The sequence below is a fragment of the Corvus cornix genome, chromosome 21, assembly GCF_000738735.6.
Source record: "Corvus cornix cornix isolate S_Up_H32 chromosome 21, ASM73873v5, whole genome shotgun sequence".
Taxonomy (NCBI): domain Eukaryota; kingdom Metazoa; phylum Chordata; class Aves; order Passeriformes; family Corvidae; genus Corvus; species Corvus cornix.
In genome coordinates this window covers 5,116,189-5,185,669 of record NC_046350.1, presented here as the reverse complement: position 1 = coordinate 5,185,669, position 69,481 = coordinate 5,116,189, and the positions used below count along the sequence as shown (strand labels likewise).

The 69,481-nt window shown below is 45.7% G+C and overlaps 4 protein-coding genes and 1 long non-coding RNA gene across 6 annotated transcripts; 1 reads left to right on the top strand and 4 right to left on the bottom strand.

Annotated features, from left to right (window-relative positions):
• Positions 1-11,864: 11,864 nt before the first annotated feature.
• Positions 11,865-17,277, bottom strand: TNFRSF18 (TNF receptor superfamily member 18). The gene is made up of 6 exons (XM_010405900.4): positions 16,816-17,277; positions 15,681-15,815; positions 14,539-14,626; positions 14,366-14,454; positions 13,656-13,796; positions 11,865-13,233 (listed from the first exon to the last, which is right to left on the bottom strand). The coding sequence occupies exons 1-6, from the start codon at positions 16,967-16,969 to the stop codon at positions 13,073-13,075; spliced, it is 768 nt and encodes a 255-aa protein (XP_010404202.3). The 5' UTR covers positions 16,970-17,277; the 3' UTR covers positions 11,865-13,072.
• A 5,554-nt stretch (positions 17,278-22,831) lies between these two features.
• On the bottom strand, positions 22,832-31,228 carry TNFRSF4 (TNF receptor superfamily member 4). 2 transcript variants are annotated; one of them, XM_010405898.4, is made up of 7 exons: positions 30,118-31,228; positions 27,715-27,837; positions 27,286-27,384; positions 26,580-26,646; positions 25,870-26,087; positions 25,091-25,216; positions 22,832-24,417 (listed from the first exon to the last, which is right to left on the bottom strand). In XM_010405898.4, exons 1-7 carry the CDS (start codon positions 30,254-30,256, stop codon positions 24,347-24,349), a joined length of 843 nt encoding a protein of 280 aa, XP_010404200.2. In that variant the 5' UTR covers positions 30,257-31,228; the 3' UTR covers positions 22,832-24,346. The 2 variants fall into 2 exon arrangements, with proteins under 2 accessions (XP_010404200.2, XP_019145345.2); XM_019289800.3 differs by lacking the exon at positions 27,715-27,837.
• Positions 31,229-31,426: 198 nt separating this feature from the next.
• On the bottom strand, positions 31,427-42,302 carry SDF4 (stromal cell derived factor 4). Its single transcript, XM_039563948.1, has 7 exons — positions 42,145-42,302; positions 41,116-41,484; positions 37,780-37,916; positions 37,299-37,412; positions 35,673-35,831; positions 33,989-34,164; positions 31,427-32,799 (listed from the first exon to the last, which is right to left on the bottom strand). Exons 2-7 carry the CDS (start codon positions 41,421-41,423, stop codon positions 32,623-32,625), a joined length of 1,071 nt encoding a protein of 356 aa, XP_039419882.1. The 5' UTR covers positions 41,424-41,484; positions 42,145-42,302; the 3' UTR covers positions 31,427-32,622.
• A 769-nt stretch (positions 42,303-43,071) lies between these two features.
• B3GALT6 (beta-1,3-galactosyltransferase 6) lies at positions 43,072-47,194 on the top strand. The gene is given in 2 exon segments (XM_010405995.3): positions 43,072-43,122; positions 43,124-47,194. Coding segments are annotated over 2 exon segments (1,017 nt in total). The 5' UTR covers positions 43,072-43,086; the 3' UTR covers positions 44,105-47,194.
• Positions 47,195-50,522: 3,328 nt separating this feature from the next.
• Positions 50,523-67,890, bottom strand: LOC109145535. The gene is made up of 4 exons (XR_002046945.3): positions 67,714-67,890; positions 62,197-62,318; positions 59,613-59,707; positions 50,523-51,525 (listed from the first exon to the last, which is right to left on the bottom strand). It is a non-coding gene; the product is annotated as an uncharacterized LOC109145535 (long non-coding RNA).
• Positions 67,891-69,481: the final 1,591 nt, after the last annotated feature.

The window sequence follows — 69,481 nt, the reverse complement described above, 5'->3', positions numbered from 1 at the left end:
CAGGAGCTGGGAGCTCAGAGATTTTTTCCAGCTGGATTTGGAAAATTGGGATGCACCAGCTCACATCTCCCACGCAGGTCTGACACTCCAGGCCACCAAAACACCCCCAAAAATCCCCTTTGTGTCCTCGAGGAATGCTGCCATTCCTGGAATTCCCTGCTCCAGGGGATATTCCTGGGTCCCCCTCAGTGGCAGGAACGGGATCTGGAATTTTGGGAATTGCAGGGATGGAATTTGCTGCCATTTGCTGAGGGAATTCAAGGTGGTTTTGATGGATAAATCCAAGCAGAGGATCCCAAATTCCCTCTAAATGATGGGATCTCTCACATTATTGTGCATTTAGAATTTTGGCTTTTCCCTGAAATTCCCGAATTTTTTACAGCTGGATAGTATTTCCTAAGTTATTAAGGATTTGGATTGTTTTGCTCTAATTATTATTAAATATTGGGGTATTTTTGTGCATAATTATTTATTATTATTGTTCATTATTCCTTATCATTATTGTCATTATTATCATTATTAATTACTCGCCATGGTGATCACATTTATTATTATTTTCATTATCATTATTAATTCTTAATTATTTAATTATTCTTCTGGGTTTAGTCTATCATTTTTTTTCTTTTTATCCCCATTCAATGGATGACAGAGCTGGTTTTAATTGTTAAAACAGGGTCTAACAAAGCCAGGTTTTAGTCTTTAGTAAGTCTCCACCTCCTTTTATAAGCAGGGCTGGGTGTCAACACAGAATTTTGGGGTGATTTTTCCAGATTTTTCACTGGAAAATCCCCCAAAAAGCTCAAATCCCAACAGAGGACCATTCCCAGGTGACATTTTTCCCAAATCCTTTCATTTTTTGCTCAAAAAAAAAAATCCGGTTTTGGAGCCTTGACCCTGAGATATCCTCACCATCTTACTGGGCAGCATTGGATGATTTCTGCTTTTCTAATACTGCCTGGTAATGATGATGATGGTGTTTCCTGCACTCCGTGGAAAATCCGGCACAAAAGTTGGGAGCTGAGCTTAATCCCCGCTCAAGAATTCCAGGTTTGGCCCCCAAATCCCTGCCAAGCACGGAGGGAGTTCAAATGGAAGCTTGAGATTTGGGGATAAAGGGTGAAGCTCATGGAAAACAGCTTGGGTTTATCGTGGGTTGGGAAATCTTATTTATGGATGGATCAAATCCTGTTGGGATGGATAAGCCTGGATCAGGAAAAATCCATGGATCAGATGCTGCAAAAATAGGAATATCCAAATGGGAAAATGGTGTAGGGACAAGAGAAATGTGGGAATTCTGTCCCCAGATGTTCTTTTCCTTCCCTCTTAAAGCCCTGGAGCTGCCCAGAGAGGGAAAGTGAATCTTTTATTGGAATTTCCTTGTTCATCTGTATTAAGTTGGGCTTAACCTCCTTTTTCTGTTTTAGATCTGGATTAAATCAGGTTTAACCTCATATTTCTCTTTTAGATCTGTATTAAACCAGGCTGAATTTCATCTTTCTCTTTTAGATCGGTATTAAATCAGGTTTAACCTCATATTTCTCTTTTAGATCTGGATTAAACCAGGCTGAATTTCATCTTTCTCTTTTAGATCGGTATTAAATCAGGTTTAACCCCCTGTTTCTATTTCAAACCTGTATTAAGCCAGGCTTAACCCCCTGTTTCTATTTTAAACCTGTATTAAACCAGGCTTAACCTCCTGTTTCTCTTGTAGATCTGGATTAAATCAGGCCTAACCTCATCTTTCTCTTTTAGATCTGTATTAAACCAGATTTAACCTCACATTTCTTTTAGACCTGTCTTAAACCAGGCTTAACCCCCTGTTTTTCCTTTAGACCTGCATTAAATCACCTTTTTGTGCTCTTTTCCCTCCTGAAACCCCCCACGAGTTCAAGCTCTCCTTCAACACCACCCACCTTCCTTGTGCCCACGGTAAATTCCTGACCCTCCCGATGAAATAAAGCCATTCCTTGGTTTTTTTCCTGGAATTGGGGCCTCCTGAAGAACATGGAATTATTGATTCCTGCAGCTGCTGGACACGCTGGTCCTCTGTGGGCATCTTACTAGACAGTGCTGGATTTTCTGCCTCTACTCTAACACTGTCTGGTAACGATGTTTAAAGGGTGAACCAAACCACTCCAGGCCCAAATTCCACCCAGAGCGGAACTTTTCCACAGGGTAAGGATGGATGTCGGGAAAACGGGGTGGGATTAGCCCTGGGAAATGGATGGAAATAATAGAAATAGAAGGAAATAGAAATAGAAGGAAATAGAAATAGAAGGAAATAGAAATAGAAGGAAATAGAAATAGAAATGGAAATAATATTCACTAAAAATCGATGGAACCCCTCAGAGGTGCTGCTGGGTATTTAGGTCAGGTCTAACATCCCAAATCCACTTTTCTCCCCCAAATTTGGTTTGCACGGCCCAGATCTCGCCCAGGACACCAAGATTTCCCTGGAATTTTGCCATTCCTGCCTGTGGAAGGTGATAAAGGGCAGGATCCCGCTTGGAAAGGTCGTTGTCCCCAATTCCAGCTCAATTAAAGCTCTACGGCTGAACGGCTCCTGAACTCCCAACCTTTCCACCCTGCCCTGTCCCAGGGGGGTTAATTGCTCTGAGCATTCCTTAGGAAAGCCAGGAATTCCAGCCAGGCAAGGAACAGCTCCTGAAGCAGCTGGAGGAACATTGGGAGCTCCAAGAATTCATCCCAAGTGAGCAGGAGCTCGTGGAGAAGGGATAAAGTTGGGGTGGAAGCTGGAATTCCCTAAGGAAATCGACTCTTCTCCCCCTACGGAATAAAATTCCAATTAAATCCGTTGCTGGGGTGACACAGGACACCTCATCCCACAACAATTCCATCAAATTTGAGCCCAGCTTTAGTAAAAAAATCCCAAATTTCAGCCCTGCTGGAACTGCAGTAAAGATCAAGCAGGCTTTGGGGTCACACAGCTAAAACCAGGCCTAACTTGGGGCCTAATTAAGCTGCAAGTCTCGCCCTGCTCCGGTGATGTTTCATTAATTCCAGGTTCATATGCAGGACCTGTCTTTGTTCACCTTTCAGGACCTTCCTTGACAGAATCACCCACATTGGGGGTTTGCAGGTGGGTTTATCCGTAGGGGATGAGAATTCCTGTCAGCAGCCATTCCTTCTGATCCATCCTCACACAAGGAATCCCAGAATTCCAGGATCATTTAGGCCGGGATCTAAATCCAACCAGCGCCCAATCCCCACCTTGTCACTGCCTGCCTCATCCAGGAATTCCTTGGATCCCTCCAGGGATGGGGACTCCTCCCTAAGGACCCATTCCCATATTTCACCCCCTTTTCCCTGCAGATTTTCCTCCCAGTCCCAAATTTCAGCTCCTTTCTGGAACAACCAAGGCAGTTCCACACATTCCTCACCCCAGAGCTTTCTGTGGGATTCCAAGGATTTGATCTGGGATTAAACCACAGCCCCACGAGTTTTTCCCTCAGCCTCATCCTGGTTTTAACCCCTTCCCTCACTCCACATTCCAAATCAAAACTGGTCTAGCAACACAAAAACGCTTGGAATTAGATGATTTTAAGGTCCCTTCCAACCCAAACCAGCCTGGAATTCTCTTCCCTTATCACTATAAAACTTTAAATCCTTTTTCCCTGCTTTGCACTAAGCCAAGCCTAAGACTCCTTGCCCCAAATTAGTGGATAATAAAGGAAAAGCAGGAAAAAAAAATGGATCAATTGATCCATAATGAAACTTATTCCCATTTCAACGTGGAGATCTCGGAAGGAGCTGCCCTAAATCCACACCTGACCCCCTGGAAGGAGCTCTGCTTGCCCTTGGAGGTTGAAATTCCCAGGAAAAGCAGAGGAGGAGGAAGCAGAGGGGTGATTAAGGTGTTAATGAGTAACTGCTCCAGGAGCCCTGGAGGAAATGGGGGGAAATTGGAGGAATTCTGGAAATTGGATTTTAACCAGGCCTTAAATCAGCGGGATTGGGGCCCAACCCCCTCCCAACCCATCCCCTCTTCAAACAAAGCTGGAATTTGTGTGGAATTGGGTCAATAAATAACAATAAAAAAGGAGATCATTCCAGCTGGGCATCCGTGGGAATGTGGCCCTGGAAAAAACCAAATGGAGACAGGGAAATCCCACTCCTTCCCACCCTACTGATGGTGGGTGCTTAGGGAAGAATCCATCCCAGCTTTTCTCAGAGCCAGGAAAATTCCCTTCTGCCTCAATTCCCTCCCTTTTCCCACAGATTCTCCCCTTCCTTAAATCCACTTCACCACCAGTGCTGGGTTTGGGGTGGTTTAGGAGCTTTTTGGGGCAGAATCCTAAAAATCTGCCTCAGCAAGTGGGATTTATGGATGTGGGGCAGCTGGAAGCGCATCCCCAATTTTTTGGGAGCTGCTCCAGGCACAGCCAGAGGAATTCCACGGATGGAGCCGCCGGGGTAAGTCCTTTCAAATATTTAAAATTCATTTCCCAGCCAAGCAGAAAAAAAGCTGAATTTTCACCCTTTTCCTGCCTCAAATCAGGCAGGACGAGTTCAAGATTCCCTGGGAATTGCTGTGGCTCAGGAGAGCCTTTCCCTGGGATCATTTTCCAATCCTGCATGTGGAGAAAGTCCTTTTCCTGGAGCCTGCTGATTGCTGTCTTACCAGGCAAAGTTAGATCTGCCTATTTCTGTCTAATACTGTCTGGTAATGCCGTCAATCGCACGGGCACGACCTCAGCGGGGCAGAAATGGGGGAAAATCCCCTTTAGCAGAAGAATTCCTGGAGTTTCGCAGCTGGAATTCATTGGAGGCATTTTGAGGCACTTTTTTTCGTGGCAGAAATGTGGAGGGAAAAACCCCAAATCCTTGATTTTATCAATAGAATCAATGAAGTTTCGTATGAATTTGAGGCATTTTAGGCACTTTTGTCCTGGGGAAAAATGTGGGGGGAAAATCCCTTTAGCAGAGGAATTCCTGGAGTTTCACAGCTGGAATTCTTTGGAGGCATTTTAGGTTCCTTTGTGTTGGAGAAATCAGGGAAAAAGCCCCAAATCCCTGAATTTTATCAGAAGAATCAATGGAGTTTCATATTAATTTGAGGGATTTTGGTCACCTTCATCGTGGGAGAAATGGGGGGAAAATTCCCTTTAGCAGAAGAGTTCAGGAAGTTTCACAGCTGGAATTCACTGGAGGCATTTCAGGCACCTTTATCCTGGAAAAAAAAACCCAAATCCCTTGATTTTATCAGAATAATTAATGATTTTGATATTAATTTTAGGCATTTTAGTCCCTTTTTTCTTGACAGAAATGTGGAGAGAAAAAAAAACCCCAAATCCTTGATTTTCTCAGCAGAATCCCTGAATTCTCACATGAATTTGAGGCCCCTGGAATTTGGGTGCAGACCCCACACGCCAGGAAAAAAATCCTCAATCCAAACCTGAGCAGAGCCCTCGCTGGTCCCAGTGCTGAAAAAACTTTGGAAAACTGCCCTGGGAATGGGAATTTGATGGTTCTGGATCCTAAAATTTTCCTGCTGAAGATTCTCAACACAGAAACCCCGAGGTTGAAATAAAAATCAAAGCAAGAGAATTTTTCTGGTGAAATTCAGGCCTTGAGGCTGCTCTTGGTTTAAGGAGCTGCTTCCGATTGGGAATCATTCCTTAAATTTCCAAACGATGGGAATAGCTCAGGGTTAGATCCCTGGTTGATTTTAAAATGGAGAGAAGAACACTTTTAAAGGGATTTTATAAATTCCAAAGGTTCTGCCAAGCCCTCAGCTCCCAAAATCTTCTGTTTGGGATGGGATTCATCACATTTTACAGGGGAAAAGGTGATTCCCAGAGATTCCCCACATCCAGCCTTTATCCTGGGAAATGAGAGCACAATTCCCTGGAATTTCCAGCTAGGAATGGCCTCGCTCCAGAGAAAGATGGGATGTGTTGTCCTGCTTGAGGTGGCTCCTTCCCAACTCTCATTTTTGCAGCTTTTCTTTTCCAGAGTTCCCATAATTTCATGGAAAATCTTCCTTCCTTTGGAAGTTGCAGTGTCTCCCCAAAATATGAATTTTATCCTCTCCATTGTCTCTTTTTCCTGCATTTCCACCCTTGGATTCCTTGTTTTCCTTCCCTTTATTTGCCTCATTCCAGCACTTCCCCTTTGGATTCCACAATTTCTCACTGGAATCTTCCCAATTCCCATTTCTGCCTTCCCAAGAAGCCCAAAAAAAGGGGGATTTTTGGAGTTTGGTGCTTCCTGAAACCCAACAAATCTGACCTTTCAGCAGCTTAATTATGAAATTAATTCAATTCAATTCATTCTCTTTCAAAGAACTGAAACCAAAAACTTCATTCCTTTAATTACAAAGTGTCCCTGGGGAAGCTTGGAATAAAATCCCACTGGAAACGCCATGGACAGGGAATTTTCAAAGGTAGGTGTGACCAAAACATCCTTGGAGAAGGCAAAAAGGTGAAAAAATTCCCACTTTCTCCACTACTCATTAATTTTAATTAATAAATGAATATTCTACTTTATCTCTGCAATCCACCTGCGTGGATAAACACATCCATAAAGATGATTTTTCCCTGGAAAAATGGGAAGAGCAGCTCCAGCAGCTGCCCTTGGAGAGAAGAAGTTTTCTATCTCGCAGTTATCTCCTGTTTCAGTGCCTGGGAGCTGATAAAATCCATTTTAGACATTTTCACTGGAATTTCTATTGAATAAAAGAATTGAAATTTAACCCAGCTCTGAGTTGAGTTTCTGTGGAATTTTTTCTAGTCCCAGGAAAAATCCTGCCCGGAATTGGGTTGGGCTTTGGGAAAGTTCAAAGTTTCACGGGGTAGTTTAGGAAATAAAACTCCTGGAGGAGAGAAAAGGACACGGGAAATGATGCAGGGGTGGATTCGGGGCTGGAATAGCTCCCAGTCCTCCCAGATTTCCCACCAGTGCTGCTGGCAGCTGGATTTAGGGAAGTTCCAGAACTGGGATGCAGCAGGATGGGAATTCAGTGTTGGAAAAGCAGTAAAATTCCCCAATCAAATCTGAATTTAATGGGATTTGGCTGATCCAAATGTATCCATTTCCAAAGATCTGGTCTTCCTAAAGGCAACAGAGTGGAAATATTTTGGGGTTTTTTCCAGGTGGGAAAAATAAAATGGGGTTTCTTCCCAAAGCCTGGAAGTGTCCAAGGCCAGGTTGGTTAAATCCCTCTGGAATATCCCATTTTCCCCTGAGCTGAGGAAAGCTGAGGGTGCACAGAAGGTTTTGGGGTGGCTGAAACAGCTCGAAATCCATAACTGAGCCTCTCCCCTTGTCCAGGAATTGGGAAATGATTCCTCGAGGGTGGAATTTTGCTTGGAAGCGTTTTGGGTTGCGACAGCTCCGTCCTCCCACTGCTGCTCCTGTGGGATCAGGTAATCCAGGGAGGGGGAAGGTGAGGCCAGGATGGGCTCTGAGAGCACTGGAGCTGATCCCAACCATTGTGCAGCAGCAGGAAAAGCCCTGGGAATGTTCTGGAAGGGCGCTGTGACCCCCCCGGGGAAGGTGCCAGGGAATTCACAGCCAGCCCAGGGGACGCGGGACCGCAGCCAAGTTCCAGCTTCCATCGGCTTTTCTCAGAGTTTTTGGTTGGGGGTGGGAGTTGCACTGAGAAAAAAAAAAAAGAGGATTTTGCTGGATTTTCATCATTCCTGCCTGGAAAATGGGAGCTGAGGAAGTTTCAGCATCCCTGGAAGTGTCCAAGGGATGTTGGAGCAGCCTGGGATAGTGGAAGGTGGATGGGATGGGATGGGATTTAAGGTCCCTTCCCACCCAAATCATTCTGGGATCTCAGGAGTTGGAGAGATTTTCTGGATGGGACAAAATCTGTGGTGTTTGCACTTGGAAATGGGAGATCCTGGCAGGAATTGCAGACTTGATCCTCTGATTTTAACCCTGGGAATGCCCCACTCCGAGATCCTAAAAAAAACCCCAAATCCCACCTTGTTTTCTGCTCCTGCATCCGAATTTAGTGAATTAGGAATTCAAGGCTCCATAAATTGGCTTCGTGACATTTTTAACGGAGGCTCCACAGGGATCAAATTCCCTTCAAAGCTCCGGTTTGGGAACAACCCAGAGGCTGCCTGGAAGAATCCCAATCCCATTGTTTCAGGCACTTTTCGCTTCACTCCAATAATTAATGATCCAATAAACCAAAAATGTGAGGGAGGAGAGGCTCCCAAAGAAACCGGGAATTCTCAGAGCATGGAATGGGTCATGGAATTCAGAAACTGGCCATGGATTCGCTCTGTTAGGAATGAGTTTGGAAAGAGCACCCCAAATCAGCGAATTGGGGTTTTTCCATGTTTATCCCAACATTCTCAGATTCCTGGGAAAACCTTTGGGATCTGAAAAAGTTTGGAAGGAAGAGGGGAATGGAGGATTCCCTTCCCTTCCCTTCCCCTTCCCTTCTCCTTCCGTTCCCTTTTTCCCTCTTTTTCCCTCTTTTTCCCTCTCTTTCCCTCTTTTTCCCTCTCTTTCCCTTTTTCCCTTCTCCTTTTTCTCCCAATTAACCCCTGGCTCAGCTCATATTAAACCAATAAAATAATATAAAATAATATTAAAATATTATTGCAGGCTCAGCTCACATTAAACTCGCTCCTGGGAGTGGGAAGAGTTTCCAAAGCCTGACCTTTGGGACACTTGAGGAATTTAAGGTCCATTCTAACCCAAATCATTCCCAGATTCTGGGATTCTTTTCCTGACATTTTCCTGCCTGAGCCCAGCTCTGTGCATTAAAAACCGATTTCTTTGCCTCAGATTAAAATTTTTTTAGTGCAGAGAGAATTCTTGTCCTTAGGGAGATGCTGAGGTCATTTTTAGCTGGAAATTCCAGCTGCATTGCAACTGGATTCTGGAGAAATCAGTCACTGATATTCCATTAAACTGCATTCTCCAGGGAAAGGGGAAGTTTTGCCTCCTAAACTCTGGTTTTTTTTTTTTTGTAACAAATGACCCCAGGCGGTTTTTGTGTCCCTGCCAGGGCCAGACACAATTCCCAAAGGAATTAATGAGCCACATCCAGGTCCAGTAATTTACTGGGAAGACAAATTCCCTGGGAGGGGATCGTGCTGTGAATTCCCTGCTCGGTGTGAGCAGTGACACCCCTAGGGCCCTTCCCTGAGAGCTCAAGTCACAATAAACCCCTAATTCCAGTATATTGGGATGAAATCCTTTGCTGGGAGGGTGGGGAGGGGCTGGGACTGAATTCCCAGGGATTTTATGGCTGCCCCATCCCTGGAAGTGCCCAAAGCCAGGTTGGAGCACCCTGGGATGGTGGAAGGAGTCCCTGCCCATGGATGGGGTGGAATTGGATCATCTTTAAGCTCCCTCCCAACCCACTCTGGAATTCCATTTGATGGAGTTGCCTGTGATGAAATAATGGGATAGAGCTGAAAAACTCAGGCACTGCTTCCCATGGGAAATCCCTTTCCCACTGTCCCCAAGCCCTGCAGGGCCCAAATGTGGCCTGGCCTCCACAAAACCCCACACAGGGCTTGGAATTAAAAAAAAAAAATCTCTTCTCAATCCTTTTCCAGCCCCTTCTGAGGCAATTCCCCCTGATTTGTTGGAATTGGTGGTTCCTGGGTGCTCTGGGGGTGTTTTGGGTGGGATTTGAGGAGGAAATTCAGGGAAGGAGGGCAGGGATCAGCACACGCCTCACCACAGCTTTTGCTGTCAGAACCCTTTGGAAGCAGAATTTTAAAACAATTCCTGACTTGGAGGATTTGCAAATCCCTCTCCTTTATTCCAGAGCAAAGTGGAGCAGGTGTGGGACAGGCAGGAGATGTGGGAACAGCTCCCTGGGGACAGCACCTGCACCCAGGGGTGGGGCCAGCGGGGAATAAACGCAGGGATCATAAACCAGGAGAGATAAGGATGGGTGACAACGGCCACAGCCTTTGTCCTACCGGGGTTTTGTCACTGAGGCAGGAAATTTCACTCTTGGAGCTCAGAGGAGCAGAAAAGGGACGGAAAAGGCAGCAAAAATCTGAGTTTTAGCTGTTCAGTGGCACTTGGTGACTGTGACAGAGCAAGGCCAGCTCCACTTTGCCTCAGTGTCCCCTCCTTTCCCTCAATGTCCCCTCCTTCACCTCAGTGTCCTCCCCTTTTCCCTCAGGTGTCCCTCCTTTCCCTCAATGTCCCCTCCTTCACCTCAGTGTCCCCCCTTCACCTCAGTGTCTCTCCCTCATTGTCCCCCTTTCCCTCATTTCCCCCCCCCTTTCCCCTCAATGTCCCCCCTTTCCCACAGTGTCCCTCCTTTCCCTCATGTCCTCCCCTTCCCTCAGTGTCCCCGCTTTTCTCTCAGTGTCCCCCCTTCACCTCATTGTCTCTCCCTCAGTGTCCCCCTTTCCCTCATTTCCCCCCCTTCCCCCTCAGTGTCCCCCTTTCCCCTCAGTGTCCCCCTCTCTCCCTCAGTGTCCCCCCTTTTTCCTCAGTGTCCCCCCCTTTTCCCTCAGTGTCCCCCCCTTTCCCGTCATGTCCCCCCCTCTCCCTCAGTGTCCCCCCCTCTCCCTCAGTGTTCCCTCCTTCACTTCAGTGTCTGCCCAGTCAAAATCAGCAATATCCATGGAATTATCATGGAATCAGGGATGGTTTGGGTTCGGAGGGACCACAGGCAGGGACATTTTCCGCTATCCCAGGCTGCTCCAACCTGGCCTGGGACACTTCCAAGCATGGAGCAGCCACAAATTCTCTGGGAATTCCATCCCAGCCCCTCCCCACCTTCACAGGGAAGGATTTATTCCCAGTATCCCAGCTAAACCCCCTCTCTGTCCCTTTGAAGCCATTCCCTGTGTCCTGTCACTCCATCCCTTGGAAATATTCCCTCTCCACCTTTCCTGCAGCTCCTCCAGGCCACAATTGGATCATCCCAAATCCTCTTCCAGGCTGAACATTCCCAACTCTCCCAGCCTTTCCTGCTCCACTCCTCTCAGCATTCCCAGTGCCTTCTCTGGATTCCAGCAGCTCCAGGTGGAATTCCACCCCTCAGGATCTGCCAAACAGGGCCTTCCTACCAAAGCCAGGCTTTGAAAAGGGGGAGAGGGAGGTGGAAAATGTGAAACTGGGAGGTGGAAAATGAAAAACTGGGATGCTGATCCCCCAGGCTCCCTGGAATCGGAGCAGCCAGGGCAAAATCAGCCCATTTACACCAAAAATGGGATTTTTTTTGACATCTCCAGGCAGCACTTCCAAGGAAAAAGTGGTTGGAGCCTCCCTTGGAGCCACTCTGGGCTGCTGGTGGTGAGGAATGAGGAGGGGGCTCCATTTTCCTTGGAGAAGTGCAGTTGGCATGGAGTGCTGTAACAGATCCTGGTTATTCCAGCAGCTCCCAGCAGCCTTTGATGATAAAAGGGAAACAGTTCCCAGATTTCGTCACTCAGGCCATAAAAGCAGCAGTGCCTCTGAAGGGCCCTTTGTGCTTTATCCATGAATTATCCAGGAAATATTGGTCAATCTTTAATCCCCTCCCCTCCCCGGGCTCTCACGGAGCCTGTTCTCTCTGGAATAAATTTTTCCAGCCTCTCCAGGAGCTCCCTCTGCTGCCACTCTGCTTCCAAAGGGTTGGGAATAAAGCTGGGGTTTGAATGGAATTTTGTGGCTTTTGTTGGAATATTGTTCCCATGGGTGTATCCAGATCCTCTGCTCCTGGAGGGTGGAATTTTGATGCCTGCACAGCCCCAAAAATGGGATATTTTTTTTCCCCAGGTTTTCCTGGGAGCCTAAGGATGGCTCTGTTCTCTCCAGGATTAGGATGAAAATCCAAAGTGGAAAAGGCTCAGCTTCCTCAGGATAATTTAGGGAATGATGCTGGATTTGAAAGCCAAAATAAAAATCCCAAAGCAAAAAACTTCGTTAAAATGAGTTTTTCTTTGGAATTTCCCAAGTTTTCCTGGGGAATCAGAAACTTCCCAGCCCAACTTTTGGGGTTGCAGTTCCTGCAGAAATTCCCCGCTGTGATCCCAACCCCAAATCCAGGGAAACAGAATCACCTGCTGTGAGCTGCTGGAACTCACCGGGAACCTTTGGAATCTCACAGGGAGGAATTTTTTCCTGATATCTGATCCAACCCTGCCCTCTGGCAGTGGGAAGCCATTCCCGGTGTCCTGTCCCTCCATCCCTTGTCCCAACCCCTCTCCAGCTCTCCTGGATCCCTTTAGGCTCTAGAAGGGTCTCCCTGGATCCTTCCCTTCTCCAGGGGAACATTCCCAGCTCTGCCAGCCCCGCTCCAGATCTTTGGAGCTGATCCAAAATCCAGTGATCATCCAGGAGAGGTTTAAATCCATGTGCAATTCCTCTGAAATCCCAGGAATTTACACGGATTTCCACTGAATATCCACCAAAGGCACAAGAAACTCATCCTGGATTATCCATAATTATCCATAATTATCAACACCTCGGCATCTCCACAGGGGATCAGCCCAAGAAACCTCCAAAACCTGCTGGAATTACATCATAAAATCATGGAATATCCTAAGTGGGAAGGGCCCCACAGGGATCAGAGTCCTGCACAGCAATCCCAAAATCCCACCTGAGAGCATTTTCCAGGATTTTTTTTCCATTTCCTCCATTTTTCTGGAGCTCTGACCATTCCCTGGATGAGCACCACTCTCTTTTGTCCCGATTTTCCTTGGAAGAACCTTCATAGGAAAATCCCTGGCAGCACAAAAGGAGCCTCCCAAGGGAATCTTTGAGCCGGAGCAGCCCCTGGGGCTGGAATGGGATTGGGAAAGGCTGGAATGGGGTTGGGAATGACACAATCAGGGCAGTTTGGCAGCGCTGGAAAACCAAGGGAAGAGGAGGAGACGTGGCTGCTATTCCAGATCCTGGAAATCGGAATAACCTGGGAAAGCTCCTGAATCGATGCCAGCCTGAATGAGCAGGGTTTTATCCCTAAATTCCAGGATTTTGGGGAAAAACAAAGCCAAACTCGCCCTAAATGCACTCCTTTCCCTATGGAAAAACAATGCTTCACACCCCATCCCTCCCTTTCCTGCTGTTTTTCTGGGAAGCCGAGCTCAGCCCTGCTGATTCCCGCTGATCCCAGATAATGATCCCATTATCTGAGCTCACTGTAGACTTTGAGGGATAAGATGGAAAGTTTTTCCTCGGCCGTTTTCTCCCCGTGTTCCTCCTCTGGGAATTGGATGCTGTAGGATTCCTCCCCTTGGAGCGGGAGCTGCGGGGGCGGCGGCAGCCGCGGGAAGTTGTGTCCCAAATCTGCAGTGGGAACAAAGAAAAGCTCATCCAGGAATCCCAGAAACCTCGGTCAGGCTGCCCAGCCCTTTTCCAGGTCATGGGATCAGGGAATTACGGAATGAGTTGGGTTGGAAGGGATTTTAGGATGATCCAGTGCTGCCCCATCCGTGGGCAGGGACACTTCCCGCTATCCCTGGGTGCTCCAAGGACACTTCCAGGGATCCAGGGGCAGCCACACCTCTGGGAATCCATTCCAGGGCCTCCCCACCCTCCCAGGCAGGAATTCCATCCCAAAATCCCATTTAACCCTCCCCTCTGTCAGGAATGTTGGCCTGAATGATCGGTGATTCCGGGAACCTGCCCCAAATCCCAGAGGAAAACCCGGATTTATCTCACTAATTCCACTCCTTTTATCCCTGCTGGAGCTTCCAGAGGTTCCTCACCTCCAGGTGGGTTTTTTTTGTCCTTCCTGAGGGTCCAGATGCAGAAGTGCAGCAGGAATGTGAGCAGGATGAGCACGAACACGGCCACGGCCGTCAGGATGGCCAGGATGGTGCTGGAAGGGAATTCCAGGGGAATCCGAGCTGCAATTAACGGGATTTAATTAAAAATTAAGGAATTCTGGGCCCAGGTTTTTGTTCAAGAGGAAGGAGATCTTTCAAGGGAGTTTAGGGATTGATTTGGGAGTTCTGTGCGGAAAGAGGGAAGGTTTGAGAGGTTCAGAGTTGAGGGGGCAAGGGAATCATGGAATGGGATAAAATAGGGAGAAAGGAAGGGGGAAAAAGGAAAAGGAAAAAGAAAGGGAGCAGGGAAGGAACTGAAAAAAGGAGAAAGGAGAACCTAAGGACATTTTTCCTGGAGAAGCCAGGAAAACAGCAGGAGCAGCTCAGTGGGAAATGATAAATTCCCACCTAAACGTGCCCTATCCAAGGATTTTCTCCACCTTTTTCATGGACAGCGCTTAAAAAGCGGAATCTTTGCCAGGCCAACAATTAATTAATCACACCTCAATTAATAGCAATATTAATATCAATATTAAAATCAATATTTTATGAAACAGCAGCAGCTTTCCAAGAGGATTTCCAGGCCAGGAAGCTCTGGAGGATCCCAGAGAAAAGCAGGGAAGAGGGAATAAACCCGGGGAAGGAAGTACCTGGCTCCAGAGGTCTCATGGGGAAGCCGCACACGGAGTTGTGGGTGCTGTTCCCTTCCTGGAGCGTTATGAACCCACTGCTCTCACAGCTGGAAAAACCATTGGAATTTGGGGTTATTAATTATTAATTATTATTATTAATTATTATTAATAACTATTAGTTATTCCCATACTCAGTCCAGTTGCGGCACCAGCCGTTCCTGCTGCTGGAATAAGTCCCGGTCTCACAGGGTTTACACTCGAACTTGAAATTGACTTTTCCTGCAGGGAAAAAGGATGGGAATTTGTGAGATCCCAAGTTCCGGGGGAAGCTTTTCCCTCTCCGTGCGACCAATCCCCCCCGGAAAAATCCACTCCCAGTTCCTCCCACCTTGGAATTTTGGGAGAGGAGGGTTGGAAGTTGAGGCAGCTCAGAGCAGAAGTGGCTCCTGCAAACTGTCCCAAAGTTTGGGGTGAAAATGGCACTGGGAGAGTGACAATCCCAAATTTTGGGTGGGAAGAATCCCAGGAAAGCGTTGCAGGGTGTGAAAATCCCAGATTTGGGAAGGAAAGAATCCCAGAAAAGCGTTGCAGGGTGTGAAAATCCCTGTCCCTGTCCCACTCCCTGTCCCACTCCCATTCCCGATCCCAGCATTACCGATCCTGGTGGGCTCGTGTCCGGGCTCACAGTGGGGCACCTTCTGGCAGTACTGGCAGGTCCTGTCCCCTGTTCCCTGTCCCATTCCCTGTTCCCTGTCCCATTCCCTGTTCCCTGTCCCTGTTCCCTGTCCCTGTTCCCTGTTCCATTATCTGTCCCATTCCCTGTTCCCTGTCCCATTCCCTGTTCCCTGTCCCTGTTCCCTGTTCCCTGTCCCATTCCCTGTTCCATTATCTGTCCCGTTCCCTGTTCCATTCCCTGTCCCCTGTCCCATTCCCTGTTCCCAGTCCCAATCTCAGCATTACCGATCCTGGTGGGCTCGTGTCCGGGCTCACAGAGGGGCACCTTCTGGCAGTACTGGCAGGTCCTGTTCCCATTCCCTGTCCCATTCCCTGTTCCCTGTCCCATTCCCTGTCCCCTGTCCCATTCCCTGTTCCATTCCCTGTCCCATTCCCTGTTCCCTGTCCCGTTCCCTGTTCCCAATCCCAGCTCCCATTCCCTGTCCCATTCCCTGTTCCCTGTCCCGTTCCCATTCCCATTCCCAGCATTACCGATCCTGGTGGGCTCGTGTCCGGGCTCACAGAGGGGCACCTTCTGGCAGTACTGGCAGGTCCTGTTCCCATTCCCTGTTCCCTGTCCCGTTCCCTGTCCCGTTCCCATTCCCAATCCCAGCATTACCGATCCTGGCGGGCTCGTGTCCGGGCTCACAGAGGGGCACCTTCTGGCAGTACTGGCAGGGCTCGTCGGCACAGCTGTGCCCTGGGGGACATTTGCAGTCGTGGTCCTGCGCCGCCTCGCAGGGGCTGCTGCTTCCTGCCGAAAGGAAAGGGTTAAAAAGGCAGGAATTCCCATTCTCCTGGGAAAAGGCTGGAAAAAAGGGTTACCAGGGAGGTGTCACTGCCACCCACCCTGCTGGGGGGTGGTTGAGGAGCCCTGGGCATTTTGGGGGGGACGGGGGGGGGTGTACAGCTCCTCCAGACACATTTACACACAGTTTCCACGTAATTTCCAACATTTACACACAGGTGTGCACAATTTATACACAGCTACACACAAGTTCCACAGCATTTCCCCAGAATTTACACTCTGTACACACATTTACACACAATTAGCCACATTTACACGTATTTACACACAGTTTACACACAATTTACACACATTTACACACAATATACACACAATTTACACACAATTACAATTTACACACATTTATACACGTTCACCCACAATTACACACAAATTACTCACCATTTACACACAATTACCCACAATTTGCCCACATTTCTACACAATTTCTACACATCTACCCACAATTACCACACATTTACACACGATTTCCACATCATTTCCACTATTTACCTACATTTACATACATTTATACACAGTTTAAACAATCTACACACATTTATACCCATTTACACACGATTACACACAATTTACCCACATTTACACAAAACTTACATACAACTTCCACATGATTTACACAATTTATACACATTTGCACACAATTTACACACATCTATACACAATTACACACAATTTACCCACATTTACACAAAACTTACACACAACTTCCACATCATTTACACAATTTACCCACATTTATAACACAATTTACACACATTTACCTACATTTACCCACAATTACCCACATTTGCCCACACAATTTCACACAATTACACCCATTTACCCCCAATTTCCACACTGTACCTATGCTTACCCGCATTTACCCATCATTTACACCCAATTTACACACATTTCCACCAAATTTCCACCCTGTACCTCCATTTACACCCCCCCTGCCCATCCTCACCTCCTTTCCAGGTGCATTTAGGGCAGCACTTGGTGCCATCTCCCCACACCGCTCTCATCTCTCCATCCTGGCACTGCCCTGCCCGGCCCTGCCGTGCCCAGCGCCCCAGGAGCAGCACCAGGAGCAGGAAAACTCCATTCCTCTGCTTGGGCATCTTCTTGGGCAGTGCCACCCTGGCGTGGGCAGTGCTACCAAGTCCCTGGCACCGCTCTGTCCCCTCCACAGAGGAAGGCGTTGGGGTTTTGTGGCTGAACTCTTCCTGCTTTTTAGGGGGCGGGGAGAAGATTTGCTGTAAAATGGCAGAGTCTGAGTGTCAGGCATGGCCCAGGGAGGAGCAACAGGGGCAGAGAAAGGGGTGGCTCCATAAAAATGGGGGTTTGGAAGGGTTTTGGGGGCATAATTGAGGATTAAAGGAGATTAAATTTGGGGTGTGGGGTCAGGGAATGGTTGGGGTTGGGAGGGAGCTTAAAAATCAGCTCATTGCTGACACCTCCCACTGTCCCAGGGTGCTCCAACCTGGCCTGGGACACTTCCAGGGATGGAGCAGCCATAAATTCTCTGGGAATTCCATCCCAGCCCTTCATCACCCTCGCAGCCAAGAATTTCTTCCCAATATCCCATCTAAATCCGATCTCTGTCAGTCTGAAACCATTCCCTGTGTCCTGGCACTCCATCCCTTGGAAATATCCCTCTGGGGAATGAACCTGTCCCTAAAACCCATCCCAGCCATGTCCCCTGTGGCACCTGCCACCTGTTGTTTATCACAGCAAGAACCACGAATTTCTTTCTTTCTCTCTTTTTTTTTTTTGCTGTTTAGGTTTCTTCTCTTTTCTTTTTTTTTTTTTTTTTGCTCTTTGTTTTTACCCTTCGAGCTGCTCAGGTCCTGTCAGATGACGAACATTTCCAGTCAGCTCAGACAATGATTGTTCCTGCCAGGCCTGAAGCTCCAGAGTCAGCAGTGACCTTTCAGAAATAACCTGATTTATCTCCTGTCTCATCTCTGGGGTTTTTCTCAGCAGCTTCACCTGTGTCTGCTGCCAGGAGCTGACATTTTACCACTCAATCCTCTCCTTGCTCAGGCCTCAAATGCAGAGCCCACTTCCCACCCCAAAAAAACTCTTTTCCAGCCAGCCCCACACGTGGATCAGGGCAAATTCCAACCATAAATTCAAATTGTCATGGAAAAGAGGGGGAAATGTCACAGATTTAATCTTTTTTCCACACCCTGGGGTACCACAACCTGCAAGGATGAGACTTAGGGAAAAACCAGAGGATTCTTGCACCCCTGTGGCACTTGGAGCTCTGTCTTCAGGGCACTGAAAACACATGGAATTATCCTCATCCAGAGACACATTCCTTGGAGAATTTGCAGAATTTGGGGGTCAGGCTCTGGGACAGGATGAGAGGAAATGGCCTCAAATTCTGTCAGGGGAGGGTCAGGTTGGAGTTTCCTCATGGAAAGAGGGGTCAGGCATTAGAAAGGGGTGGAATTCCCATCCCGGGAGGTGTCCAAGGAATTCCTGGATGTGGCACTTACGGATCGGTCACAGGTTGGACTCTGATCCTGGAGAGCTTTTCCAACCCAAACAATTCCTGTGATTTCTCTGCCCACATTCAGGATCTCCAGCTGGACACATCACCTCAATTTCCTTTCTTCCCGGAGCCTTCTTTTCCTTTCCTTTTTTCCTGCAGCTTTGCTGAGGTGACCAAATGACGCGTTTTGGAGAAAACAAAAGGAAACCACCCCCAAAAAAAGCGTCACCGCTTCTCAAAGCCATCCCTGCCTCTCGTGAGGCCCGGTGGCTTCCCCGTCACCCCTCAGGCCTCACGTCAGCACTGCCAGAAGGTTTTTAGCAGAATTTTTGGTTTCCTGATGCTGATTTTTTTGCTGATTACCCAAAATAGGGGAGGAAAGAAAGCCTGAGCTTCTCCTGCCAGTAAAAAAAAAAGCATTTCTGAGTGATTCACAAGTCGTTAGGCCCGGCTGCAAATTGCCGGCAGGCCCCAGCTCTGAAATCTTTTCATCCCACTGTGGAAAACTCCATGGATACTTCCAGGATTCACAGAGGGAAGGGCTCTGTGCTTTTGGGGAAATAAATTTCCCTCAGGCTGGACTTAAAAAACCTTTTGGGCTGACAGCAACAGTATGTTACTCACAGGATGAGGTCGTTTGTCACACCAAGAGCCAGGAAATTGGTGAAAGGTCTGGAGATTGGGGCATGAGGAGCAGCTGAGGGAGATGGGGAAGGGCTGGGGAATTCCTGAGGGAGCTGGGAAAGGGAGAAAAGGGGGATCAGGGGGGATTTTGTGGCTCTGCACAACTCCCTGACAGGAGGGAACAGCCCCAGGTGGGGCTCTGGGACAGGGAACAGGGCCAGGATGAGAGGGAACGGCCTCAGTTGCTCCAGGAGAGGTTTAAGTTGGAGATCAGGAGGAATTTCTCCATGGAAAGGGTTGTTAAACGTGGGAATTGCTGCCCTGGAGGTGTCCAAGGAAGGCACTCGGGGCTCTGGGCTGGGTCACTGTCACAGGTTGGGGATCAGGCACAGCTTGGAGTCTGATCCTGGAGGGGTTTTCCAGCCCCAATAAAGGAATTCTGTGGAAGAACAGCAGCTCCGGGGCTGCAGGAAGGGTGGGAGAGCCTGGATATCAACTCCCAGAGCACCAGGAGCAGGGACAGCTCACCCAGGGCTGCCCAAAAACTTCCTAAAGATCCTGAAGGACAAAGCAGTTATCCACGATTTATCTCCCTGAAACTGGGAGAGAAAATCACGGGAAATGGTTGTGCTCCTTCCCTTTTTTAAACTTTTTTTCCCCTGCAAGTTCTGCTTTTAAGCTCATCTTGTGGTTTTGCCTGGCTATCTCTGGAATTCCCAAATTTTGAGGGCTCGCAGTGCCCAATTCCTGCCCTCTGGCACACAGGGAGGATTCCCTGCCCTGCCCAGGAATCCCAGGACGTGGCAGAAACCTGGAGCGAAACCCTCACCCCAAATCCATCGAAACCCCTGGATCCTTCCCAAAAACTCATGGAAAGATTCCCCTCTTTGGGCTCCAAAAGTGGTGACTCCACGAGGAAAATCCCAAGAAATCTGACATTCCCAGAGGGAGATCAACCCAGACAGAGGGAAAATCCAGAAAAACCCCAAACCCAGGCTCAGCCCCAGTATCTCCAGTGACCTTTTTTCCATCTCTGGTGGCAAACCTGAGTCACTTCGAGGCTGCTCCGAAGCAGGGGAGGATGTGGAGAGAGAAAAAAAGCAGGAGATAAAGGATCTGGCGTAGCCACAGCAACAAAAACTCGTCACAGGCCGCCAGGGAAAACCAAAAAAGGAAAAAAGAAAAGGAGGAAGTGACCATGAAAAGAATTGTTCTGATCTACAGGGGGTTTTTAGCTCTTTTGTTTTAAAAAAAATTAGAATAACTGCTGAACACGAAGTACAAATGTCAGATCTGCAGCTTGAAAAGGGCTCATCAAGACCGGCAAAATTCAGCTTATTTATATTTTTTCCAGCGTGGCTCAAATATTGTCAGTTCTTGCCTCAATATTTATCCAAAATTGGATAAATAAGGAAAAAAATTCCCTTCATTTAAAATAAATATTGATGATGAAACTGCAGGCTGAAAATAGAAATAGTTTGGATTGAAATGCTAAAGGGGTTGGGATTTTGTTTGGGTTTTCTCCTGGTTTTTGGTGGAATTCCAAGCTCTGCAGCTCACACAAACAATGGAAGGGGCTGGTGCAGCTGAAGGCAAATTAGCCAAGAAAAAATGGGATTTTTTTTCCCCTCAGGAATACAATTATTATCCAGGAAAATTGGCATTTTTCTCCCTCAGAAATACAATTATTTCTCATTTTCCCAGGTGGATTTTAAAACAAACTGCAGGGACAACATTCCAGCATTTTGAAGGTGCAGAGCTCAGCCTGAGCCTCTCAGAGTGTCTGAAAAAGGGGAAATTTGGGTGAAAAACAGGAACTTTGGTGCCCCAGAGCTGCACCTCTGACGAGTGAAAGTTTCATTCGTGTGGGAAGGGAGTGTGGGCAGGAGCAAATTGCTCCAGATTCTCTGCTCATTTTTAACTATTTCCTGGCAGTTCAGGCAGGACTGGAGCAAAAAAAATTCCAAATTTTCACTGAGCTGTGGTGATTAAAAAGAAATCAATCGGTTTTTTTTTATTTACAGTGAAATTTTGGTGTTGTTTTCTTGAAATTTGCACCCAAATCCTCAAAAACTCCAAGCACAAATCCCAGAGTGGCTTGGGGTTTTGTGGAATTTTAAAGATCAGCTCATTCCAACCCTCATTCCTCCAATAAATGTCCCAAATCCCATTAAATACCATGGATAAATCCTCTGATGGGATTATCTTGTGGTGGGATCCAGGAATTCTGCAGCAGGAATTCTCTGCCCTCTTTCCCAACAAATCCAACTCATCCTCAGCCACCCCAGCAGGGCCAGCATTCCTTCCTTTTCCAGGCAGAAGTTTTTTGGGAAATCCCTGGCTGGGGAGCTGCAGGAAGGACACTGAGCCAGGGGCATCTTCCTGGAAAACTCCTGGGATTCTTGGAAGCCGTTGAGGAGCCCAGGGGACAGAGGAGCTGTGCTGGTGACAATTCCCCTGTTCCTGGGGGTGTTCTCATCCCCACCCATGGGCTCAGGAGTTCCCAGAACGCTCCTGGGAAACCTGGAAATGTGGGATTTGAGCTCAGGAATTCCCAGAACCTTCCTGGGAAACCTGGAAATGTGGGATTTGAGCTCAGGAGTTCCCAGAACGTTCCTGGGAAACCTGGAAATGTGGGATGGAGCTCAGGAGTTCCCAGAACATTCCTGGGAAACCTGGAAATGTGGGATTTGAGCTCAGGAGATCCCAGAACGTTCCTGGGAAACCTGGAAATGTGGGATTTGAGCTCAGGAATTCCCAGAACATTCCTGGGAAACCTGGAAATGTGGGATTTGAGCTCAGGAATTCCCAGAACATTCCTGGGAAACCTGGAAATGTGGGATTTGAGCTCAGGAGATCCCAGAACGTTCCTGGGAAACCTGGAAATGTGGGATTTGAGCTCAGGAATTCCCAGAACATTCCTGGGAAACCTGGAAATGTGGGATTTGAGCTCAGGAGTTCCCAGAATGTTCCCGGGGCACCTGGAAATGTGGGATTTGAGCTCAGGAATTCCCAGCACATTCCTGGGAAACCTGGAAATGTGGGATGGAGCTCAGGAGTTCCCAGAACGTTCCTGGGAAACCTGGAAATGTGGGATTTGAGCTCAGGAGTTCCCAGAATGTTCCTGGGGCACCTGGAAATGTGGGATTTGAGCTCAGGAGATCCCAGAACGTTCCTGGGAAACCTGGAAATGTGGGATTTGAGCTCAGGAGATCCCAGAACGTTCCTGGGAAACCTGGAAATGTGGGATTTGAGCTCAGGAGTTCCCAGAACGTTCCTGGGAAACCTGGAAATGTGGTATTTGAGCTCAGGAGTTCCCAGAATGTTCCCGGGGCACCTGGAAATGTGGGATTTGAGCTCAGCTGCGCTTCCCAGAAGGGGCTGGGAGTTCCCTGGAATTCACTTTCGGGTTAATCCCTGCTTTGAGCCCCAGGACACGTTCCAAGGGTTCAGCATTCCCAGCAAGGGGCAGCTCGGACATCCCAGCAAATCCGTGGCTGGAGCTGCTGGACCACAGGGAAAACTCCCCAGGAGCCAGAGCCAAGGCAGGCTGGGAATTCCCAGCCCCAGGATGGAGCAGCTGCAATTTCCTGAGCTGGAAGGGATCCACAGGGATCCGAATCCAACTTTTATCCCTGCCCAGACACCCCAACAACCCCACCCTGTGCCTGGGAGCGGTGTCCAAACGCTCCTGGAGCTCTGGCAGCCTTGGGAATGTCCCCATTCCCTGGGGAGCCCAGTCACCCTCTGGGGAAGAACCATTCCCTAAAATCTCCCCTCCTCCCTTTCCCCAGGCTGATCCAGCTTCCTGCAGGAATTTTCCCCACATTTCTGCCTGCCCCAAACACATGCAAGGAGCTGTTTTTCCAGAGTTTTATTCCCAGAAATCCCTCTCCCACTTTGTATATAATACAAATGTTCCTATACACAGTATAAGCCCTGGGGAAAGGGAAATCCCTGCTGAGGCCACCATATGTATAACATATAAAAAAACCCCCAAATATTTAAAATCCATGGATTTACAAACAACTTTAAATTCCTAAATAAATTTCCTGCTGCATATTTTGGAATATTCTTGGTGCTGTGTGTTTAAAATTCCCATTTTTGAGGAGTTATCAGCTGATATTTGAAGTGAAAACCAGTCCTAAATGATAAAAAATTCAAGTTGTCTCGAATTTACACTGAGATATTTCAAATTGAGCAGAAGTTTTTACAAGAACATTTCAGGCTCCCCTGAGACACTCCAGATTTGGAATTTGCTCCCTAAAAATTTGCTTTCCAAAAGTGATGAAGTTGTGGAAAACCAATTAGAGAGGGAGAATTAATTTCATGAAGTGTGGGGGGGATTTAATCCCTGAGCATTTTAAAACACGGGGGGATTTTAAACCTTTACAGAAATAAAATTAATTTCAAAATATGGGGGATTTTAAGCCTTTATATAAATAAAATAATTCCAAAATATGGGGGGACTTTAAATCCTGAAAGAGGTAAAATTCATTTTAAAATATGGAGGATTTTAAACCCTTAGAGAGGTAAAATTCATTTAATAAAATGTTGGGGGTATTTTAAATCATTACAGAAGTAAAATTCATTTGAAAATATGGGGGGGATTTTAAACCTTTACAGAGGTAAAATTCACGAAGTGTGGGGGTATTTTAAACCCTTAGAGAAGTAAAATTAATTTAAATTGTGGGGTATTTTAAACCTTGACAATAGTAAAATTAATTTAAAAATATGGGGGGGAATTTGAACCTTTATCATTTCAAAAGGTGGGAGATTTTAAACCTTTACAGATGTAAAATTAATTTGAAAATATGGGGGGATTTTCAACCCTGATCATTTCAAAATGTGGGGGGATTTTAAACCTTTACAGAAGTAAAATTCCTTTTTTTTCATGCAGTGTGGGAAGGTTTTAACTGCACAGCTCAAGATTTCTTCAGTTCTGGGTTCCAAGGTGAACCCAGGTTTAGGCTGTACAAGCTTGGTTCAAATCCAACCCCAAAATCCCAGGATTGGGTTAATAATTCAGATTTTCCTCTTACCAGGAGCATCCAAGGATTTTCTCTTCCCTAAACCATCCTGGTTTTCAGTCTGCTCCATGATCAGCTCTTCCAGCTGGAAATTCCTGCCTGGAAATTCCCAGAGGGTTTTCAACTCAGCCCTGGGATGCTGAGCAAGGATTTGCCCAGGAGAAAGAACCACACAAAATTCCCCTAAGGAATTCCCCCATGGGCACAAATTCCAAAGGGGACACTCAGGGAGACCCTGAGTGTAATTAAAGAGTTAAACCAGCCCCTAATTAGCCACAGGACAATCCCACTGCTCCTTCAGATCCATTGGCTCAGAAAATGCAGGAAACAGCAAAGGAGTGGAGTCAGTTTTTGATGAGGCTGGAATTGGAGTCGATCTGCTCCTCCTGGATGGGAATTCGACAGCTCCCCTCCTCTGGAAGACAGGGAATCATTCCAACAATTAGTGCAGAGTGGGAGGAACAGGGATTTTTCCATGGTTTGTGGGTGACCAAACCCCGCCAAGGGATTTTTGGGTTGGTTCTTGGCTTTCCAGGCAATCTAGGGAACACCAAATGTAGGGATCAGGGAGAATCCACTTTGCCGGGGGCCTGGGAATGGATCTTGAGGCAGCTGCCACTTAATCCTGATTTTAGAGCTCAGCTTTGCCACTTAATCCCGGTTTTAGAGCTCAGCTCTGCCATTTGATCCTGGTTTTAGAGCTCAGCTCTTCTCAGCCAGACCTTTCCCAAGTTTGCAGGAGAATTCAGAATTTCAATTCTGTGGAGGCAACAAAAAATTCCCATTCTGCTCTTGGAAGTTGGTGCTGGATCCTGCCAGGAAGAGAATTCCCTGCCTAAAATCAGGGATTAAGGAGGGGGAAAGATAAAAGGAGGGAAAATCAGGGAGAAGATCCCTCTGGATGGCAACAATCAGGGAATCTGTGCTCTGGAATGAAAATTTGGGACACTGACCTCCTAATCAGGACTAATCAGGGATCAACCTCTGGAATTCCCTGCAGGTAATTTTTATTAATGATCAAATTTCAAACAGGGGGCCTTGATTAATTTTTTTCCTGTTTATTTTATCCCATAAAAAAGGGAACTCACTCTGCTGGATGCTCCTCCCAGGCCCTCTCCTGGTTTCCTTCCTGGCTGCCTGGATAATCAGCAGGAGGATGGACATTCCACTCACCATCAGCAGGATCAGGCACAGCAGGAGGAGGGATAAAGAGCCTGGAATTAGAACAGAAAAATTCCCTAAAAAAGTGATTCCCAGTTCTGGCTGGAATCCCCAGAGTTTTCCAGCTTCTAAAGGGAGAATCCAGAAGTCCAGAAATGCCTCTAAAACAAAAAGGCTGAGAGTTCCAGCGACCACAGAAATGTGGGATCCTGGGATGTTGTGGGAACTACAGATCTAGTTCTGAGAAAGTGGGATTTCAGTTCCCAGGAGAGCAGCTTTACATGGAAATCCCTGCCCAGCTGGAAATGTGGGATCCTGAAAGGTTGTGTAAGATACAGAAATGGCTTCAGAAAAAGGGGGATTTCCCCAAGAAAGCTGGAAATGTGGAATATTGAAAGGTTGTGTAAAAACCAGAAATGGTTTCTGAGAAAGTGGGATTTGAGTTCCCAGGAAAGCAGCTTTACACGGAAATCCCTGCCCAGCTGGAAATGTGGAATCCTGGAATGTTGCGTGAAATACAGAAAAGGCTCCTGAGAAAATGGGATTCCAGTTCCCAGGAAAGAACCTGCAGGTGGAAATGTGGAATACTGAAAGGCTGTGTAAAGAACAGAAATGGCTTTTGAGGAAGTGGGATTTGACTTCCCAGGAAAGCAGCTCCAGCTGGAATTCCCTGGCCAGCTCTGCTCTGCTCACTGCCTGTCCTTACCCCAGCTGGGCTCCGTGGGGCTGCTGGGATCCAGGCAAACGGAGGGAATCTCCCTGGGGCTGGAGGGGGCCGTGGCACTGGAGCTGTTCTCCGGGAATTCCGTGGGAATGGGATCCGGGGCGGGGCTGGTGGCACTGGCAGGGACATCAGGGCTGCTGCAAAGGGCATCCTCTGTCCCTGTGCCAGCTCGGAGGGTGCTCTTCCCAAAACTGCTGCAGCTGGAGATGCAAAATAAATCAGGATGAGCTTTCCAACAGCTGCTGGAACGGATTCCTAAATCCCATCCACAGGATAATCACAGTCCTTGTTTTATCACCACAAACTCAGGATTTACCATCCCTACATCCCACAAAAATGTGAGGCACAATTAAACCAATTCAAGCTATTGCTGGAAAAAAAGATCTTGGATTTCTGTGAGCCCTGGAGCAGAGCTGCTTTTGGCACAGGAATTTTCTGCTCCAAGAAAACCATCCAGAGCTTTAAAAAAAGGTGGAAAATGTTGGTGCCACAGTGAGGAGCAAAAGGGCCAAAGGCAGAGGCTTCAAATGAGCACAGACAGCTCAAGGATCCTGAAAATCACACAGGATGGGATTCAGGGAACCCTAAACCAATCCAGGTTTTTTCTGATTTATTTATCCTGATTTGGGCTTTTCCTGTAAAAATGAAACCCCCAAAGCTGCTCTGAGCACGTTGGGAGCAGGGATTCCTACTTGGTCCAAGGCTGGCAGTTCTCATTCCTTCCTCTGGAGAAAGTCCCTTCAGGACATCGGGAGCACTCTGGGAAAAAAGGGATAAAAAGGCAGAATTTGGGTTCAGTGAGCAACAAAATAATAATTTGTTAGTCTGTCTTAGGCCAGACCTACCAAACCCAACTAAACTCCTAAAACCAGACAAGGGAAATAACACAGCACTCAGAGGGTGTAGGCTGCAACTGGCAGGGATTCCTGCTTTATCCCCTGGGTAATTATGGAAATTATCAAGGAAAGTGGCAGAATTCCCTTTATCCACTTTATCCACTGGCAAACTATGGATTATCAAGGATTATCAATTACGGATATTACCAAGGAAAGTAGCAGAACTCCCTGCTTTATCCACTGACAAACTATGGATATTCTCAAGGAGAGTGGCAGTTTTCCTACTTTATCTGCTAATGATCAATATTTTCAAAGGAAAGTGGCAGGATTCCCTGCTTTATCTACTGGCAAATTCTGGATTCCCAAAGATGATGAATTCTGGATATTATTCAGGAGAATTTCACAATTCCTGCCAGGAATCCCAGAGAATTTTTTGCCCCCCCAGCCCTGCTGTGCCACTTGGTGCGGAGCCCTCAGTGAGCCAAAGGCCAGGCAGCTTTTCCAGCAGAAATTCCCACCTTGGAGGCAGGATTTTGGGAAGCCTGGCACATCCTGAACTTACCACTTCCCAAGGGAATTCCAGCTGGCATGAATCCTGCCCGGCACATGCACACTCTGTCCGAGGTCTTCTCACACTTCTTCACTTCCACGCTGCCCCTCCCTGGGCCCAGGCAGAGACCAGAAATTAATTAAGAAACAACAAAAATGAACTCCTCAGGGGGAGTTTGTGTGTAGAAGCTGCAGAATTCAACAATTTAACAATTAATAATTAACAATTAATAATTAACAATTAATAATTGAACAAGTTAATAACTGAACAATTTCATTTAAGGACAGCAATTTTCAGGTAGGCCCAGGCCTGCTCCACCCTCACAACTGAGGTGGGATCAGCTTGAAACACCCTGGGCTTTGAGGAGCACCCAAAAAAGGGATTTTTTTTCCCCCCAGAAGGGATTTTTTCCCTCCAAATGTCCCAAATCCAAGGACTTACTGGTGTTGCAGATGGTGCAACTGTGGCAGAAGCCGTGGTGATACTCAGAGCTGAAATATTCATCCTGGCACGGGGTGCAAATGGTGTCTGCTGTGGCCGTGCAGCGGCTCCTCATCCTCTCCCCTACAAAAACACCCCAAAAGGGAGGGATCGGGTGGGATCATGAGGGAAAAAATCTTAATTTTCATACATTGGGATCAAACAGTGCCCAGAATGTGGCAGTTTCAGCTTTTTATTTAGCAGAATCATCCCTGAAAGTTTGGCCTGTGTGAAAAATCTCCATTAAAGTGAGCAGCTAAAAAGGGCTGGGGACGGCTGAGAGTTGAGAAAATGCCCCAAACTTTTCTCCCTTTCCTGTATCCCAAATCCACCTTCCCAAGCCACCTTTTCCTCCAGTTTAGATATTCCAGTGTCAGGGAATATCTGGTTTAGGACAGCCCTAGGGCTGATCTCCAGTCTAGATCTGGTTTTAGGACAGGTCCTGCCTTCCCTCACCAGCTAAATCCCACAAATCAGCCCCAGAAAGTCCCAAACAAGGCTAAAAATGGTCATTCCTAAATCCCAAACAGGGATAAAAATGGTTTTTCCTTGGATTTGGGGCTCCATTTTCTCTTTTTGCCAGTGAACAACGAGCACCAGGCCCCAATTTAATTCTCTTTATTTTATGAGGGCTGCGAGTGGCCAAATAAAGGAGATTTTTAGGGATTTTAAGTGCAGTAAACCACTACATTTTTATTACTTCTGCATTTTAACATCTCCACCTCTACGTTTTTATTATCTCCACCATCAGGAAGAGCTGCTGAAAAAAAAGTTTCCCCTCAGAGGCAGATTTGCAAAGAGTGCAAAAAAAATTGAAACAAGTTCTTTCATTTGAACAAGAACATTTTTGAGAGACAATATTTTATCTGTATCCTCTTACAGTTAGTCCTGGCTTTAAGCTCAGCTCAAAACCCACTCAGGTTTAATTAGATTTGAGAATTAAGCAAGAAATGCCTCAAATGCTGGGTTAAAAGTTGATTTTATTCTGATTAAATCTTGGAGGAGAATATTCCTGCAGCAGTTCCCAGAATTTTGTGGAGTAAGATTTAATAAGGAAAATAAAAGTAAGGAGGGAAAACCAAGCTGGATTTTCCTGAAGAAAAGGTTAAAATCCTGCAGTTTTTACAAGGAAAAAGTAGGAAATAAATCCCTTTCCTGTAAGTTTATCTGTCTATAAATCAGGAATATTTTTCCTTAAAAAAATCCCAGTAAATCTTAGTTAAATTCTAGGAATAAACCATTTTTTTCTTCCTCAAAGCCCCACCAGAACATGAAAAATATCAAATAATTTAAACCTTGCTATAAAAGAAATCTTTAGGACCAGAATGAATTAGATTAGATTAGATTTATAATAATGATTAATTAGATTGCCATTCTTATCCAGGATTTCTGAGCTTCTTTGTGGGACAGGTAAAGAGCAATAATTTGAATTTTACCACTTTTTTTTCAGACAACATTCCCAAAAATGAAAATTCCCCTGATTGAGCCATTCAGGAAGCAAAAACACATTAAAAAAAGTTAGAAACCACTCTCAGAAAGGAAGATTTTTCAACTTTTTCTGGTTTAAAAGTGATTTTTATCAGTCTAAAAAATAGATACTACACTACAAAAAATAGGTATTGCACTTAAAAATAGGTATTCCACTAAAAGAATAGATATTACGCTAATAGATAGATATTACACCAATAAATATCACTCCAAAAATAGGTATTACACTAATAAATAGATATCACACCAAAAATAGGTATTACACTAAAAATAGATATTACATTAAGAAAAAAACCAGATATTGCACTTAAAAATAGATACTACACTAAAAATAGATATTACACTAACAAAAATAGATCTTATACTAAAAAAAGACACTAAACGAACAGATTTTACACAAACAAATAGATATTCCACTTAAAAATAGACATTAAAAGGAGGTATTACACTAAAAAATAGATATTCCACAAGCAAAAAACCAGATATTGCATTAAGAAATGGGTATTACACTTAAAACCAGCTATTCCACTAAGAAAAAATTCGGTATTCCACATTACACTAACAAAAAATACGCTAAGAAAAAATGAGATATTACACTAAAAAATGGGTATTACACGAACAAAAAAACCCGGATATTACACTAAAAAAAAAAATAGATTTTACACTAACAAAAAACCAGATATTCCAGTAAGAAAGAATTAAATACTCCACTAAAAAACAGATATTACACGAACAGAAAACAGGTATTTCGTGAACCAAAACATCAGCTCGTCCACTAAAAACCAGGTTATGACGTTTCAAACCAGATATCCCAGTCCAAAACCAAACGTCCCAGTCCAAAGCTCGCTCTTCCCAGCCCCAAAAGCAGCCACTCACCGGGGGCACAGTCGCTGCAGCACTTCTCATGGAAGGGATACTGGTGCTCCCGACACTCCAAAGCCAGGGAATCGGGAAGAGCCACAGCCAGGAGCCAGCAGAGAGCAGGAAAATTCCAAGGAATCCTTGGAGCTGCCATGGCCCGTGGTGGCAGCGCCGGCCGCTCCCGGGGCTGTGAGCTCCGGCCTCGGGGACACCTCAGAGCGGTGCCGCGCAGGGAAATTCCCGGTTTCTCCACGCCCCTTCCCTTTCCCAGTTTGGGGGTTTTAGGCAGGAAATATCGAGGCAGGAAGAGGAAATGGTGAGTTTGAAAAGGGTTTAAGGGGTAAAAAGGAGCGCTCGAGGCAGGTGAATCGCGCTGGGAAGCAGGGATGGAGGAGCTCCATGGGACTGCCTCCAGGGAGGCAGGGAAATTGTGGGAATTAGGGGATTTTCCAGCCGATTGGAATTGGATGGCGGAGCTCAATTTTAGGTGTTCCAGCTGCTGGGGATTGCAGCTGTGCCTGCACTGAGTCCAGAAAATAGTGGGAATTAGGGAATTTGGTTTTCCAGCCTATTGGAATTGGATGGTGGAGCTCAATTTTAGGTGTTCCAGCTGCTGGGGATTGCAGCTGTGCCTGCACTGAGTCCAGAAAATAGTGGGAATTAGGGAATTTGGTTTTCCAGCCTATTGGAATTGGATGGTGGAGCTCAATTTTAGGTGTTCCAGCTGCCTGGGATTAAGCTGTGCCTGCACTGAGTCCAGAAAATAGTGGGAATTAGGGAATTTCGTTTTCCAGCCTATTGGAATTTCATTGATTTGATCCAGGATTTAAAAGTTTAGGTCGTTCCAGGGCGGCTCTCTGCCTTCACTGAGCCCAGAAAATAGTGGGAATTAGGGAATTTGATTTTCCAGCCTATTGGAATTGGATCCTGGAGCTCAATTTTAGGTGTTCAAGCTCCCTGGAATTGCAGCTGTGCCTTCACTGAGTCCAGAAAATAGTGGGAATTAGGGATTCCGTTCTCATGGTGTCCCAAAATTAAATGAGGAACGTGTTGGCCTGTTTATAAACAGATAAAATACGATTATCAGCTGATTTTACTGAAATTTTTGTGTTTAAATGCATTTTACATGAGATTATCCATGGCATTTATTCCTCTTCCTGAGGAGTTTTATTCCCCCCCACTCCCTGGCAAAACTTAAAAGCAGCAGCATTTCCAAAGTATGGAGAGAAAAATATTTAATGGAAAACAAACAAGAAAAAAAAAGGATATAAAAACCTCTTATCCAAGGTGTTTAATAAAAACATCAAATAAAGAAGAGGAAGAGTGAAAGAGAGACAGAAATTCTTGTATTTACATTATATTAAGAGAATAAATTTAATCAAATATAACATCTCCAATTTTCAGGAATTCTTTCCCAAAGAGGGTTTTTTTTTCCCCAGGAAAGATGGAAGCAGAGGAAAAATCAATTTTACTTTGGACAGAGATGCTTTCAGAGCTTACCCAAAGCCTGTAATTCCCCCCAAATTCATCATTACCAGCTCATTAACAGCATTAATTAGCAGAAAGCTCATTAATTTTGCCAATGAATTTTAATTTAGCAGCCATCAAACCCCTTGGGGATTCCCACTGCTCTGTCCAACAGCTCAAATTCCCCCAAAAAATCCAAACTGTTTTATTTTAGACCAAAATCTGATTTTTTAAGCTGTAATCTCCCATGCCCAGTGCAGGTGTCAACACAAAATCTGTCATTTTTTTATTTAATTTAATTAATTTAATTTTCATTCCAAACAGTTTTTCTGTAACATTTCAAATAAATTCTTCCCCAGCTCCTGAAAAGAGGTGGAAATTTCCATTAAATTCCCAAAAAACTCTTCAGGAGCTTGAGAAAACCACTGGAATTGGGTGCGGATATTCCCAGGAGGTCAAACATTCCTTGGAATGACCATTCCCCTTCCCAAAATCCAACCTTTATTTGGGATTCCCTGGATCAGCAGCTGTGAGGGCAATTCCCAGGAGCTCAAACACTCCTTAGAATCACCATCCCCTTCCCAAAATCCAACCTTTACTTGGGATTCCCTGGATCAGCAGCTGTGAGGAATTGTGTGGAGATATTCCCAGGAGCTCAACCATTCCTTGGAATCACTGTTCTCTTCCCAAAATCCAACCTTTATTTGGGATTCCCTGGATCAGCAGCCGTGAGGGCAACAAGGGAATATTTAACCAGGCAAAGCAGCCGGAATTCCAGCTGGATTTACCAGCACAAACCAGGGAGAACTGCCAGAATCCAGGCCTTTTCCATGATTTCTGCTGGCAGGGCAACCAATCCAAAGAGCTGCAGATGCCAGGGATGGACGGAAAGTCGGGAATCCGGGACACCACCGAGCGAGGAGCGGCGATAGCAGCAAAGAATTTCCGCGGCTTGGTCGAGGTCCTTTTTTTTTTTTCCCTGGGTGGTTTTTTTTTGTTTTGTTTTGTTTTTTTTTTGGGAAGCAGAAAGTGCTGGAGGAGGAGGGAACAGGCTCAGAATTCCTCGTGGACATTCCGGGCATAATCCATGAGTTTGCTGCCTGTGAAGTACTCGCTGTACTTGAGGATCTCCTCGAGCTCCAGGTGGTGGTTCTGGTTCTCGTCGGCCACGGCGATCATCTGCCGCGCCTCGTTGAGCGCGTTGTGCTCGTTCATGGGATCCATGTATTCCTGAAACATGGAGAATCATCCTTTTCCCAGCCCTGACCACGCTTCTCCCCACATCCCATCCCATATCCCAGCTTGAAGTGGATGGGAAGCACGGGAAAAGCTCTTTAAGTAGAGTTTGAACAGCGGGTTTTATCCCGCTTCCATGGCTGTTCCCAAAAATCCGGATTTTTTCAGCTCATTCCAAGAAATATTTGTGGAGTTTGGGCTGCAAATTAAACTCAGGATCAAATTCCAGGCCCAAATTAACAATTAGTGATTTGTAGGAGCTAAATTCTCTCATTTTTTCTAAATTCTTCTCGTATTTTCAAAATTTGGTCAATTTAGAACTTTTTTCAGCCATTTTAAACCTCCAGAAGGCTCAGAAACCAATTAATTCAAGAATTGATTGAGAACAAATTTTAATTTAAAAAATAGAAAGATGAGGATTATCTTTAATTCAGTCAAAGATGTGGCATCTCTGTGGGTGAATAGAAAGATTTCCCAGGTAAAACAGGGATTATTTGAATCAAACCCTCAGTAAAATTCAAAATATTCTGTGTCACCACACAATTGTTCAGCCTAAAAATCCATATCCAAATATTTGGATAATGGGGAAATGAGGAATTTTACTAGTTATCCAGTCTTGGAGTAGAAAAAAGCCCAAAAAAGCCCTAAATCAGACCCCACACATGAAAAACGTGGTTTTTAAACCAGAAAACCCCATGAGAAATGAGTTTTGGGTCATTTTTAAGGCTCTTGGAGCCCCCAAATTTGGTGGCCATGGGGTTTTTTTTAGGTTTTCTTTTATTCTAATATTTTTTAAATATTAAAAGAATATTTTATTCCTTTTTTTAAATGAATCTGGAGATTATTTTGTAACTGGAAGTTTGATTCTGTGCCTTGGGGTTGGGTTTTACCCCTCCAGATCCATCCCAGAGTCTGGGGGGTTAAAAAAAAACCCTCAGAGGGAGAAAAAAAATCCCAATTTTCTTTAAAAAACCAACATAAAACCACCTGCCAGCACTCCAAAAAACTTATAAACCAAATATTTATACTGGATTTTAAGTGAAATTAAAATTAAACCGAAATTAAAATGTAATATTTTATTTTTTCATGAAATATTTGGGAATAATTGTGCTGTAATTCAAGTATTTTGGGGTTTTAATGGTGTATTTGAAAAGAACTGGGTTTAAAAAGAGCAGGAATTTACCTCCAGCTCTTCCATGGTGACAATTCCATCGTGATTGGCATCGATGACCTCCTGGAATTCTTTCCTCCTGTCCTTTACCCAGTCATCATCAATGTCCTGAGCCTGCTGGTTCTCCACAGTGCCCACAGGCAAAGAAATGAATTCCGACAGGGTGAGTTTCTTATCTCCATCCTGATCTGCACAAAAAGCAGCAGAAAAAATGAAAAAGATTTGCTTCATATCCATAAAAATGGGAATTTCTTTCTGTTTTGAGCCTGATTTGGGCAGAGGAAAGTTGTTATTTTTTATTTTAATTCATTTTAAAAAATCCCTGTTTTATTATTTTAGTATTATTTTATTGTATTTATTATTATTTTAAATCATCAAAAATTCCAAATATAAAATTCTGCATTCACACACATTCATCAAACACTAAATAAATTAATTTTTCTGGACCTAAAAATGGACATTTAAGGTTTTTTAAATGGACATTTAAGGTTTTTAAATTTTTTTTTGTTTTAATTCTTACTTTTTCCATTTACTACACCAGACATTTTCTTACAGATTCAGCATCAAACAAACCCTCAGAAAATTCAAAGTACTGAGCTTTTTTCTCTCTGTGTGTCACTGGAAACTCCTCATATTTATCAGCAAAAATCAGTTCTATTTTAATTCTTTTGAACCCCAGGTGTTCTGACAGTTTGAAATCTGCATTATTATTGACTCAGTGGCAAGAAAAACAACTTGGGGACCAATAATTCTGAATACTCAAAGAAAAAAAAATTACTGTTTGCTTAGAAACCTCAATCTTTTCTTTCCATTTTCATGACTAAGCCACAGCTGCTGAGCTGGGGAAGTCCCAAGTCCCTGAGAGAATATTTTAAATCAATGAATTTGATAATATTTCATATGTAAAATGCTCAAAACCAGCAGAACTTCAGTGTGAAGTAGTGAAGAAAAAGCTGATTTTTTAAATCTATAAATACTCAGGTATTTATTATTTATATATAAAAATATGTTAATTTTTATATATTGCATAAAATATGATAGATAAATAAGTATGTATATATTTATAGGTATTTATTACTTATTTTTACTATATATATGTGCTATATATTATATTTATTAATTATATTTATTACCCTAATAAGCATATATTATATTCATATATAAATACACATATTGTTATTTCTAATTTGTATTATTTATATTACTTATTCTTTATAAATAATCACAAATTATTCTGTGATTTAAAATCCAGGAATTAAATTGAATTTCGAGACGCATAAAAAACTCCACAGAATTCCAGGATTTGTGCTCACATATTATTACTATTTATAATTTTTATTATTTACTTTTTATAAATAATCACGAATTAGTCTACGATTTAAAAACCAGAAATCAAATTGAATTTCGAGACGCATAAAAAACTCCACAGAATTCCAGGATTTGTGCTCACATATTATTACTATTTATAATTTATATTCTTTATTTTTTATAAATAATCACGAATTAGTCTACGATTTAAAAACCAGAAATCAAATTGAATTTCAAGACGCATAAAAAACTCCCCAAAACTCCAGGATTTATCCTAAAAACTCCCTTTTTTCCCTCCTAAAATCAGAATATTTCACCAAAAACCCTCTCAATATCCACCTAAACCAACAGAGCGCGTGGAAAGAATTCCCAAAAAAGCGTGGAATACCTAAATCGCGGATGATTTCCTTGACCATGAACTGCAGCATGCCCCTGCTGTGCTCGGGGTGCAGGAAGGACAGGAATTCCTCCTCGGTCAGCAGCAGGTCCGGGGGGGGATTGTCAGCCTGGTACCAGCGATCCTTCAGATTATCCAGCACTTCCTGCGCTGCAAAGTTGGGATTTAGCACCAATTGGAGCAATTTCACTTGTCCCAATTCCTTTTTAGGATTGAAATTGTCCCAATTCTTTGATTTCAAGCTCTCAGAGGGTTAATTAATGATGTTCTGTAAGCTTAAACCCTGCAGGTTTTTATTTATCACAGTATTTATTAGTTTTGCTGCAAAAAAAGAAGTAGAATCAAGGGTGTATGAAAAGAGAAATCAGCACCAAAATCCCTTTCAATCTTCCATGGAATTCTTGCACATTTCATTCCACAATCCAATTATAATCTGTCAATATCTATCAATTCATTAAAATGCAACCCTTCATTTTTTTAGGTTTTCTTTTATTCTAATATTTTCAAAATATTAAAAGAATATTTTATTCCTTTTTTTTCAATGAATCTGGAGATTATTTTGTAACTGGAAGTTTGATTCTGTGCCTTGGGGTTGGGTTTTACCCCTCCAGATCCTGGGGGGTTAAAAAAAACCCTCAAAGGGAGAAAAAAAATCCCAATTTTCTTTAAAAAAACCAACATAAAACCACCTGCCAGCACTCCAAAAAACTTATAAATCAAATATTTATACTAGATTTTAAGTGAAATTAAATCGAAATTAAAATGTAATATTCTATTTTGCCATGAAATATTTGTAAATAATTGTACTGTAATTCAAGTATTTTGGGGTTTTAATGGTGTATTTGAAAACAACTGGGTTTAAAAAGAGCAGGAATTTACCTCCAGCTCTTCCATGGTGACAATTCCATCGTGAATTGAAATCCAAACTTCTGCAGGAAGTGCCTTAAACGCCACACACCCAGGTGGTTTTTATTTAAAAAAAAACACTTTTACAGTGTTTGGAGGATGAGAAAAAACCCTCAGGAAGTGGAGGATGAATAATTTGATTTTCCTAAAGAAGATTTTGGTGCTCAGGTAAAGAACTGATGCCCTGATTCAGCAGCTCTGATGTGCTGAGGTTCCTGGAAGCTGCCCCCAGGTGATTCCCCTGCCAGCAAATTCTCAGCTCCTTTTTGCATCTCAGTTGTTTTTTAATCACTGGAAAATGTCACCTAAGGCCTTTTTAAATGACTAATTCCTGCAGGGAAAGGGAGAAGCTTTGGAGGGGGATTTTACAGTAAATTTAAATGTTTTTTGAAGGGGGAAAACAGGGAGATTCCTCTTAAAAATTGTCATTTTCATGGCAGATTCTGGTGAGGAACAATGTAGGATTTGTGTCTTCTGACTTAAAACTTCGGGGTGGATTTAACAGTAAATTGAAATTTCTTTAAGGGGGAAAACAGGAACATTCCTCTTAAAAATTGTCATTTTCATGGCAGATTTTAGGTGGAAAAAAAGCAGAATTTTTGTTTTCTGACTTCAATCCTACTCAAGCAGAACAACCAAAACATTTCTCTCCCATTTTTATTTTCACATCCAGGTTTTAGGAACACAAAGCCCACCCCACTGTGCACTTACTTTCTTCATCTATTTTCAACTCCTCGTTGTTTTTGATTTTCTCTGCAATTTCCTTTTCATTGAAGCCTTTGCTTGCCAAGAATTTAATTTTATATTCGTCCCAGGACACGTGGCCTGGAAGAAAGAGAAAATCTCAGCCTGAAATGATGAATTTTTGATTTTAGGATTTAAAAATCACCAAGTTTTAAAATCTTTTAGTCCAGCATTACAACCCCACACTGAATTTTATGAATGACAACATAAAAGCTGTCACCTGATTCACTTCTGGGTTTATTTAGCCACAAAGGTTTTGTGAAAAAAACCAATTTAGGTTGTTTTTTCCACTACCTTATGAAACAAAGAAGTGCCTGCAGCACATCCCTTCCCACAGAAGCCAAAACTTGGGATTCCCAACCCAAATTTTACCCCAGTAGCCAGTTCTGGATGCCAGAATTGATGTCAAAAGTCATTTTTGGATGGAAAAAAAAAATGTTGATTTTACCATCCCCATCAGGGTCCACAGCTCGGAAATGCATTTTGTTCTCCTCCACGGCTTCCTGGAAGTGCTCGTCTGTTTTTTCCATGATCCAACGCTGCATTTCCTTGGCACTGATTTTTTTATCATTATTTATATCCACCCTAGGCAGGAAAAACAAACAGGATTTACATTTGGGGCTTAGGAGGGAAAGATCTGGTTTGGTTTTAGCTTCTCAATTGTTTTATTCAGCACTAATAAACAGAAGAAAGAACATTTACGACTCTCTCTGAGAAACAAGTGGCAGCTCAACCTTTATTTCATAATTAAATGTAAATAGCTTAATTAATTTCAGTCATTTAATTCAATTTAACGTTATTTAGGTTACCATTCAGCGAAAAACATTCACTTTGCTGGAGTTAAATCGTGGTTTTGAGGGAATTTTTTCAAGAGGAAACCACAATTGTCACTACTTGGAAATTCCAAATTTCTTCCAGACCTTTAATTCCTTCTCAATTTCTCTTTCCAAGCCCTTTTTTTTTTCCCCAAGATCTCTGAGATTTCCTGAGGATTCCAACTAATATTTGATTGCAGCACTTGGAAGTGGAAGAAAATAACAAAATAAGTGTTTTCTATTCACTTTGATCTCTGGTAACAAATTCCAGCTGGTATTTTTAATTTTGAACACATTTTAAAATTGCACATCCATTTGTTCTCCCTGAGTTTTCTGCCTGGCTCTTGCTTTCCCAAGGAATTTCTTGGATTCAGAGCTCCAGAATTCAACTTTTCCTGATTAAAATTATCAGGAAAATCCATGCTGACCATCCTTCTCTTCTGCCACCCCATCAATCCTTATTTCATTAAGAAACAAATTTAAAAATTGCAGTTAAAAAAAACCCCATAAATCAAATTTTCTGCCACTTTGAGGGTTTTTTTGAGCACACCATTAAGTAAGTATTCAAAATATAACTAAAAAAAATCAGATTTCATTTCATTACCATTTCAGATTCTATTTAAAGCATCTCAAACCCACTCTTTTTTCTATTAAAAAAACAAAACTCAAAGAAAAACACAATTAAAAAGCCCCAGTTTGACTCTGGGCTTTGTTATCTGTTTGTATCACTGAGCTGTTATTATTGAAACTCGAATTATTCAAGATGTGATTTGCCTTTAAATGTCAATTAAATGTGAAAAAAGAGACAAACAGACCCAAGAAATGCAGAATTAGGGAGTTTAAATATCACAAAGGTGCTATAATTAAACATCAGCTCAGTGGCAAGAGCAGGGAGATGCTCCTGGGGCACTCAGGGCTTAGAGGGGACCAAGTTTGGCATCAAAAATGAGCCTAAAAAAGGCATTTTCCCCTCAGTATTTAAAATTTTGTTTCCTGAGGTCACAGCTGTCAAAATTCCTCCTTCTAACTGTATTTTCCACCTAAATCATATCATAATTAGGGAAAAAGGGAACAAAATCCCATTTATTGCTGATTTAGAGCATGGAAGCACAAAGTGGGACCTTGGAGTCTGAACAAGAGTGGATTTTGTAGGAAAACTGAATTTTCCTACAGCAAGGAATATATTGAATATGGATAAGGAACCAATTTTAGGCCGGTTTCTCTAACAGAAGCCACTAAAAATCAGATTTTTGTGGCTTCCTTCCCTCCCTGAATGAACCCAGGGCACTGAGGTTCCTAAATCACGACTTTCACACCCAAAAAAATGCCAATTTTTGATGCAAATCATTTCAGGGCTGGGTTCTGTTTCATCCAAATCAAGATTTCAGCAAGCCAGAGTTAGGAAATGTTTCAGGCACAGTTTTCCTGCCTGGAAAAATCATGGTTTGGGGAAGTTTTTCCATGTTCCAACTTTATTTTCAGGAATTCTGTTAGATAATAATTCATGCTTTGAATTTTATTTATTTGTGAATTTTCTGGGACACTGAGCTTTGGTTGATCAAAAACACATTCTGTGTTTGCTTTGTTTTCCAAGAAAATAATTCCAGAGCATCTGGAAGTCTGGGATTTACTGGATTTCCCTGGGATTTCTCTTTAAGAGTATCTCTAGAAAGCAATCAAATCCCCCCCCAAACCCTTCCCTACATTTTTAATCTGATCCTCTGAGGGAATCTGAAATCAATCTCTGAATGAAACTGATCCTGAATCCAATTAATTGAAGCTTCCTAAGGAACCTCTTTCATAACAAACAGGAAGAAATTAGAATTTGGGAATGACAATTTCCTAACCAGGAGTTGGATAAAGAAATCTTGATATTTAATATTTTGCCAGGGAAATGAGGGGTCTGAACACCACAAAATAATAAAGAATTTTCTTTAAATTTAAAAAAAAAAAAAAAAAAAAAAAAAAAAAAAAAGTTTGGCTGTTTGCTGGAATTCCTTTGCTCAGGAAAACTCAAAAAAGCCCAATATCCAATGTTATTCTTGCTATTTTTTCCCTTATTAATGAAAAGTTTGCAGAAAATAAAGCTTTTAAAGCCTCCTCAGTTTATCCCCCTGTGGTATTGACTGGAGCTGTTTTAATAAAATGAATCCTTCACTCCAAAAAAAAACCCAATTCTGCCACCTGGTGTCTGAAAGTGCTGAAACAAAGCAAAAAAAAGGGCTTTTTATGGAAGGGAAAATGCCTGAGTGTCTGAAATCAAAGTTGATATTTCTATACCAAGTAAAGAAATTAATTAACTTTTTTATAAAGCTATAAAATAAAAAAATTATCTGTCTATTTTTATGTTTTATTCTCTTTTCTTGTTCTAGATTCTCAGGAATTGCTCTGTTACTTCCTGAACCTGTCCTGGGGATTCCTGAATTGTTGGAATGTGCACTTATCCACAGTTATTTTTATTTATTATTCACTTGAAACACTCCAGTTTTAGCCACTGAAGCATCCACTGGAAGTTTTGTGACCAGAATTCACAATTTTTGGAGGTTTTTCACAATTTTACCACATTGTTTCTCTGCCCTTTTTTCTTCATTGCCTTCCCAGTGTTTTCTCTTTACTTGCACAAGTCCCAACAGGAATAAACCCAAGCTCCAGAGGGAACAAAAGGCTAGAAAATAAATAAAGAACTCAAGTTGCCAACTGAAACCAAACTCAGGACAGAACTGAAGCCCTTCCTCCCCAATTCCTGGATCTAAAATCCAAGTGGGATGAATTATTCCTTGAGCCAGGAAAAAGGAATATTGATTTTCATACCTTTAAGTTATTTTTTCCACACAGAAACTGAATATTTTGGCATAAAACCCAAACACAGCAGTTCCAGGGTGAGGCTTTTCCCTTTCAACTTTTAAACATTAATTAAAATTCCCATTTTTTTTCCTGTTTCCTTGCTCTTGGCACTGCCCATGACTTACTTTGAAAAAATCACCATCAGCTTCTTCCTGTTCCTTCTGGGTTCTGAATCCTCCTCGAATTCCTCCATCTCTTTTCCCAGGAAAACCTCCTGATGGAATTCTTTGTTGAGGTGTCCATCCATCTCCATTTTGACCCCGTTCAGGTGATCTGGGGGCAGGATCTCGTTCTCATCTTTGCTGTCAGCTGCTTTTTCCTTGAGCACGGAATTATTTGCAGGCCTGGCATAAACATCCATCAAAAGGAAGATGAACAGGAGGGATAAATAAAGAGATCCCAAACCACAGAGGAAAGCTTGTCTCGACATCATTTTTTTTTTTTCCTTTTAAATTCAAATTATTGGCTGCTGAAACCACTGTGGGTTAAACGATCTAAAAAGGAGAAAAGACAGAAATTAAACTTTGAAGCAAGAGGTCACTAATGAACATCTAAAAATTAGAAAAATCTACGCGTAATATCAGTAACTTATTTACATACATATAAATACTGAAATATATATATACAAATGCAAAAAACCTACACACAAGAATAAATTCAGAGGAAGCTACACAAAAATAGAGGAGTTTTTGCTGCCAGAGATTTAAAAAGCCTGTTAAATAATAAATATATGGAATTAATGCATTAGTTTTCAGTCTGCAGAGGAGTCTGGAAGGGAACATCCCTCAATATGCACAAAGAGCCGCGGCAGCACAGGAATATCCCAGAGATCCCAACAAAAATGCTCCTTGGAAAAGGGATAAAGACGTTTTCGGAGAGGGATGACTGAGGGAAACACGGTCAGATCCAAGAGAAAGCGGAGCTGGCAACACCCAGGAAACAACCCCGGGGCGGACCTGTCACAGAGCCATAAAACCAGAGTATCCTCCGCTGCAAGTGACCCACAGAGATCACACCGCCCAATTCCAGGGAAAAAAATCCCAAATCCAACAGAGAGAGCACGAGGGAACCCAAACCCCCCAAACAAACCCCTCAAGCCCCTCAGACCCCCCCGGAACCCGGCGGGGCTGCGGGAGGAGCCGCCCGCACTCAACCGAGAGCCGCTCGGGAGTGAGGGGACGCTGCCCCGAGCGCCGTGACGGCCGCGGGGAGGCTCAGCCCGGGCCCGGCCGCCCCTGAGCGCCCGCGGCCCCTCACGAAGCCCCAACGCTGCCAGGGCGGAGGGAGGCGGGGAGGAGGAGGAGGAGGAGGAGGAGAAGGAGGAAGGGCGTCACTGCACCGCGCGGCAGGAGGGGCGCCGCCGCCATCTTGGGTGAGGGAGCCGCCATCTTGGGTGAGGGCAGGCGCCATGGCCGGCAGAGAGGGGGCAAAGGGGCGTTTTCCTCGCGTTCCCATCGCTATCTCAGTTGATAGATAACACGCAGATCGTCTCCTGCTTCCTGGCTCTGTGTGTGTCTCAGCTGTTTTCATTGAGTTATGGAATGGTTTGGGTTGAAAGATACTTTAAAGATCATCTAATTTCAAGCCCTGCCATGGACAGAGGAGCTGTGGCTGCCCCATCCCTGGAAGTGTCCAAGGCCAGGTTGGACGGGGCTTGGATGCTGGAAGGTGTCCCTGTCCATGGCACGGGTGACCCGGGGTGGGTTTTGAGGTCCCTCCCAACCCTTTACCATCCCAAGAACGAGGCACGGCCGCGGCCCAGCGCCCAAACCCAAGATGGCTCCTCCTCGGCCTCACGTGCCCTACCGCAAGATGGCGGCGGCCGCCGCGTCAGGGTGTGCGGGCACTGCCCCTCTTCCCTCCCCTTCCCGCGGTGCGGGAACCGCCGGAGCCGCGGCAGGAGCAGGGGCGGAACCGCCGCTTCCCGAAAGAGAAGGCGGAAAGCGCGGGGGAGCCGTGAAGCCACCCCAGCTTGGCGGCGACGCGCGGTGAGCGCTCCCGCAGGCAGCTTGTCCCCTCCCGGCGGCCGTACCGCCGTTCCCGCCTACACGCGGTGGGCGCGGCCGCGGCGCCGGCCGTGAGGGGCCCCCGCGGCCATGAAGGCGCTGCGGCGGCTGAGCCGGCACCGCACCCGCGCTGGGGCTCGGCGGGCTCTCGCTCTGCGCCGCCGTCCTGCTCTACCTCGCCAAGTGCACCTCGGAGGGGCTGCGCCCGCTACCCGCGCCCCCCGCGCTCCCGCACAGCCAGCCCGGCCGGGGGGCCCGCGCCGCGCCCCCGCCCGCCCCTGAGGGCAGCGCCTTCGTGGCCGTGGTGGTGATGAGCGGCCCCAAGTACAGCGAGCGGCGCAGCATCATCCGCAGCACCTGGATGGCGGCGGCGCGGCAGGCGCCTCACGGGCACGTCTGGAGCCGCTTCGTGGTGGGCACGGCGGGGCTGGGCGCGGAGGAGCTGCGGAGCCTGGAGCTGGAGCAGAGCCGGCACCGGGACCTGCTGCTGCTGCCGGAGCTGCGCGACTCCTACGAGAACCTCACGGCCAAGGTGCTGGCCACCTACGTGTGGCTGGATGCGCACCTGGACTTCCAGTTCGCCCTCAAGGCTGACGACGACACCTTCGTGCGCTTGGATGTGCTGGTGGAGGAGCTGAGGGCCAAGGAGCCGCGGCGCCTCTACTGGGGCTTCTTCTCGGGCCGCGGGCGGGTGAAATCCGGGGGGAAATGGAAGGAGAGCGCCTGGGTGCTGTGTGATTATTACCTGCCCTACGCGCTGGGCGGCGGCTACGTGATCTCCGCCGACCTGGTGCGCTACCTGCGGCTCAGCAGGGACTACCTGAACCTGTGGCAGAGCGAGGACGTGTCCCTGGGGGTGTGGCTGGCGCCCATCGATGTGAAGAGAGTGCACGACCCCCGCTTCGACACCGAGTACAAATCGCGGGGCTGCAACAATAAATACATAGTGACTCACAAGCAGAGCATCGAGGACATGCTGGAGAAGCACCAGACGCTGGCGAAGGAAGGGAAGCTCTGTAAGGAGGAGGTTAAACTCAGGCTTTCCTACATGTACGACTGGGGAGTGCCTCCCTCCCAGTGCTGCCAGAGGAAGGATGGCATCCCCTGAAAGCCTCAGGAAGGAGGAGGCGAAGCGATGATGGACTCTTGGTTGCTGTTACACGGGGAGAATCCCATTAACGAGGGGTCAATTACTCTTAAAAAGATTTTGCACGACTCATTCTGTCACCCTGGGACTTCCCGGGAGCTGCTGACGTGGCATGGTTAGAGATGCTTAAAAAAAAAATAGGTGACAGAATGCACAGAAAAGTCTCAAATGCCAGGACTGAAGGCAAATAAAAGGGGGCAAAACACGATAGTAGGGAAAACGAGGAGAGAACTGGAATGAAAAGTTGCTGGGAGATTTTGAACAGATTCTGAGGTTTATTTGCTAAAGATCATGCCAGGCTTTTATGCTGATAACACTGAAATGAGGCCACTGTTGATTCCTTGGCAAGGAAGTGCCAGCTTGGCACGGAGGGAGGAGCCCAGTGGAGCTGTTGGTGCCAGAGGAAACATGTTATTGCCACAGGCAGGAAAAGGTAATCCCGTTTTTCCTGGGATACCTGCAGGGAGAGCTGTCTTTGGCAGGGAAGGGAGTTACTAAATCTGTTAATTTCTCTCGAAGCTTTTTGCTGTTTTAAAGGCAATGTGTACATAAATGATCTGGCAGCTACAGAAATGTATTTAGGGAGGTGGCTGAGGTGGGTATTTGGCAGATGCAGAGTTTATTCTCTTATTTTGGGAGCACTGTCCTCCTGCAAAGCTTCCAGGTGTTGTTTTTTAGCTCATCCTCCACAAGAAACATTTCCCTCCAACAGTCAGTAACTCCCTGGCTGCTCCAAGACATTGCAGACTTCAGATTTATATTTATTTCTAATATAAATGAGCAGGAATTGATCAGTGGAAGTTCCAAAAACATTGCCCAAAGGTGGGCACTTCAGGTATAAAAGTGAACTTGGTGTAGTCAAGAGAAATGGGTTCCTCCACCCCAAAAATTCCACTTTATTTCTCTTTTCAGGACACTAAAAAGTCACATTTAGGTGCCGAAAACTGGGGGGATTCTCTCATTCTCTCCAAAAAACACCTTGGAGAGGAACTAAAATTGAATTAATTGAAGGGACACATCCACAAATGGGATTTTTGTCCCTCAGTCCTGGCTACACCAGAATAACCCTGGCACTGGCAGAGGTCCCACAGGACTCAGACATTATTTATTTATCTCCAGACCTTCAGCTGCACCTGCCATTCAAGCATTTTTGAGTGGCAGCTGCTCCAAAACGCCCAATATTTTTCCCAGTGCTACTCCAGTCCCCTGTGCCAGCTGCAGCTCTTGCAGTGGGAGCAGTTTTTACTTTGTACATGTAAAAGTTCTTTTTTTAAAATGTCTTTTTGTGACCAGTTCTGGTGTTTTGTTGCACTCTGCACTTTCATTCCCATTCCGTTCCTTCCCAGCTCAGTGTCTGGAGGAGACAAATGGCAAAGAAAAATTCCTTTTAAAAAAGGTGCCAATATCTCTTTAGTTTTGCTTCTTAGCAAAATTAGGAATTCAGACCAAAGGGATCAAGTATGGAGTGGTTTTTTTTGTTATTCTGGTGCTTTAATTAATTATTGAGGATTAGAAATCTTCTGCAGAGGATTTTTCTATTTTAAAAATTTCAACAAGGCTTTGACTTCCTCCTAAAACAAAATTAAAATACTGCAAAACTCAATTATTTTAGCATGTTAAACTAAATTATTATTAGCATCCATCCTAATGCATGCTTCGGGATTAGCAGGGAATGTCTTTTTCCCAAAAGAATCCTATTCCAAACCAGGAATTTACCAAGAAGACAGCAAATCTCCATTTTTTTAACCATCCATTTGCCATCTGGGCTTCATCAGTGTTGTCTGGAAATGTGATTATAAATACTTGTAATGTGAATATTTATTTATAATTATTGCCAGTGTATTCTCTATAGGAAAAATAAGCTGCTTAAATGTCATTTTTACACCCAGGAGGTGCTGGAACATCCTTGAAAAACAAGGATCAGGCAGGGCTGGAATTTTTGGGGATCCAAGCCATTATTTGAAGCTGGATCAGAAGTGCAGATCCATGTGGGGTTTATCCAATTCCATCCAGAACTGGCTCCGTGGAAGTTGTTCCCGTTGGGATTTTGACTCCTCACTGCCCCCTCCCTCCCCCCCCCCAAAAAAGTGGGTTTGATCCCTAGGAAAATTCCTGGAGAAATGCTGGACCTGCAGCTGAGATTGGAGCCTGGAAAAGCTCACCCAGAAATGATGGATACACTCCATGGGGGTGGATATTCCATGGTTTTAGGGATCATTCCCAACCTCAGTGATTGGGGGATCTTGGTTCCATCTCAGGTTATCCCAAGTTTTGCTCCAGCTGGAAAACACCACAGGAGCTTTTCCCACATCCTTGGGAATTGCTTTGAATTCCCTTGGATTTCCCTTTTCCTTTAATTCCCTTTCTCTCCAAGGAGAGCCCTTGGATTCCAATCGCAGCTCCCTGGGAAATTCCCAAATTCATAAAAAATATCTTTAATCTCCTTTTTTGGGGGGGATATTTTAGAGGTAAATGGAATCATTTGGGAGAGAGCAAACAACTGGAAGTGGCATTTTGTGGTGTCCAAAGGTTGGACTTTTCCAGCCTTGATGATTCCCTAATCCCACATAGTTTGTGGAAAAAGCCAGAAAAAAAAAAATAATAGTTTTAATTTCCATTTTACCTGAAAAAGACCTTTTAAGGTTATTTGGAGTCATCCAAATGTGTGTTCTAAATGAGTGAATCATTACAATTTTAGAATTGAAACCATCCAAAATTCATCTTTGGAGCCAAATCTGAAGCACTTTTGGAACAATAAATGAGTTTAACAATTAGCAGGAGTAATCAAAGGCTCTTTCCCACCTGCTCAGGATTAAATTCCCGATTTCTGCCATCATCTCCGAAGGTTTTATGGGGTTGTTTTACACTTCAAAGCCATTCTGGGATCATTTTCCTCTCGGGGAAATCAGATGAGGAGCCCGATTTCAGATTTTGGGGAGAATATGTCAATCTGCTGAGAAATTATTTGGATTTTGGGTTTTATTGCAACTCTCAGAGTGGGAATTTTGGGTTTAATGAAAATAAAACGACCCAGGAGCAGATTTATCTTTATTTTTTGTAGCTGTTTGTTTATTTAAAGAGTTTCTTTTTGGTTTTTCCTTCCTCAATATTTTATATTTTTTCTATTATTATTAAAATTCTCCCCTCAGCTTTCCTAGACCTGAGTGTGAACCACACTAATTTAATTTATTTTGGCATCCAGCAAAATTATCCATGTGCCATTCTTGAGCTTTTTGGTAATTCCAGAATAATTTAAATTAAAATAAATTAAAATAAAAAGAATTTTATTTTTTAATCAGAAATTAATTGTTCATTATATTCTCTGCTCATCTCTTGAAGAATTAGTACTGAATTATTTAGATCTGGCAATGGCATAAACTCAGAAAATCTGCTTTATTTTCCAGTGATTTCTTTAAATTATGTGCAAAAATAAACATTGAAGCATTCCTTGCTTTACTAAATAAATTAAATAAATGAAGGAATACATGAAGTTTCACTTCAAAACCTCTCAAGCTGCTGAGACTTCCTATAATCACCTCAGAATTAAAAAATACCAACAATTAACTCTAAAAAATTGCTATTCCTGTATTGGAATCTTTTCTTTTCTGAATGTTCTTGTTCCTCTGAATTTTGTTCTGTTACATTTTGGACAAAACTTGAATTTCCTGGAGTGGAAATTCCTGATTTTTGAGGATTGAATTTGTATTTCCTGACATTTCAGGGATCAGGGTGGAAGCTCTGATGGAGAATTTGATTTTTATTTGGTTTCTTTTCAGCAGAGCTGAAATTTGGGGGATTTCTGACAACCTTGGAGCTCCTTCAGAAATTCCAGAGAGGGTGAAATAAAAATAAATAAAAATAAATGTCAGAGACTTCCCTTCCCTTCCCATGACACAGAATTCCAGAATAAACAAGGAATTAACTCTGCCCCAACCACTGCCCCTTGAAACTCCTCCATATCCAGGTTTTTCCCAAGGAAGTCACAAGTAAAAGGAATTTATTCCCAGCATCATCTCCTTTATTTCCCAGGAAAATTGCAAAGAAATCCATTTATTCCCAACCTAACATCAATTTTCCTGTTATTTTATCCACCTCACCCTTTATTTCCCAGGAAAATTGCAAAGAAATCCATTTACTCCCAGAATAACTTCCATTTTCACATTGTTTCATCCACTTTTACCCTTTCTTTTCCCTGGAAAATTCCACCTGGGAAACAAAATCAACTGAGGGTGAGGCCAAATTATTTTAAAGGGAATATTTCCCCCCCTGATTTCCTTGGAATATTTAAACCCTGCATTCCAATATTTTTAAAACTGATTTTCCTCCCCATTTCAAACATTCCACGCTCAAACAAAGAACTCAAACTTGCCACAAAGATTTAAAATAATCCTGATTTTTTTTTTCCCATAAATAATTCTGAATAATTTGGGGATTTTGCTGTTGAAGCAAAGGGATCCATTTGGGAATTTATTCCCAAATTTTCCTGCCTGTCGCTAGATGTCACTCCATGCCTTTGGAAGCACAGAAAGGATGAATCCCTTAAAAAAAAAAAAGGGAATTAAACTGTCCAAAGACAGTTGTTTATGAACTAAAATCTGGTGGAGTTCTCTAATTTCAACATAAAATGATGGGGGAAAAAGCAAAAGGAGTTTTCCAATTAAAAAAATGGAATCAGGAGGGAATTATTAAGGGGAGCCACCGTATTTTTCCATGGAATTAATGGAAAATTAATGTGAAAACCCCTGAGATTTAAAGACAAACCTTTGCAGAAGCCCAAAAAACAGCCCCCAAAATATAGGGGGAAAAAAAATTAATAAAATTTATTTCAAATTAATTTTAAAAGAATAAAATTTAAATTAATTAACAATATTCTGGGAATTTTTTTATGGAACAACTCAAAACAACCCAGTCCCTGTGTTCCCTTTTCATCAAGAATTTTTGGGGTTTCATCAGCTGAAAATTCCCTGGGATTTCCAAAGGATTTCATTCCCAAACCTGTCTGTGTGGGACCCCTGCTCCAACTTTTGGGATGATTAAAGGATGTGTAGAAATTAAAAATTCCTCTTAAAAGTTATTGATGCTCCAGGAGCTTCCCAGGAGATTTTTTGTGGGATTGGGAACCGATTCCTCTTTATTTTCAGTGGAAAGATTCCCTGAAATTTAGGGAAGTTTGGAATTCTGTTACACTGAGGAACATCTACTGATGGAAAACATGGGAAAAACGTGGAAAAATCCGGACACTGCTCCAAGGTTTGGAGGAAAGCTCAGAAATCCACTGAGCTCTGGATGTGCCAAGGAATGTCCAGGAAGTTGGGAAGGAGCATCTCCTCATGGAAAGCCACAATTCCCACTTTCTGGTGGTCCCTGTCATTCCCTGCTTCCCTTGACAGCCAAAATCCCGGGAATGTGAGCCCTGTTTATTTTCCACCCTCCAGCGCTCGCAGGGTGGAGCAGCTCCCCCAAAGTTCTGGATCCACGAGGAACAGAAGGGGCTGGAAAATGAAAAATTCCCGATTTTTGAAATAAAGGAAAATGTTGTTGTTGCCGGTGATCAATGGATTTGGGATGGTGCCAAAGGGCTTGGAATCATCACAGCACGAGCCACTGGAAAAACATTTATGCAGAGCTGATCCTGGCCGGGAGAATTCCAAATATTTACTTTGGATATTTATTTTAGGGAAGGACTCGAGCCAGGATGATGGAGCTGGATTGCCAAAATCCCAACGGTTGAGGTGCTAAGAGCCGGAATTCGGGGCCAATCCCTCTGATCTTATCTTGTCTAATTATTTCTCCTTCTTTCCATGCCCTGATCCCACGAAAACAAGTGTCCTGCTCCCCCCTGGGAATGTGCTAGGCTGGATCCAGGCCAGATCCGTGGCTTTGCTAAACTCAAATCCCAGACCGGGATTAATCCTGGAGTTTTGTGCAGTTTCCTGGGTGATTTTTTCTGCCTGGATTTGCAGCTCCTCAGAGTCCAGAGTTTCTCTGCAGATGCCGCTGTCCCTTCCCAAAGGCAAATCCTGCTGGGTTTGGTACAAAAAACATCAGGAGAATCCTCAGCCACACCAGGATCTTCCCAATTTTGAGGTGCTGTACACGAGAAGCTGGAAAAATTGGGAGTTCTCCTGCTTTTCTTTACCATTCCCAGCCCTTTATTCCATAGGGATTCCTGGCTAGGAAGAAGTTCTGGGTTTTTTTCTTCTGTCCTGCAAAGTTCTGCAGGGTGGGGGTCACTCAGCTGCTCCTTGGAATCTTGGAATTAAAGCTGGAAACACATTCCAAGATACGAATCCAAGCATTAACCCAGTCACCACTAAACCGTGTCCCCAAGGGCCACATCCACAGGTTTTTGGGACACTTCCAGGGATGGCGACTGCACCACTTCCCTGGGCAGCCCATTCCAATGGTTGGCCACCCTTTCAGGGAAGAAATATTCCCAAATATCCAACCTCATCCTGCCCTGAGCATTGATTAGTGCAAGGCTGGGCCCTTTTTTGTCCTAAAAACAGCTGGGAGCAGTAAATTGGAGTCAGGACTCCTGGAATCTCCCACTCCATATCCATGCACAGACTTCCCAAATCATGGCCCAGCGCTGTGGATCCATAATTCCAGCAGAACTGAGAGGGAAGAGCTGCTAAAATGAAATTTTTGCCTCAGTTTCTCCCTCAGAACATTGGGAACAAATCGCTCCCCTCAGGCTCTGATCCCAAAGGCTTTGGGCTGCAGGCATGGCTGGATTTAGGGAAGAGCCGGATTATTTTACACTTTATAAAATTCCAATCTGGCTCCTGAAAAGCTCCATCAAAGCCAGAGCCCGTGGCTGGGGAGGTTTCTGAGGACAGGGAGAGGGATAAGAAAACAATAACCGGGATCCAATTTCTTCGGAGTCCCGGGAGAAGATAATTGGAGTCTCCAAGAGCTGCTGATAAGATCAGACTCAGTTGCTATTTTCAGGCTCAGACAGCAGGGCTGGAGACACCGAAATAAATCCTAAAACCTGAGCCCAGGGAGCTGCAGGCTCCCAAAGAGCTCTTTCTCCAAGGAAATCCATAAATTTTGCAAGGTGTGGGATACCGGGATTGGCCTGGCCCGGTTGTCCTCGGGGGCACCTCAGGGGTGGCAGATGGGGAAGGACTGAGGGGAAAAGGAGGAATTGAAGGGGGACAACGACCTTGCTTTTAATTCCAAGAGGAATTTTATCCTCCTTGGAGTGTCCCAGCAGCAGCTCCCTGCTGCAATTCCTTCTGGGAGAGAGACAGGGAACAACCAGAGCCGTGTTTAGTCCGGGGCAGGAGGCTGGAAAAGCAATTCCTGAGTGGACTCACGGTCTCCTGAAGGCACCTGATCCTGGCAGTGGCTCCAAATGGAACCTCAGGCATCACCTGGGGGAAGATAAAATAAACCTGGATTAGAAAACCTGGAGAGGGACTAATTCCAAGCTTAAAATTCCTATGGAATTTGGGGACAGACCCAGGCTCTTCACAGTGGCCGTGGCAGGACAAGGGACGATGGGCACAGTGACACGAGAGGGATTCAAACTGGATTAAAAGGAATTGTCCTCATCATTCCACAGTAAATTATTGGATCAGCTTGGCCAGGGACGTTGTGGAGTCTCCAACATTTCAAATCCAAGTGGATAAATCCCTGAATAACCCCAGAGCTGCCCCCACTTGGAGCAGGAGGCACCTCCAGAGCTTTTTCCAGCGTTAATTATCCCAGGATTGACAGCAATCCTGCCTCCCCTCACCCCTGGATGTGCCAGGGCTGCTGACAGAGGAGGGGATACCTCAGCAGCACCAATGCTTGGGATTATCCCATTTTTCCTCCCTTGGGTCCACGCTGGGAGCACCCCACCCCATCCATGTGGATCTGGTCATTCCCTGCCCCTGACAGTTGTTTATCCCAAAACATTTGGCTCTCGATGCCTTCCAGATGAAATCAGACATCAAAGGCCCCACATTTCCTTCCCTCCCTCTGCATTCCCCTTCCACATCCAGCCCATGGCCTGTATTGATCAGGGATTTCTCCATGGATTGGGAAGAGCAGCTTGGGAGGAAAAGGACAGGCAGGAGCCAGGAGCAGGTTGGGAATGGCTGCAGATTCCTGGATTGGGGAATTGGGAGAGGCTGAGTTGGCAGCAGCAGCAGGAGAATGGAATTATGCAGAAAACACAGGAAAATCCAGCGGTAGGAATATCAAACAGGTACCAGTGGGAAGGTTTTGTCCTTGCAAATGGGATGGAAAATTCCAGGCCAGTTCCCGCAGGAATTTGGGAGCCAAAGGGAGCTGCTTCCATTTCATCCCAATCCTAAATGGGGCTCCCGTGAGCAGGGAACCCCCAGGCTCGCCCTCCCCTCACAGCATCCCTGCTGGAAAGGTTCCTGGATTTGGGGAAAGGGTTCCTGGATATCAGGGAAAGCTTCTTCCCCCAGAGGGTGCTGGGGCCCAGAACGGGATCCTCAGGGAATGTCACATTCCCAAGGCCGCCAGAGCTCCAGGAGTTTTTGGACAACGCTCTCAGGTGGGATTTTGGGGTGTCCCGAGCAGGAATAAGAGTTGGACTCTGATCCTGTGGATCTTTCCAGCTCAGGATATTCCCAAATTCCATGATTCCAAGTGTCCCAGTGTCGCCATTCCTTGAATTATTCCCGCTGTGCCCTTCCCTTCCCCTCCTGCCCGAGCACAGCCCGTGATTCCCTGATTTCCCTGGCAGGGAACACGCAGCCCCTTCCCTGCAATCAGGGAGTGTTTATCCCACCACTTCCCTTTCCATGGGAGGCCCGTGGCTTTTCCATTGCTTTTCCATGGCTTTCCAGACATCAAACAGCTCATTTCCCTTGGCTTTTGTCCGTGAAATGGGCTGGAACAGAGGCTCATAAACAACTGGATCAGGAATGCTGAGGTTGATTTAAAAGCCAGGAATTTTTTTTCCTGTCCTTTCTTAACACTTTAAATCCAACTTTTTTTTCAAACATTTTGCCCGTTCCCATCTCTGGTTTTGCAGAGCAGGAAAGGGAAAGTGAGGAAAAGATAAAAGTAAGGACAGAAATTGGGATGAAATGATCCTTCAAGGATTCTTGGGATCACCCTGCAGTGCTGGGAGGATCCTGCCCTGGTTGGGAACGGCGGATCCAGGTGAGGAATTTTTTCCCTGTTTTTCTCTTTTCCTGGGCAAATCCAGAACAATCCAGTGAAAGGAGCTTGGGCAAAGAACATTTTATTGGAGCTGCCCTGGGGAACAACAGCATCCAGGTGGTTCATTGAGGATCCCGAAGGGCTTTTCCAACCTTTGATTCCCAGATTTGGCAGGGATTGGGGCCCTCAAGAGCCCACCCAGATTTCCAGCCAGAACTGGAGAGACCTTCAACATTCCTGTGCTTCCCCTTGGACATTTTGGGACTCCAAACTACCTGTCAGAGCTTTTTCCCTCTCATTCCTACAAAAAAGTGGGAATGAAGAAGGCAATTCCTGTGGCTTGGGGGCTTGGGCAGGGTATAGAATACGTAGATAAAGAATTTGGCTGGGAAAATTTCTTCTAGTCCAGATCCAGCTGCTTGTCCCTGCCCAGCTCTGCTGTTTGCAAGCCAGAGTCCCAAAATTCCATTTTTCCATCCCTCCGAGATGGAGGATTTGGGCTGGCAAGTGGAATTTACCTCACATTTATGCCCATAATCCATAAAATAATCGCTGCAGCATCCTCCTGCTGCCTCCCTCCTCCTACAGCGTCCCTCCCTCGTCCTTGGGGAATGTTGGAGAGGGAACAGCCTTGTCACTACCTGGGAATTGCACTAATTGGGATATTTGGGATATTTAATCCCTGCTGCTGAAACCATCCCAGGCTGCTTGATAAAAGACCCCAGTGTCACGAACACAGAGGAGTTGTTCATGCCAGGGGCTGCTCCGGGTGATGGCTCCAGCCTGGCTGGAGGGAAAAGCTGTTATTAGGGAATTAAAGCGGCACAGACGACGTTCCAGCAGGGCTCCATCCAACCCACACGGGGCTGGGAGCAGGGAACTGCAGCCCGGGGTGAGCCTGCCAGGGGTTCGGCATTCCCAGGGAACGGGGGACAGGATCAGGGGGTCACCCTGCTCCTCCCCGGGGCTGGGACCCCCAAAATTCCTGTGCCTGCAGCCTTCCCAGAATGGATCTGAGCTCACAAACCCTGGGAAAAGGCTCCGTGATCCATTAGGAGAAGGCTCTGTGATCCACTAGGATGAAGCTCCAGGATCCCTTAGGATAAAGCTCCGTGATCCATTAGGAAAAGGCTCCAGGATCCCTTAGGATAAAGCTCCAGGATCCCTTATGGAGAAGGCTCCGTGGTCCCTTAGGACAAAGCTCCAGGATCCATTAGGATAAAGCTCCGTGATCCATTAGGACAAAGCTCCAGGATCCATTAGGATAAAGCTCCGTGATCCATTAGGACAAAGCTCCAGGATCCATTAGGATAAAGCTCCGTGATCCATTAGGACAAAGCTCCGTGATCCATTAGGACAAAGCTCCGTGATCCATTAGGAGAAGACTCCAGGTTCCATTAGGAGAAGACTCCAGGTTCCATTAGGATAAAGCTCCAGGATCCCTTAGGAAAAGGCTCCGTGGTCCCTTAGGATAAAGCTCCAGGATCCATTAGGACAAAGCTCCAGGATCCATTGGATCCCACGTCCTCACCCAGAACTGGTGAACTACCAATTTAACTGCTTTAACTCCTACCAGGACGCATCTCCTGCTTTTCCTGGATTTCCTGGGCAGAATTCCAAGCTGTTTGCTCCCATCTGGAATCCAGACAGCCATGGCAGATGTTCCCCCTAATCAGAGCCTTCCAGATGTCCTCAGCCTCGGGACGTTTGTCTCACCCAGACAAAATGCCCAAAAACTTCCCTCCAAATCCCAAATCCAAGAGGGAAACACCATTCCTGGGATTGCCCGAGCCCAAACCCAGCTGGGAAAGGCCCTGCTGGAATTTGGGAGGCTCCTTATCCCAAAGATCTCCCAGTGCTTTGATAACCTCATCAGGCCTCTGTGAGGATTCCAGAAATCCCACTCAGGATTCCCTTGGCAGCAGGAAAACTGAAATTTTGGGAAGAAAAAGCATTTGCCCTGGGAAAAGCTGAGCCTTATGGAATAAACCCAAATATTGGGACCTATTATTAATGAATTATCAATTATTTGGGGTCCCAAGATGGGATGCTGGAAGGGAATTTTGGATTTTTATACAGGCAGTGAGGCCTGGAAAACAAATCGGGAATCTGGATTTGGATTTTCCAGTTGAAATAAATCCTAATCTTGGGCTCAACCTCCCCAAAAGCATTCCCAGTGTGGCACCCTCTCCTCCCCACTGCAGGTTCTGTGGCCCATTTTCCATCTGTTTCCAGCTAAAAAAAGATGGGAAGGAAAAAACCCCCCCTCATTCCCAAGGAATTATCCCAAGAAATCACCAACACACAATTTCCCCCACAGGAATTATCCCAAGAAATCACCAACACACAATTCCCCCCAAGGAATTATCCCAAGAAATCACCAACACACAATTCCCCCCCAAGGAATTATCCCAAGAAATCACCAACACACAATTCCCCCCCAAGGAATTATCCCAAGAAATCACCAACACACAATTCCCCCCCAAGGAATTATCCCAAGAAATCACCAACACACAATTCCCCCCCAAGGAATTATCCCAAGAAATCACCAACACACAATTCCCCCCCAAGGAATTATCCCAAGAAATCACCAACACACAATTCCCCCCCAAGGAATTATCCCAAGAAATCACCAACACACAATTCCCCCCACGGAATTATCCCAAGAAATCACCAACACGCAATTCCCCCCACGGAATTATCCCAAGAAATCACCAACACGCAATTCCCCCCCAAGGAATTATCCCAAGAAATCACCAACACACAATTCCCCCCACGGAATTATCCCAAGAAATCACCAACACACAATTCCCCCCACGGAATTATCCCAAGAAATCACCAACACACAATTCCCCCCCATGGAATTATCCCAAGAAATCACCAACACGCAATCCCCCCCAAGGAATTATCCCAAGAAATCACCAACACACAATTCCCCCCACGGAATTATCCCAAGAAATCACCAATTCCAGCCACGCCTGCTGAAGCTGCAGCTGCACCCCCAAGTGATTCCTGCCAGGACCACGCTCCTGGAAAAGATTTTTCCCTAGTTTTTTTAAACTTGGAATCCATTTCTCCCTCTTTTTGATTTTCCTTGCATCCCAAACGTGCCCAGGCCTCCGGTGTTTACTTTGGGAACAATGGAAAACTCCTGGCTCTCCCTCACAGGAGGCCCAGGCCTTTCTTCTCCAGCCTAATTAGAGTTCCTTCCATGGCTAATTAAATCCCCCAGGGAATGAATCCAAATTTCCTGCAATGAAAATCAGCTGGATTCGCTCTGGGCACAGCCAGGCTCCCGTGCTCTGCTCTCCAAGGCTGGAATCTCCTCTTCCCCACAGGGAAATACTCTGGGATTGCACAGCTTCCAAGGAATTCTGTCACCTTTCCCCCTCTTCCCTGCTTTTTGGGATTTTAGGCAATTTTATTTCCAAGCAGAACAGTCAGAATTTAACTTTATTCTTCTTTATTTCTGATTTGACCTCTCATTCCTTGCTGGAATTTTCCCATTCCCACTTTTATTCCTTGTTGACTTCCCCAGCTTTGGGAGTAAACTGGGATATAAATACGGAAATAGGATCCCTTTCTTTATCCCACAACTCAGGGTCACTGCTTGATTCCCCCTGACTCAGCTATTCCCACAAAATTCTCTCTCTCATTAGGAATAAATCTGTGGAAATAATAAATAAAAAATAGGGAAATAAGAGCTTGGAAATGTTCTGACTACTCTGAATTCCCATATTTTCCACCAAGGAATGTCCCCCAGTCCCTTTCAGGAGAGCTCCCATCATTTTGGAGTCGATTTTTCCTGCTGGTGCAGCCCTAGGGTTGGGAGAAATTCCCAGGATTTAGACACCAGTTGCAGTGAGTTGGGGAATTCTCTTTAGTCCCCTTTTCCCCTAAAACAACTCAAGGAAATGGAATTTTCTACCTTTACATGGGATTTAATTTCCCAGTTAATGAGGGAATGAGGGAAAGATTGGCAGCAGATAAATCCCAAAATCCACCTCAGGACACTGACAGGCCCTGGAGAATCCCAGACAGGGATTTGCAGCCCTGTCAGCCTGACTCCCATACAGGCCTTTCCCAGGCCTGGATAAATCCCACCTGGACACATTTCCAAGGATTCTCTGCTTCCCTGAGAGAGGGAAAAGTCCCTTTTGTGAGGGCTGGAGCAGCAAACCCTGCAATTCCATCCCACCTGAATCCTTCTGGGATTCCACAGCATCCCAGCACAATTCCAGCCCTCATTCCTTCCCTCCCAGCAGGAACGAGACCAAGATTTTCAGCAGATAAATCCCAAAATCCACCTCAGGAGACTGACAGGCCCTGGAGAATCCCGAGGCAGGGATTTGCAGCCCTGTCAACCTGAGCAGGAACCTCCAGACAAAATAAACACCCAGGAGGGAATATTTATTTTAGTGCACATTCCAGACTCTCGGATTTCTGGCAGTTGGACTCCAGTGCTCCTGGAATCCCGAGCCAAACACGACAGCCACTCCGTGCTCCCTCCGGCTCCTTTCCCTGGGAGCTGCTGTCTCCCGGGAATCAGCTCTGTCACCTTCCCCAAAGGGAATTTTTCCACTTGGGATTTGCCCACGCAGAGCAATGTTTGGGAATTGGCACGAGGATTTTGTGTGGATTCACTCCTGTGGGGCAGGGAGATGTGGGAGCAGGTTTGGGAGCTCATCCCAGCCTTTCCCTGGCCTGGGATCTGCCCAGGACAGATTTCATTCCCTGCTGTTTACACTGAGCTCAGAGTGATAAATTCAGCTGCTCCCTCAGACCAGCCAGGAAGGATTTCAAATCAAGCAAGGAATCATCATATGGAAATTCCTGGAATCTGGGAGTGACAATGGATTTCAGAGGGTTTTATTTCCCTGTTTGTCTTTTCCCTTGGGATTTTTTTTAGGACTTCTCTGAAGTGAGCAACACTTCAGTGGTCTCGTTTCTCTCCAGGCCTTTGGAGCAGAGGAGCTCTGGAAATGTCCTTCCTGAGGGACTGAACAGATGGAATAAAGGAGAAATCTTGGATATGGAAAACATCCTGCTTGATTTTTGCAGACACCACAGCCCAGGCCAGAGGAGACTCCAGATTTTGGGGAGTTTCTCCAAATCCCAAGATCCAACCGCATTCTGGTCTTTTTGGGGGTGTCCTGTGCCGGGCCAGGAGTTGGATGATCCTTGGGGATCCCTTCCAGCTCTGGATATTCTGGGATTCCTATGGAGATCCAAAAGGTCCGGGAAAAGAACTGCCCTTCATGAGCTCAAGTTCTTTTTTTGGGAAGTATCAACCACCTGGAAGTGAATTCCAGGGATTTAGATCCAGCTAGATCTGGACCTCAAAGACTTTTCTGTCTGGAAGAGCCAGTGCTGGCCCAAGCAGCTTTTCCAGGAGCACTGGCACTTCCCAAAATATTGAATTCCCTTTTCCAGGCAGCCAGGCTTGGGACAGGTGTGGGAATCATTAAAATCTAAGGAAAAAAACCATCCCTAAAATCCAATTTTGAATTAAAAGTGCTGAGTGAATGGTTGGGCTTGGTGGGCTCAGAATTCCAGAATTATTGGGTGATTCTCCAGGGCCTCTCCTCCCTGCTGTTCCCAGATTTTTGCCTCGTTCCAGGGGTTTGGTTAAATTTCCAGCTGGCAGAGGTGGGGATCTGCTGGATCTGAGATCTCCAGGACCTGGCAATGGATCCCCCCCAGTGCCCAACTGTGCTGGAAACTGGGAAAACTGGTTTAGTGCTCCCTGAGCAAACACAGCTTGGAGATCCCTTGGATTTTGGCTTTATTCCCTATGGAAAAGCTGGAAAAATCGCCCACTTTGTTTTCAGGGCTGCTGGGAGGAGCTCAGAACAAGAGGGGCACGTGCAGGGGCAGAGCACAGGCTGCGTAATCAGCGTTAATTAATGAATGAATTAATTACTGGGGCTCTGCTGGCAGGCACCCAACGCTCCGGGAGGGGTGGGAAGGCGCCAAATTCCAAAATCCAGGCTCGGAGCTCTCTGTATCTCCAGGATGGGAGCAGTTGAGAGGGGAGGGAGGGTTTGGGGGGGATTTTGGTTTATTTTGGGGTCAATTTCCATGATTTTAGGGGAGTTTTGGGGGATTCTGGGGGGATTTGGGGAAGGATTTTGGGGCTACCGGTGCCCCCACCCCAAAAACTGCAGGTGCTGGACGGGGCCAGACTGCTCAGGGACAACCTGGAATGGGGGAAGATTGGGAATTTGAGGGGTTTTGGGGGGTTTTATGGGAATTTGGAGGGATTTTATGTGATTTTGGGGGGAGTATCCCCTCAGGGGATTGAGGGAAGACAAACCCTGCACTTGTCACTCACGTGGGAGAGGCTGAGGTGTCCCAGGTTCTGTCCCCATGGAGAGATGGATCCTGAGGGAGATTTTGGAGGAGGAGGCTCCTTATCCCAAAGGGAAACTAATGGAAAATGAAAAATGATGATGATTAAAATCATTATTGATAAAAATAATTAATAATAAAAACCACAGCAGCTTTCGACCCCTTTTCTCCACATGAAAATCCAAAATAGGTGCTCAGGACCCACAGAGAAACTGAGGTAAAAAATTCCTAAAATCTGGATTTTTTTTCTCTCAGCTGCCAGAGGAATTCCTCCCTGTGAGGGTGGGAATGGAATTCCCAGAAAAACTGTGGCTGCCTCATCCCTGCAAGTGTCCAAGGCCAGGCTGGGATACTGGAAGGTCCCTGCCCATGGTGGGGGTGGAATGGGATGATCTTTAAATCCCTTCTATCCCAAACCATTCCATACTCACTGATCCCAAAAGCTTTTCCAGGCTTATTCCAAGGATTTCATCTCCAACAGGAGAGAAATAAACGGGAGCAAAGTGCTGGAAATGCGAGTGGGTTGTGTTTGTTCCTGAGGGAGGCCCGGCCAGACCACACAGCTCTGTTATCCAGGTGGAATTTTTTGGGATAAAACGGACACAATTCCGGGTTTGTTTCCCTGCTCCATAAATCCAGCACCTGTGTGGTCCCTGCAGGAACAGCACAGCCCGGATTTTCCCATCCCCAGCCTCTTCCCAAGGATTTGAAGGTGATGTTGTTGCTGGTTTTGGGAGAATTCTCCACGTGGAATAACACCAGGGCCTGGAGGGAAAAATTCCCACCCTCTTTTCCCTGCTATTCCTGGTGGGAATTTACCCTGGGTCCCCACTTCAGGTGGTCCCAAAATCCTTCCCCAAATCCCTCAAAAATCCCCTAAAACTCCCCTAAAATCACTAAAATTGACCCCAAAATAAAGCAAAATCCCCCCCAAACTCCCCATCCCCCCAAACTGATCCCAGAATCCCCCCAGTCACAAAAAATTCCCACAAAATCAGACAAAAAATCCCCAAAATTCTGCTAAAACCCCCCCAAATCCCCCCAACCCTCCCAAATGTCCCTAAATGCCTTCAAAATTCCTTAAAAATCATCCCAAAATCACAGAAAGTTCCCATTAAATCACCCCAAATGAAACCAAAACCCCCCAAATGCCTCAAAAGTCCCCCAAAAAATCCCAAATCCACCCAAAATCCCCTAAAACCACCCAAAAATCCCCCAAAAATGACATAAAATCCCCCCAAAATCATCAATATTCCCCAAAAAAATCACGGGAAGGGAAGGGAAGGGAAGGGAAGGGGAAAGGGGAAAGGGGGAAGGGGAAAGGGGAAAGGGGAAAGGGGAAAGGAAAGGGGAAAGGAAAAAAGGAAAGGGGAAAGGAAAAAGGAAAAAAGGAAAGGGGAAAGGAAAAAGGAAAAAAGGAAAGGGGAAAGGAAAAAGGAAAAAAGGAAAGGAAAAAGGAAAGGAAATCCCCTCCCCACATTTTTACCCCCAACTCCTCCTCCTGCTCCCCCAAATCTCCTCCGTGGCCCTCAAAGCTCTCCCAGATCCCATTTTTATCATTCCCAGCCCGAGGGATCCGTGGCCCATCCAGGGTGGGCAAACAAACTCCTCATCCCAGCCAAGCACGGCCCAGCCTCGGCTCCAGCCAGGAATTTCCAGCCAGGATGGAGCCAGACACATTTACATTCCTGGAGCTGAGTAAAACCCTAATCCTTCGGAAGATTTGCAGGCTGAGCTCTCCCCCAGGTTCCCTTTCTGCCCTGCAGCAGAACTTCCCAAGAAGAAAGGGCTGGAAATTTGGGAAAGGGGGGTTTGTCCCAGTTTTTCGGAGGCATTTTCACTGATTTTAGGATTTCCAGGTTTTCACCTCTACGGATGAAGGGATTTTTCCTCCCCCCTCCTTGTTTTCCCAGCAGTGTGTGGAAGGAAAATCTTCCAAATAGGAACAATTCCATGGCAAAGACAGCATGGGAATTCCAGAGGTTTGGCTCCAGTAAAACCAGTAACAACCAGTGACTCAACACCCAGGGTTGTCCCAATCCTGATCCCTTTAAAATTCCATTTTTCCCTGCTGGTTCTTGCCCAAAATCGTCACTTTCCATCCCAGTTAGAGAATTCCACCAATTTTCATGGCATTCCTTGTGTTCTGCTCCTCACCTCCCATTCCAGAGGGTGGAATTCTTCTGGGCACAGCCTCGGAAATCACAAGAAGGACAATTCCAGCCTAATTAACTCAATGAATGCCAAAAATTTGGGAAGCCCTCCCAAGTGACCCCTCAGGGAAATGTCACCCACAGCATCCACCCTGCGGGCATTCCCGTCTGGAAAAGCAGAGAATTCCAACCTTAAATTAGCATTTACACCTTACATTTTTTGGGAATGGCCAGGTTTGGGCAGAATTCCTGGGAGCACCAGGTGCAGGAGCACATCCAAGCCCATTCCTGCCCCTTTTTGGGCTGGATTTTGCCACAGGAAGTCCATCCCATGGGAAATAATCCCATCCTGAAATAACGGGAATATTTCCTCTGGGAGCTCTGCAGGTTTATTTATTCCCTTTTCAGCCCTACCTTGGCAGTGGGGAGTTGATCCAAATAAATTCTGGGAATACTGATGGAATGAGCCGGTTTGCCTCCATTTTTAACCCTTGATTCCCACATCAAATCCTCCCTGGAAGGAGCAGGGGATCCACCTGCAGGAACAAAGTCAGCAGGAGAGGTTGGAGCTGACATTTGGAAGGAAAAACCATGGAAAAGCTGCTGGGAATGTTGATGTGGGAGCGTGGCCAGTGAGAGACCCTTTAAGGTTCTCCCAAAATTCTGGATTTGGGGATTTTTTTTTAAGGAGAGAGAAAGCAGAAAAGCGGGAAAAGTCCCATGCCATGGGCAGTGCTGCCCATTCCTGCTTTAATCCTGACTCCAAACAATTCATTCCTGCACTTTCCCTGCAGGCCTGGGCACTGTGTGAAAGCATCCCAGAGTTTTCCACAGCTTTCTCCCTGCTCTCCTTATCCCTCCACGGCATTTTCCAGAAGCCTGAAATGGGATTTTGAGGGAGAAACCTCGGAATTCCTGTCAAGTTCCTCCGGGTGCCACGGCAAATGAGGAATTTGCTGTCCAAACCACACAGCCCGAGCTGGCCCCGCTCCCGCTGCTCCGACCTCCTGATGTGTTTTCCTTTCCCCTCCACTTCATTCCCTGTGGCCAATCCCAAGTGTTGCACATCCATGAATCATGGGTTTCCCACAAAACCAGCATTTTTTTGGGGGAGAATCAGCTGCTTTTCCAGACAAAAATCTAGGAAATGACGGATCCTGGCTCCCTGAGGCATCGGTGGAATGAGGGGTGACTGTTCCTTCCCACACGGAGCAGTGGGAGATTCCGGAATTTACTGATGAATTCCTGAATTTGCTGATGAATTCCTGAATTCCTGAGGAGTCTGGGTTGAAGGGATTTAAATCCCATCCTATCCCACCCCATCCACGGGCATTTTCCACTATCCCAGGTTGCTCCAACCTGGCCTTGGACACTTCCAGGGATGGGGCAGCCATAAATTCTCCGGGAATTCCATCCCAGGGCCTCCCCACCCTCACAGGAAGGAATTTTTTCCCATTTTTTCCCACCTAAACGTCCCCTCTGGCAGTCTGAACCCATTCCCTGTGTCCTGCAACTCCAAAACCCCTCTCCAGGCTCCTTGGGAGCCCCTTACAAAACTGAGGATGGGATTTCTTCCCATGGATCCTTCCCTCTGCTCTTCCCTAGGGAATATTCCCATATTAGGCCCTCAAACCCCTCATTCCCAAACTCTTCCCACTCCAACCCTCCCCATTTCCCTCCTTTTATATTTTCTGGGTGCAAAATTCCACTGAAACAGCCCCAAAAGTGGGTGCTGGGAGCAGCTTTTCCCAGCCCATCCCTTTTCCCTGCCCACAGATTCGATCCCAGAGGAATTGTGCTGCTCCCGAGGCAGGAAAACAAACGCTGGGAAAAGGGTGTTAAAAGCTCCCGTCTCGCCCCAGCACCCAGACAGCGCTGAAAGCCGAATTCCTGCCAGATAAAGCCCTTGGAGAATTCCCGGGATTGACAGGCGGAGAAAGGGAGGGAAAATCCCGGCTCCAGCCCGCTCAGGCGAGCAGGACGAGCCCCATCCCCCGGGATAACCCCGGGCAGGGATGTGGCGCCTGCAGGGAATTAAAGCTGTTTACAAGGACAGGGAGGGATGGATTTGATGGGAATCAGCTCTCCCAGGGAAAATTGGGATCGTTATTTCATTCCTGGCGTGTCCTGGCGCCGTGCCCAGGCTGGCCGGCTTCGGTGGAAACGACGGAAAAATGGATATTCCCAAAACTTTCTCGTTTCTCAGCTCCTCGCTTCCCAAGGTTTGCTTTGATCCTGTGGAGCATCACCGGGAGCGGCTCCTTGAGGCTGGAAGTGGAAGGGAAAAGCTCCAAAATCCGCGTGGATTTGGACACGGAAAACTCCAAACTCCCTGGAATCAGCTGGGAGCCGCCCCCACACCACTTCCATTCCGTCCCCTCTCCTGTTTCCATTTTTCACTTTTCCTTTCCCATTTTATCCCCTTCTTTCCAAGGCTTTTTTCTTGGGAAATCCAATATCCCGTGACCGAGGTCCCCCCTCACCTCCCGTCCCCTCCTGCTCTTTGATCCGCAGATCAAAGTGACACCAAGGAAATCCACACGTGGGGGGAAAAGAAAACAGCTCCTGAAAAAATGGGAATTTTGAGAGAATTCCCGCACTTTTGAGGGCCCCACACGCAGCTCCAATCCCTGATTCCCTGGAAAATATCCCTGAGTGACCAATTTGGGGATAATCTGGGAAGCCCCAAGCTCAGATTTGTGGTGAAAAGGATGATTTTGGTCTGCCAGGAAAATTCCTCAGGCCCTTATTCAATTATTGCCGCCTTTCCAGGGGATTTTGGGATGCTGTGCCAGCCTGGAAGTGTGTGAGGAATGGAGGAGCTTTGTCCCACCATGGAAAAAATTCCATGTTCTCCTCATGCATTCAAGGCAGGGCAGGGAATGGGAATGGGTGGGAAGCTGAAACTCCTTTTTCTCCCTGGAATTCCTGGGAGCTGTGAATTCCCAGTGATCCCAGCAAAGTGCCCCAAAGAAGAGGGATGTGCTCATCCCAAAAGAGGCAGATTTGCATCCCAGATTCCTCATCCCACATCCCAATCCCGCAGGGGGATTGATCAGCTCCAAAACACTCAGGACACGCAGCGTGGAAGGGAATTAAAGGTTTATCCCGGATTTTTCCAGCTTTAACAACTCCACGGGAGACTGGGAAGGGACGTGGAGGGAGGAGCAGCTGGAAAATCCCTTTATCCCTGTGCTGGGAGAGCGGGCAAGAGTCCCCAGGGCTGCAGGGGGATGTGGTTGTGCAAGATCGCAGCCCAGCATTCCCATTTTTCCGCCGTGCCTGGGGTTATCCCGGGAAGCACCTGCCGTGGAGGTGCCAGACAGAGATGATATCGGAGTTTTGGCACCCAGACCCGCATTCCTCCGCAAAGCCAATTTAAATTCCTCACTCCAAGAGCTCCTGGAGCCAAGAAAAAAAACAGGAATTGAAAGAAAAAACAACAAATCAGTTTGGATCCAAAGTTTCCTTGTGTTGTTCCCGGGTGTGAGGCTGAAATGAGGTTCTGGGAGAGTTCCCAGTGGGAATTGCAAGGAGCAGAGTGGGAACAAGGAGGATTTATGGGATTGTGAGGAAAAATGCTCCTGCCTTGTTCCCATCCTCATCCTCCAGCATCTGCAGGCATGGATTCGCTTTTATTCCCAACTATGGAAAAGAGGCTCCTTCCCAGATCAAGGGAGGTGCAAGAATTCCCTTGGGATGAGGGTTGGGATCATGGAATTTTATTTCTGGACTGGGCTCCCCTCCCTGTTGTGTTGTAGCAGGGATTTGTCTGGAATAAAAAAAGAAAAAAAAATTTAAAAAGAACCAAATAAAACTAAAAAAAAAATTAAAATATAAAAATAAAAATTAAAAAGATAAAAATTAAAAAGATTAAAATGAAATCAATAAAAAGAAGCCTAAAAATACAACATTAAAATTATAAAAATGAAAGTTAAAAGCATAAAAATAAAAATAAAACCAAAAAAGGAAACCTAAAAATAGAAAAATACAATAAATAAATTATTATTGAAAATACAAAAATTAAAATATAAAAAGTAAAATATAAAAATTAAAATATAAAAATTAAAATATTAAAAAACCCCAATGCAAATAAACCTAAAAATATAAAAATAAAATTATTAAAATTAAAATTAAAAATATTTTTTTAAAAATTTAAAATGTAAAAATAATCCTTCCCACAGGGCCAGGCACCTCTGGATGAAAATATTGCTCAGGAACCAGATCCATGTTTTCTTTTTCCACCTGTTTTTTGTGTGGATACAGTGATAAGAGACAACAACCACCCACAGAAATTCCTGGTGATTCCCAGATTTTTAGGGAATCAGGTTGTGCCTCTGCTGTCTGTATGCAATAAATCCTAACTGAACCTCCCGAGGGCTGGGATACATCCAACTTCCTACAGATTTCATGGAAGAGATAAAAAAGCATCCAGGTAAAAGCAGGGAGTCTAGGAATCTCCTCAGGAAAAGGAACTGTCCCTCAAACCAGGAATCCTGAATTCTTCCCCAAATCTCCCTCAAACCAGGAATCCTGAATTCTTCCCCAAAGCAGGAATCCCAAACTCCCCCTCAAATCTGAGAATCCTGAATTCTTCCCCAAGCCCAGGAATCCTGGAATCCTCAGCTCTTCCTCAAACCCAGGAATCCTGAACTGTCCCTCATACCCGGGAATCCTGAATTCTTCCTCAAACCAGGAATCCCAAACCCTCCCTTAAACCAGGAATCCCAAACTCTCCCTCAAACCAGGAATCCTGAATTCTTCCTCAAAGAAGGAATCCCGAACTCTCCCTCAAATCTGGCAATCCTGAATTCCTCCCCAAACCAGGAACCCTGAACTGTCCCTCAGATTCGGGAATCCCGAACTCTCCCTCAAATCTGGGAATCCTGAATTCCTTCCCAAACCAGGAACCCTGAACTGTCCCTCATACCCAGGAATCCTGAACCCTCCCTCAAACCAGGAATCCTGAACCCTCCCTCATACCCGGGAATCCTGAATTCTTCCTTAAACCAGGAATCCCGAACTCTCCCTCAAATCTGGTAATCCTGAATTCCTTCCCAAACCAGGAACCCTGAACTCTCCCTCAGATCCGGGAATCCCGAACTCTCCCTCAAACCAGGAATCCTGAACCCTCCCTCAGATCTGGGAATCCCGAACTCTCCCTCAAACCAGGAATCCTGAACCCTCCCTCATACCCGGGAATCCTGAATTCTTCCTTAAACCAGGAATCCCGAACTCTCCCTCAAATCTGGGAATCCTGAATTCCCTCCCAAACCAGGAACCCTGAACTCTCCCTCAGATCCGGGAATCCCGAACTCTCCCTCAGATCCGGGAATCCCGAACTCTCCCTCAAACCAGGAATCCTGAACCCTCCCTCAGATCTGGGAATCCCGAACTCTCCCTCAAACCAGGAATCCTGAACTCTCCCTCATACCCGGGAATCCTGAACCCTCCCTCAAACCAGGAATCCTGAACCCTCCCTCATACCCGGGAATCCTGAATTCTTCCTTAAACCAGGAATCCCGAACTCTCCCTCAAATCTGGCAATCCTGAATTCCTTCCCAAATCAGGAACCCTGAACTCTCCCTCAAACCAGGAATCCTGAGCCTTCCCTCAGATCCGGGAATCCCGAACTCTCCCTCAAACCAAGAACCCTGAACCCTCCCTCAGAGCCGGGAATCCCGAACTCTCCCTATCTCCACCCCAAGCAGCCACGTCCGCCATTTCACGCGGCCATTCCATGGATTTAGCCCCACTGGGATAGAGCACGAGGAGCGGGGATTTTCGGGAAGCAGGGAAGCTCCAGCGGGGGCCCCAATGTCCCCTCGTGTCCCCTCAGCCGCGGGGCTGAGCCGTTCCCGGCAGGGCTCTCCCTCAGCCCCGGCTCTTATCAGATCCCGGAGCGGGATAATGGCTCTTATCAGATCCTACCGCTCCCTCATCCAGCCGCAGGCTCCAGCTCCTGTTTGTTTAAAGGCACAGGAATGTCCCGCACGGAGGCAGCGCTGGCATTCCCTCCTTTCCCTGGAAGGGAGAAGGGTGAATCTGGGAGCGCGGAGCAATTCCAGGGATGCCAGAACTTCGGGAGCCAGCCTGGCTCCGCGCTGCTCCCGGCTGATCCCAAAAGGGGACGTTTGGCCTGGCACGGAGATCCAGAGGGGTGGGAATGAACCTTTCCAAGGTCCTTCCAGGGAGAATTTGATGTGGGAATCAAGGGTTAAAACTGGAGGAAAACAAACTCATTCCATGCTAAGGCATGAGTGTTCCCAGAATTTATTTGGGAATCAGTGCCAAGGGCTGAAAAGGGAGCAAATGAACCTGCAAAGCTTCCAGAGGAATTATCCCAAATATTTTAGAGTTCCAGCTCCAGGAATTCTATCCTATGAAGGAAAATTTTTTTTCCAGTCGTGGGGTGGAAAAAAATCCCTTAAAACCCAAATGAGAGAGGCCAAGGTGAGTGCAGGAGGCTCTGCCTGCAGGGACACCAGGTCATGGAATCATGGAATATTCCGAGTTGGGAAGGACCATGAATTCCAGCTCCTGGTGGATGAGGCACAGAAGGAATGAGGGATCCTGCCCCAGGTGGCTGGAATAACATTCCTGCTTTTCCATTCTCCCACATTCCAGTGTGTGCCCCCTCAGGATACAACAACCATCCCAAAAAAACCTCCAAAGGAATCCAGGGAAGGCAATGGCAGCTCCCTGTGCCTCCTGTAAAGACACCCCCGGGAATCTCCATCCCTCCATAAAACCCCAAATCCCAAACCTGGCTGGGGACATTTGCCCTGTTTGAGGTCGTTGCTGGTTGTCATTCCTGGTTTTTTGAGCTCCCAGCACCCTTTCTCTGGGAAAAAAAAAGCAGGATTTGGTAATTCCAACAGCCCTGGAGAACTTCACCTGAAACCAAACCAAGCAAAGCAGCCCAGACTTCACCATCCTGGAAAAGTTCATCACATTCCAAGTGGGACATTCCCTGTCTGGTTTTAGGGATCATTTTCAGCCACTTTTTCCCAGCTTTTCCCAGTTTCCCTTCCACCTGGAGCCACCTGCAGAGGGTTCTCCCTTCTCCTCACACTCGGTCTCCTGTCCACCCAAACCTCCCGTTAATTCCAGCCAGGAGAATCATGGAATGGTTTCTTTGGGAAGGGACCTGGAGGATCACCCAGTTCCAACCACTTGCTGTGGGAACTGGTGGAATTCCCAGCCCTGGAAATGTTCCAAAACCTGTGGAAGTGGCCCTTGGGGATGTGGTTTAGTGGTGACCACGGGTTGGACTCATGATCTTAAAGGATTTTTCAAACTTTAGTGATTCTCAGTTAAGAAATTCCCAACCTTTTCCTAAGGAAAAGCCTAGGAAAAGCTGTCGGGAATTTATCCATGAAGCCACAAGTGCCTGAGGGACCACAGGAACCTCCAAAGCTCCTTTCCCACTCTGGGTTCTGAGCATTTCTCTTCCTCGTCCCTTCACCCTAAAACCAACCCTAAAAAGCAGTGAAACATGAGGAGGAAAATCCTAAAAGAGAGCAGGAGAACGAATTTCCAATCCAGTTGGAATTCCAAGTGCTCTGAAAAATCCACCAGAGCATTTCCAGCATTGTTTTCCAGAGAATCCTGAAAAATCTGCACCTCCAGAGCTCCGGGAGAGCAAAGAGCAACAGGAAAAGGACCAAAACCAGGGAAAGCAGCAAAGAAATAAAGA

Bases quoted from the DNA above. Each gene is read 5' to 3' on its own strand.
- SDF4 (XM_039563948.1), bottom strand. From the start codon at position 41,423: ATGATGTCGAGACAAGCTTTCCTCTGTGGTTTGGGATCTCTTTATTTA. The intron at 37,917-41,115 runs GTAAGTCATGGG...TTTCCTGCCTAG, and splicing joins CTGATGGTGATTTTTTCAAA to GGTGGATATAAATAATGATA. The intron at 34,165-35,672 runs GTATTCCACGCT...CTTTTTGTGCAG, and splicing joins GGAAATCATCCGCGATTTAG to ATCAGGATGGAGATAAGAAA.
- TNFRSF4 (XM_010405898.4), bottom strand. From the start codon at position 30,256: ATGGCAGCTCCAAGGATTCCTTGGAATTTTCCTGCTCTCTGCTGGCTC. The intron at 27,385-27,714 runs GTAAGTCCTTGG...GCCTGGGCCCAG, and splicing joins TTGCACCATCTGCAACACCA to GGAGGGGCAGCGTGGAAGTG. The intron at 26,647-27,285 runs GTAAGTTCAGGA...CTTTTTTCCCAG, and splicing joins TGGAATTCCCTTGGGAAGTG to AGTGCTCCCGATGTCCTGAA.
- TNFRSF18 (XM_010405900.4), bottom strand. From the start codon at position 16,969: ATGCCCAAGCAGAGGAATGGAGTTTTCCTGCTCCTGGTGCTGCTCCTG. The intron at 14,455-14,538 runs GTATGGGAATAA...TGGTTTTTCCAG, and splicing joins TGGTGCCGCAACTGGACTGA to CTGTGAGAGCAGTGGGTTCA. The intron at 13,797-14,365 runs GTACTTCCTTCC...CGTTAATTGCAG, and splicing joins CATGAGACCTCTGGAGCCAG to CTCGGATTCCCCTGGAATTC.